A 72,089-nucleotide genomic window follows, 5' to 3' on the forward strand; every position below is an offset into this window, starting at 1 on the left:
TTTCTTTCGTAACAGCTTGATCGAGTGGCCTTATTCCTGATCTCAGAGGAAGAGCTTTCTTTCAGCCTTTCACCACTGGGGATGCTGGTCGCTGTGGGCTTGTCACGTGGCCTTGATTATGCTGAGGTATGTCCTCTCTATAGCCATTTGTTGAGTTTGTTAGAAATGGACGTTGAATTTGGTCAAATGCTTTTTATGCATCTATTGAGATAACTGCATGACTTTATCCTCCATTCTGTAAATGTGGTTGTCACAGTGACTGATGTGCACACAGCCACCCCTGCACCCCTGGGATAAAACCCACTGGATCGCGGTGTGTGATCCTTTTAGTGCATGGTACCTTCACTTAGCTCATACTTTGTTGAGGGTTCTCGCACCCATTTTCATCGGGAACACTGACCTATAATTTTCTTTTCTTGTGGTGTCCTCTTCTGGTTTTGATTATCAGTTTTTGATATTTGCTGCCCTTCTAAAGTGAGTTTAGAAGGGTTCTCTCTTCTGGTTTTGTTTTTCTTATTTTGAAAGGATTGGTACTGGTTCTTCTTTAATTCCCCTTTAAAACTATTTGATTATTGTTTTAATTTGGTTATTATTATTATTATTTTTAATGATTTCTACTTCCTTGGGGTGCCTGGGTGGCTCAGTTGATTAGGTGTCTGACTTCAGCTCAGGTCATGATCTCACTGCTCATGAGTTCAAGCCCCATGTCGGGCTCTGTGCTGACAGCTCGGAGCCTGGAGCCTGCTTCGGATTCTGTGTCTGCCTCTCTCTCTCCGCCCCTAACCCACTCACGATCTGTCTCTTTCTCTCAAAAACAAACATTAAAAAAAAAAAGATTTCTACTTCCTTATCGATATTCTCCATTTGATTAGACAGTGTCATTATGACTTCCTTAATTCTTTAAGCATTTTTTCAGTTCTTTGAATACATTTGTAGCTGACTTTTGCCTACTCATGCAGCATCTGGCTGCTGTCATAGACAGTTTGCTACCTGCCCTTTCTCATGTGTATGGGCCACACTGTCCTGTTTCTTTGCAAAATTGGTCAATTTTCTTGGCATAAGTGATACTTCAGATAACATAGTAGCTCCAGTGCTGATCTCCCCTCCCCCACCCCTCAAGGCCTGTTATTTCTGCTTATTTTCTTAGTGGTTTGGCTGGACTGTTTTCCTAAAATCTATTATTCCCCTCTGCAGTGCCTGACCTCTGAAGGCGCCCATCAGAAGGCACAGCCCCAGGCGTGTGGTCATCTCTCCTGATGTCTCAGTTAAGCCTGCCTGTCACTTCTGGTATCACACCCAGCTGTTAGTTTTCACTAATTGCTGGCAAATCCTGGGTTGTTTTCAGTGAGATCCTGGGGCATACATTTCCCCACAATGGGATCCAATTAAATTCAGGCCCCTTTGCAGGAAGTAGAGTTTGAGGCCAGGCTCGGAGTTTTGTTCTCATGCCAGTAGGGGCTCTTCTCAGCTGCCTCATTCCCTGGTTCCCTCTGGTAAACTTCTAGCTGATTCAGAATTTAGCTTTTCCCTCTGCCGAATCTACCAGTCTCCTCTTTTTCTTTTTTCTTTTTTTTTTTTAAAGTTCATTTATTTTGACAGACCGAGAGAGTGAACAGAAAGGGGCAGAGAGAGAGGGAGACAATCCCAAGCAGGCTCCACACTGTCAGCGCAGAGCCTAATGCAGGGCTCGAACTCATGGACTATGAGATCATGACCTGAGCCAAAGTCAGATGCTCAACCAACTGAGCCACGCAGGTGCCTCCTGGACAGCTGCTCTCTTCAAAGCAATGTTTACCAGTTACAGAGAGTTCACTCAGGAGGTCTGCACAGAGCCGTAAAACCACTATTCCAGAAGTCATCTCAATGGATTAGATTTTTTTTTTTTTTAAAGCCTCATATTCTATTTAAGACAAATTGTATCCTCAGGCTTGGAAGGGACCTCTAGTATCAGTAAGATCAACCCGTCAATTAATGAAGACATATCTAAACATTCTCGATATTCATAGTCCCTTTATCTCTGCCTGGTGACAAGTTATTCATGACTTCCTACACAGGCAACTGGTTTGCTGCTGGACAGCTTAAATAAATAAGTTCACTGTGACCTGAAATATGCCTGTAATTGATAATATTTGGAAAGCATATAAATTGTCTAATCCTTGTATTACACAATCCTTCATATATTTGAGGCCAAGCATCAAATTTTCCTTTACTCTTTTTAAGTTTATTTTATTTATTTTTGAGAGAGAGAGGGAGAGAACATGGGGGGTGGTGTGGAGAAGAGGGAGAGAGAGAGAATCCCAAGCAGGCCCAGTGCTGTCAGCATGAAGCCTGATGCGGGGCTTGAACCCACGAACCATGAGATCACGACCTGACCCGAAATTAACAGTCTGATGCTTAACCAACTGAGCCACCCAGGCACCCTACTCTTTTCTTAATTAAATACAAAAACCTAAACGAGATCGGAGTAATTCAGTGCATGAGACTATTATTTTCGATACAGACGGGTAGGAAGTAGATAGATACGTGCACAGGTTAATATAGACAGATGATTAGAAGAAGGCCTTCCAAAAGACTTGCAGAATTGAAAGATTCCATTTAACCAGCTAACATTTGGGCACTTTGTTCCATAGTGCAGTCCTACGCCTGGTGGTTCCCCAGTACCAGTGGAAACCAAAGCAGGGGGCGGGGGCAGGTGAGGGGTTTCCTAGGGGAGATTCCCAATCCTCATTCGGACGCATCACCCTTCCAGTCAGTGTAGGTGCCCTCACAGCCTTTTCTTTTCTCCCTCAATAAAGACAAAAAGAAAGACTGTGGTGCAAACTACTCACAACACTTTCTAGGTCTTAGGTGACCAGAGCCGCCCAAAAGGGGACATTAAATTCAGCCTGCATCTAAGCTAGAAAGTATTTAGCTGAAGACTTTGTGTTTTTCTTCACTATGGCACGTTAAAACATATTTGGAATTTACATTTGGAGCCAGAATTTTAAAGGGCATCAGGAGGTTTTCCATTTGTACTGTGCCGTAGTAAGTTGGTATCCTCCTCCAAGTTCCGTTTTTCCAAAGAATAAAACCTTATAATGGGATAGAATTTCAGCCTGGTGTTTCATCTCTGTAACTACTGTTGAGTTCCACTATGGGTTACAGGCAAATCCTTGCTTCTAACGTAAAAGAGCCAACATTTTTTGGTTTGAATACTCTCAAATGCAGTGGATTCACATGTGATGCTTGACTTCCTAGTCTTGCCCCATTTTCCCATCACAAATAGCTTCTTATTGGGAAAAAAGGAGGCTGAGTCTTATTTTGTGTTGAAATAACAGGGATACCTGGTAGAGAGAAGGCACAAAGGCTCTATGGACCAGAAAATGGAGATAAAGAAAAAAAGTTTCAGGAATAGGGTAGATTTTAGGGTAGCACAGAGAAGTCTGAAAATCCCAAATTCTCCAAGGCAATGATTATCAAAGTGCAATCCCAGACCAACATCAAAAGGACTACCTGGGGGCTTGTTAGAAATACAGAATCTCAGACCCTACCCCAGACTCATAGAATTAAAACATATATTTAAAAAAAAATTGGTAATTTGTATGCACATAAAAGCTTGAGAAACACTGGTAAAAACATCAAGAGTTTTATTTTTCTATGCCACATGGTCTTGCTTTATGTAGGACTCTTAAAAATCTCTCTTATTTATTTAATTTTTTTTAACGTTTATTATCAAGAGACAGAGAGACAGAGCATGAGCGGGGGAGGGGCACAGAGTGGGGAGACACAGAATCAGAAGCAGGCTCCAGGCTCTGAGCTGTCAGCACAGAGCCGGACGTGGGGCTCAAACTCACAAACCGCGAGATCATGACCTGAGCCAAAGTTGGTTGCTTAACCGACTGAGCCATCCGCACGCCCCTATCTAGGACTCTCTCTCTTTTAAAAAAATGTTTTATTTATTTTTGAGAGAGAGAGAGAGAGAGAACCATTAGGGGAGGGTCAGAAAGAGAGGGAGACACAGAATCTGAAGCAGGCTCCAGGCTCTGAGCTGTCAGCACAGAGCCTGACGCAGGGCTCAGACTCACAAATCAGGAGATCATGACCTCAGCCAAAGTCAACGCTTAACCAACTGAGCCACCCAGGTGCCCCTAGGGCTCTCTTAATAGACACCTTAAAGTGTAATTGGACTTAGGAAGTACTTGGAACAGGAGTTATGATCACATAGGATAAGGTGGTGATATATGCTGTTCCTTTTTTAGTTTACAGCTTATCCTAATGACTCAGTCAAGGAATGTTTAATAAACTCCTACGAGCAAGGTACCAAGACATGTGTTAGGTAAGATACGTGTATATTTTTACAAAACCTTAATTTTGCGATTGGGAGATAGGGTATTCTCAACATAGGAGGCAATCCCAACAGCATCCTGTTAGACTCTAATATTCTAAACATTTTTAGACTCCAAAAAGCTGTCATGAAAAAGGGACATGTTGCTTTAATAAATGTTTCATTCAACCAAATGTAAAACACACGTTATTATATGGAATTAGATTTGTTCTTTCCCTGTGCACATCTTGCTCTTCATTAGATGAAGCAAATTTAAATGCCACATTGAAAATTCAAGAGTAATTTCAGAAGCTTTCTGTTACACAAATACTTTAAATTTTAATCATCGTGTTGTATAAGGAAAACAATAATGGGTGTAGATAGCTGAAAACAGGCTGTACAGAAGTTGCAGTCACTACTTAGACGTCAATTCCATTATGTGCCAATGAAGCTGATTATCTTTTTTAAAAAGTCAGGCTATCCTACCTTTTTTTTTCTTTAATGTTTATTTATTTTTGAAAGAGAGAGAGAGAGACAGAGGTCGAGAGGGGAAGGGCCAGAGAGAGAGGGAGACACAGAATCTGAAACAGGCTCCAGGCTCCGAGCTGTCAGCACAGAGCCCGATGTGGGGCTTGAACTCACAAACTGCGAGATCATGCCCTGAGCTGAAGTCAGACACTTAGCCGACTGAGCCACCCAGGCGCCCCTATACTAACTTTTCTACCGATACTGGCCAAGAGTAATCTGCTCCCCTACGAACCAACCGACAGTTACTGATTACTGAATAGCTACTATATAATAAACACTGAGATATAACAGTATAGGACACAAAACTTGTTCCCCAGGAATTAGAGTCCAGACCCAAAGAAAAAGAGACGCACGTAAAACTAATGGCCATGATGGTAGAGAAGTCTCAACCGAGGGACACAGACATGTGTGCAGAAGTTGACTTTGGCCTTAAAGGATCAGGGGAGCTTCACAGCGGGTAAGATTTGAGCTGGATGTTGAAGCTCAAAATAAGTTGAACAAAATGATAGAATGAATTACCATCCTGAGTGAAAGACTCTCCCTCATCCAATGCTCTCATGGTGCTTTTCCCAAAAGAAACATTTGTGTGGGACTCTCGTATCAGAGATCCGATTCCAAGGTCCAGCTCCGTCAATCTCACTAGACTAGCCTTACTAACCACCCAGTCAAGCAAACATTCATTTGTGGATGATTACTTAGCTAAGCTGCAATGGAGTCTGTTTATCTGGCAAAATGCTAATGTATTAGCTTCATTTCATTATCCTTGTGAATTTCTTCCACCCTTCTTGGGCCAAGCAGAGTTCCAGTTGAAAACAGTAACATGAAACCAGGCATCGACATCCTCCTTTTACTGTCTGCTTGCAGTGTCCCCCTAGGGCCATGTTCTTCACAAACAGGGCTGTAAAAATGTAGTTGGCAGATGGATTAACGAAATGAACAATTCTCTCTAGCTCATCTTTTCTAGGTTACAAGCAGAGAAAAGTATCCAACAGTGCAAGAAAGAAGTAAGGGAGGCTGGGATTTGAGTCCCAGTTGCATCATTTTTATTACTAGCAATATATTTTTTTGTTTGCCAATCAACCTAATGTGCTTGGAGGCCAAAAGAGAAGGGGCCTCTAACACTATGCCAAAAACTAACTTTCAAAATATTAAAAAATGACCTCATACAAATATAAAATGAACATTCGGGTGCCTGGGTGGCTCAGGTTGGTTAAGCATCCAACTTTGGCTCAGGTCATGATCTCATAGTTCGTGGGTTTGAGCCCCATGTCGGGCTCACATGTATATATGTAAACGAACATGTGCCCAAAGATTTTATTCAGCTCATTAGTTAATGAGGGAAATGGCAAGAGTGGGTCCAAGTGAGAATGTGAGGAGTTAGGTACTTATAACAATTTAACAGAGGAGCGTTAGGATAAGAGTATTAGGTTATATTTAAAACTAGTTAATGTCCCACGGGGCCATAAGCCACAATCTCTGGAGTTATCTTTCCCACTAGACGGAAATTATTTGCAAAGTTTCGGACAAGAATCTACAAGCTGACCCCTGGTCCGACACAGCTGTCAAACGACCCGGTCAATAGACAAGTCAAAGGTGCAAGCTCGGTGGCACACCTGAAGAGCACCCAGTAACCTCTTGGGTCTGTTCCAAATTGAGTAATTCTTCTGATACTCAGAAGAGGCTCTCCAAAGGTAACGGCAGAGGCCCAACATCAGAAGACAGTAGTATGCAGATCTTTTTAATGTAGATGACATTGGACCAATTATAAAAGAACATGGACGTGGGTGGCGCCTGGGTGGCTCAGTCAGTTGAGCCTCTGTCTCGGTTTCAGCTCAGGTCATGATCTCATGGTCCGTGAGTTCGAGCCCCGCGTCGGGCTCTGGGCCCGGAGCTCAGAGCCCGGAGCCTGCTTCGGATTCTGTGTCTCCCTCTCTCTCTGCCCCTCCCCTGCTCGTGCTCTCTCAACAATAAATAAATATTTAAAAACATTTTTTTAAATGGGTACTATCAAATTGCTATGATATGCTTATTTCATTGCATATATTTCATAAATTTTTATTTTAAAATATTAATGTCAAAAATCAAAACTTTGGCCAATATTTTAAACTTATGAATTAAAGTTCTGAATGTCAATTCAAAAATCTCCACATTTCGTGCAGGGAGCACATGAGTGAGTTACAAAGAAGCCCAGTGATCCTAATTTGGTTGTTCTGTTTCATACATAAGTGATTAAATGATTTGCATACAGCCACAGACCCACTTGACTATAGGGCATCAGAAAGATTCTAAGACTCCTGATACCTAAGGGCTCCTTCCAATCACAGATTCCATTGTCTATAACTTTTATACATTTACTTCCATTTTAAATGCACTATTCGCATAATCCTTTGTATGAATATTCTTTTATTTTTAAGTAGGCTTCGTGCCCAGCATGGAGCCCAAGGTGGAGTTCGAACTCACAACCCTGAGACCAAGACCTGAGCTGAGAGCAAGAGTCAGATGCTTAACCAACTGAGCTACCTAGTTATGTGCCTTTTAAAAAAATGAATATTTATTTAAATGAATATTTAATTCAAATGAATATTCTTGTATAGTCAAGACTCCTCTGTAATAAAAAAATACCTGGCTCTCTGGCATCAGTTAGATTTTTCTACAATGAACTTGAATAGACAAACCTCTATTTGATAATGCAGTTAGAATTTTAAGTGAGACGAAGCATATCACCCTATAAATAATTCGTACACTAACATAGACTTATAGAGGTAGGAGAGACCTCAGAGGTCATCTGGTCAGAAAAACACAAAAGAATAAACTAAGTCACGGTGAGGAAGACTTCAGGAAATTCTGGGCCATATTTGAAATGTAAAGATATGAATTATGTGACCATCCATAAGTATTTCTTAATCTTTTAAAAGAGATCCTTTAAGAAACTTTAAAATAAATGAATGGAATCTAATAATTTAAAGCTCAAGTGCTGTTATTTCTACAAGATCTTGGATTATATGTTCATTTGTTCACTGGAAGAAAAATCACATTTTCATTTCTTATATTTTATTTATATTAGAGGGAGCACTTCAATATTAATTCAAATATCTATCCATTAAATGCAAAAATATTAATGCAATATTAAAAATGAAATTTAAATGGAAGCAAGGGACTATCACATTAACGTTCCCATGGCAACTCTCACTACACTTTTCAGCTTCTGAATTGTAATATGGTCATTTATTATAGGCTCATATAAAATATAATTTTGCAAATACTTAAAGATGTATAGGTTAATTCATGTCAATTCAAGACTTTAGATACAATGGAATACAATACATCAGTCGAAGGACACTATAAATATTAACCCATATTCTTAATTTAGACATACCTACATCAAACAGATGCAAACTTCCTAATGTTGAATGATTTGTTACACTCACACAGAGGGCAGAGCATTTTGCTGTCCCCATCACAGTTGAAATCTTATCTCTGTGTTACTTAACTACTCATATACGTGTGGTCAGTGCCTTCCTCTTTAGCTTAGCAAGAATTTGAAATTATAGATTACAAATTTTGCCATACTAAGGCAAAATGTTAATTCATCGGTGCACACACATTAGAAGTCCAGGACCTGAATTATGCGGGAGAGCAAGATACTGCCAAAGCCTCACCTTTGTCATCGGCTCTGCTGCTTTCCCCAGCCTTCGGCGTACATGTTAACATATTGAGAACTCAGAAAAGTAAACATCCTTTAACCGAGCAATATCTCTTTATTCATCTAACGGAAAGAACTGGACTACTACAAAGCTGTATGTATAAGGATTTAGAAAAATATATAAACAACAAAAATGTCCCTCGATAGGAGTGGGTTCAGCAGACTATGATGCACAGGGCTTTGAAGGTGATTAGATCAATACACTGATGTGGAAAGGTGTCCACAGCACATCGTGACCAAGTATAAAACACTATGTACAGTGAGAAAACAAAACAAAACAAAAGCCAAAACACTATCTCAAAAACAATGTGGATACATGTATAGAGAATGGTCCAGAATGATATACTCCCAGATTCTGGATGGTGGGATTATGACCGATTTATTTCTTGTTCAAATGAATATAATTAGAAAATAAAGTATAAGATGTAAATAAGTTAAGTATCATGTTGTTATGGAGGTGGAGATGCTAAGACCCTCTTCCACTGAAGGGATTAATATAAATTAGTATAAACCTTCTTGAGAAATCTGATACCCTGAAAAAGTGGCAGCAAATGTATTTCTATGTTCTATTTTTGAAAAGTAATTGGGAAACTGGAAACCACTGAAATATGCAGGAATGATTAATAAATATCTATAAAAGGGAAGGCTGTATAGCCATTAAATCTCATACTGTAGACTATTTCTATGGGAAAATATTTTTTTTAATTATTTGAGATTTATTCATTTTTGAGAGAGAGAGAGAGAGAGAAACTCCGAGCCGGGGAGGGGCAGAGAGTGAGGGAGACACAGAATCTGAAGCAGGCTCCAGGCTCCAAGCTGTCAGCACAGAGCCCAACGCAGGGCTGGAACCCACGAACCATGAGATCATGATCTGAGCCAAAGTCAGAAGCTTAACTGACTGAGCACCCCCATGCACCCCTCTATGGGAAAACATTCTTTTTTTTTTTTTTTAATTTTTTTTTTCAACATTTATTTATTTTTGGGACAGAGAGAGACAGAGCATGAACGGGGGAGGGGCAGAGAGAGAGGGAGACACAGAATCGGAAACAGGCTCCAGGCTCCGAGCCATCAGCCCAGAGCCTGACGCGGGGCTCGAACTCACGGACTGCGAGATCGTGACCTGGCTGAAGTCGGACGCCCAACCGACTGCGCCACCCAGGCGCCCCTGGGAAAACATTCTTGATAGCATGTCAGATCAGGACGGTCCTAGCTACAAGGAATAGGAAACCTCGACTCAGTTTAAAGTATAAAATTTCTGCATAACCCCAGCAGCTGAACATACCCATTTACCTCTTAATTCTCCTGAAATCTGACTCCACTGTCAGGAAAGGAGGCTGGGTTGATAAAAACCCATACAAAGGAAGGAGGAGAGAAGACAACAGCAACACAATTTTTGAGGCTAGAAAGCTGGTGGGAGGGGGTAGGTCTGTGCACCTAGTAAACAGGTGATGTGGAAGCCGAAGCAGGCAGCCCACAAACACGCCGATTTACCCACCGGAACCCAAAACACGCTCAAGAGCTGAACACATCTGAAAGTGTGAGCACAGTGGGAAGGGTTCACGTGAAAAACAAGAACCAGGGCTCCCTAAGAAATCAAAACCTACTTGCAGATTTCAGAGGCCAGCGGCCCTCCCACATTCCATCATCCAACTTTTACAAAATGTGGAGGTCAAAGCACCTGTGTCTGTGTGTTTGTGTTACGATTACCGTAATGTATGTTAGGATTACCATAACACACAATAATGAGTTGAGGTATATTAGAAATGAACCTTCATGAACGGATTAGAACATCCCCAAATCTCATTCGGCCGTCTCCTGCCTTCCTTTCTTTCTATTTGTGAAAGATTTCATCCAAGTTAGTTAGCATGTAGTGCAATGATGATTTCAGTAGATTCCAGGGATTCATCCCCTATGTATAACATCCCGTACTCATCCCAAGTGTCTTTCTTAATGCCCCTTACCCATTTAGCCCATCCCTCCAGGAACCCACAACCCCTCCAGGAACGCTGTTTGCTCTCTATGTTTAAGAGACTCCTATGTTTTGTCCCCCTCCTTGTTTTTATATTATTTTTGCTTCCCTTTCCTGCCTTTTCTAATTTTAGCACACAGTTTATGCTTATCTTTGAACCTTATTTTATTAAAATTTTTTTTCAATGTTTTTTTTTTTCTGAAAGGAAGAGACAGAGTGCGAGAGGGGGAGGGGAAGAAAGTGGGGGGACACAGAATCTGAAGCAGGCTCCAGGCTCCGAGCTGTCCAGACAGAGCCCAACGCGAGGCCCGAACCCACAAATTGTGAGACCGTGACCTGAGCCGGAGTCGGATGCTTAACTGACTGAGCAGCTGCCCAGGCACCCTTGAACCTCATTCTAGAAAGGAAGTCCACGTTAAAACTTATGAGTGTCCATAGCAGCATCATTCATAATAGCCCCAAATTGGAAACAATCCAAATGTCCATAAATGATAAAGATTTTTTAAGTAGTATATTCTCACAATGGAATATTATACAGTAATAGAAAGAGACTAAGTACTGACATGTTGCAACATGCATGAGTCTTGAAAACATGATGCTAAGTGAAAGAAGTCTCACGAAAGGCCACATATCGTGATTCCACTTATGTGAGACACCCAGAACAGGGAAATGTGTGGACACACAAATGTGTGGTGGTCACTAGGGGCTGAGGAGAGAGGGGTATGGGGTTTTTTTGGGGGGTGATGAAAATTTTCTAAAATTAAATAGCTGCACAACTCTGAACATACTAAAACCACAAAAATGTATACCTTAAATGGGTGAATTTTACAGTATGTGAATTATATTTCAAGCTATCAAAGAACGGGTATTATACTGAATGTATTTGCTGGCAATATTTTAAGAAAGTTCAACATTATGTTTAAAGATTTATCTCATGTTTGTGCACTCCACAGTAGTGCATTCAATTTGAACTATGCTGAGTGTTTTGTTGTTGTTGTTGTTTTTTAATTTTTAATGCTTATTTGCTTTGAGAGAGACAGAGTATGAGCAGGGGAGGGGCAGAGAGACAGAGAGGGAGACACAAACTCCAAAGCAGGCTCCAGGCTCTGAGCTGTCAGCACAGAGCTCAACGCGGGGCTCAAACTCACGAACTGGGAGATCATGACCTGAGCTGAAGTCGGATGCTTAACCGACTAAGCCACCGAGGCGCCCGGCTGAGTGCTTCTCAGTAGGAGTATCGTCTGTTTTATCCATGCTATGGTGAGTGGATGTTTCAGCGGGTTCTGGCTTCTGCTGTTACGCACAATGCTAAGATATTTAGACATCTCTCCCGATGCACAGAAACCACAACTTCTCCAGGACATATACCAGAGCAATGGGGTGTGTGTGCTTAACTTGGTAAAAATAATGGTAAGTTGGTTCCCAAGGGCTGTACCACCAGGATTTCACATCTCCACCAGCACTGAACTACACCACGCCATCGCTGCGTGGGACTGTCGGCCTTTAAGTTTCGGCCCTCCAACTATGTACGAAATGACATCTTACTGAGTTCTTAATTTGTGTTTCAAATTACCAAGGAGATTGAACCTCATTTTATGTTTTTTGGTCACTCCTGTTTCTTCCATGAAATGCCTCCAAAGTTTTGTCCATTTTCCTATTCGTTAATTTTTCCTCATTGCTTTGTGTATATATCATATGTTCACACAGTGTTATGTACATAAAATGAATGAGAAAAGTTAAATTATTGGGGCACCTGGGTGGCTCAGTTAAGTGTCTGACTCTTGATTTCAGCTCGAGTCATGGTTTCACAGTTCACGAGACCAGGCCCCACATCCAGCTCTGCTCTGAAAGCACAGAGCCTGCTTGGGATTCTCTCTCAAAAAAACAAAAACAAAAACTTAAAAAAAAAAAAGCTAATGAATAGAAAAAATATATACATGTATATATGTATATTCATATGCGTGTGTATATAATTTGTTTTGGATATTGAGTGTGCTCACATGAACTGCAAATATACTGTTTGTAGCTTTTCACTTTATCTTTTGTCAGAGAAAAATTGAAAGTCAATGTCAATTTCTCTCTTTTACAATTAGTTTTTATGTGTGAAGTACTTCTGTACAATATCACAAATATATTCCCATATATAGTCTCCTCTGGCTTTTAATTTTTTGCCTTTACATTTACGTCTTTAATCATTGGAATGAATTTTTTTCAAATTTCGTATAAGGATCCAGCTTTTTTTTCCCATGTGTATCATCTATTCTTGCTACAACTTGACCAGTCTGTTTTCTCCACAATGGTTTGCTACTCTTGACATTTATCAAACTCCACAGAGGGGTGGATTTGCTCCCGAGCTCTTCCTGGTTTACTTGTTTATCCTCGTACACAACTTTAATTACTTTGGCTACAGAAGCGCCTGAGTGGCTCAGTCAGTGGAGTCTCCGATTGTTGACTTCAGCTCAGGTCATGATCTCACAGTTCGGGAGTTCAAGCCCCACATGGGGCTCTGTGCTGTGTGGAGCCTGCTTCAGACTCCCCCTCTCTCTCTTCTCTCTCTCTCAAAATAAATACACTTTAAACGATGATTACTTTAGCTATTTAACATCTTTCCGTACAATAGGGTAAATCTTGCTACCTCTGTCTTCTTTGAGAACACAGTCTCAGAAGTGACCGCTCAGACCTCCCTTGGAGACGGGATATGCCAGAGTGAGCTGACAGCCTCAGCTAAAGCACCTTCTGGGTCTGCAGCAGCATTTGAGCTGAGATCATGCTCTTCCAAGGCAGGTAGCCACGGCGGGGCCATTTCTGCCTGACGTGGGACTCCGCACCGGAGCTCCGCGTCGGTCGGGCCAAGACGTTCTCGGAGCTGTGCTGCCGGTCTGAGGTTCATTCTGCCCATCCTCTTCCTCTGCTCACCTGTGTCAGACCTGCATCTCCGCCTGGAGGCCTCTCCTCTTCCACATTTTACACTTCCAACCACATCTCGGCCTCTTGTCTCCCGGAAGACCTGATCTGAGGGTCTTGGCTATTTTTGACGCCTCGCTGTGTTAAATTTAAGAATCAGGTTGCCAAATTCCAGAATGAAAACAAAACCAAATACTTGGTTGGGGATTTTGACAGAAATAACGCTGGATGGATTTATCCATCGCAGAACTGACATCTGTAAATTACTCAGTCTCTCAATCTATGAACACACTCTCCCCACTTATTTAGGTTTTCTTTAAAGGTTCTTCTGGGGCACCTGGGTGGCTCAGTCGGTTGAGATTCCAACTCTTGGTTTCAGCTCCAGTCATGACCCCAGGGTTGTAGGATGGAGCCCCGTGTCAGGCAAGGAGTCTACTTAAGATCCTCTGTGCCCCCCCCCCCGCACCCCTCCCCATAATGAGCACATGTGTGCACTCTCTTAAATAAAAAATAAATAAATAATGTTGTTCAGTAGCAAAGAAAGAACCAATTTAAAAACAAAAAACACTTTTTTAAAAATCTATTTTTTACTTTAGAGAGAGACAGAGAGAGTGTGTGAACGGAAGAGAGGGGCAGAAAGACGGGAAGAGAACCTTAATCAGGCTCCATGGTCAGCAAGGAGCCTGATGTGAGACTCGATCCCACAACCCAGAGATCATGACCTAAGCTAAAATCAAGAGTCGGATGCTCGACGGAGCCACCCAGGCACCCACCAAAAATCTTTCAATACAGCATTATAATTTTACCCAGTGTCTTGCAGATTTTTGTGAGATTTCTAGGAATCTCATATTTCTAGTTATGGTTGAAATTGTATATTTTTTAAACTCTATTTTTCTAATTCTGCTGGTATTTAGAAAAATTTAAATGTTGATCCTTTAGCAAATTTGCTAATAGGTTTACAGACGATTTTAAGTTTCCATGTTGTACAACTGTACCATCTTGTGAGTTTTGTTTCTTATGTCTTTTACTCATTTTCCTTGCCTTACTGTGCTGACACTTTCAGTGCAATGTTGAATACATGTGACAGATTTTAAACATTTTTTAATGTTTATTTTTGACGGAGAGACAGCATGCAAGTGTGAGCAGGGGCAGGGCCGAGAGATGATAGAGAGAAAATCCCAAGCAGGCTCTATGCTGTCAGCACAGAGCCTGACTTGGGGCTCGAACTCCGGAACCCCGTGAGATCATGACCTGAGCCGTAATCAAGCTGACTGAGTCCCTTGTTTTGTTGATTTTAAAGGGAATGCTTTTATTTCACTATTAGTAATGTTTACTATGGGATTTTTTGTAGACACCTTTATCAGCTCAAGGAAAATTATCTTCTACGGTATCAATATGATGAAAAGATACGTTCAAAGTTTTTGTGTCTACTGATATACTATTTTTTATATCTGTGTGAAATTGACATTTATTATCATGAAGATACTGAATCCTATCAAATACTTCTTCTACATTGTTTGATATGATCTTATTTTTCCCCTTTAATCCAGTTTATATGGTGAATTATATTGATTTTCAAATGCTAAACCAATCTTGTGTTCTTGGGATAAATCCAACTTGGTCATGTAGTATCCTATTTATATCTCATTGGATTGTTGATTGTGTTCAGTATTTTTGCATATATGTCCATCAGTAAGAAGGGCTTGTAATTTCCCTCTCATACGTCTCCGTCCAGTTTTGCATCAAAGTGTTGGTAGCCTGATTAAATGAACTGGAATCTGACCCTCTTTTTTCTATTATTCTCTGTAAGAGTTCAAATAAAATTGACACCATTCTTCCTTCAAACGCTTGATAAAACTCATTGGAGAAACTATCAAAGCCTGGAGTTTCCTTACATCTTAAATTTCTGATCCAATTGTTTAATAGTGATAGACTCTTGAGGCTTTAAAAATGTCTCCTTATGCAGACTTTAATAAGCTGTATTTTTCTACTAATTTGCCCATTTTACCACTTTTCAAAAAGCTTGAGCATGAAATAATTCCTAATAACTTATCTTTTGAAGGTCACTAGAATCTGCAGCAGTGTCCCGTTTTCATAAAAGGTAATTAGTTGAGGGACACAATGTGAATTTAACTTAAGTTGAAAAAAAAAATCCCTTAGGGGCTCCTGGTGGCTCAGTCCGTTGAGTGTGAAACTCTTAGTTTCAGCTCAGGTCATGATCTCACGGTGCAAATGAACCTTGCATGGAGCTCCACACTGGGCCTGGAGACTGCTTGGGATTCTCTCCCTGTGCCCCTCCCCTGCTCAAGCTCTCACCCTTGAAAAAAAAGAAAAAGAAAAAGAAAAAGAAAAAAAAAATCCTCAAAACATAAAATAATACCAGGTATTTAGACTGATACAATTTCAATTACCTACTTTACATGCACTAAACAGGATACCCCAACATTTGACTTTACGTAGTTCCCTTCCCCCCACAAATGACACTGTGGTTACACTATCAGTATTTAGATTTGCTCAAGTGCTTGCTATTTTCTCTGCTGTTACTCTTTACATCTCAGACCTGTGATAATATTTCCCTTCCTTAAAGTTTATCTTTTAGAAATTCCTTTAGGGGGCAGGTGGGTGACTAAGTGGGTTAAGCGCCCGACTTTGGTTCAAGTCATGATCTCGTGGTTCGTGAGTTCGAGCCCCGTGTCGGACTCTGTGCTGACAGCTCAGAGCCTGGAGCCTGCTTCAGATTCTGTGTCTCCCTCTCTCTCTCTCTGTCCCTCCCCTGCTCACATTCTGTCTCTCTCAGTCTCTCAAAAATAAATAAATGTTAAAAAAAATTTTTTTTTAATTCCTTTAGTGAATTCCTTTAGTGTAGTGGTAAATTCTCAGTTTTTGTTCATCTGAAAGTGTCTATTTCACTTCATTCTTGGATAATCCATACAGCAGAGTAGTCTGCCTAAAATGTTTTGGAATGGTATTAATAATACAACATTTAATACCTGAAAGCTGAAAACCTTACACAAGGGAAGCGTGAAGGTAAACACTACCTTAATTTTGTGTAGCATTTATCAGATGAAAGTCTGCAATACCTTTCATATGCAGTTTTCTTTTACTGGAGTCTCACAAAGATCCTGAGAAGTTCACCCTTGTTTTTACCGGCAAATGGAATAAATACTCTAGGATTTGTTATCCTTCACTCCCATTATTCTTCTGGTTCTGACCAGCACCCCAGTATCTGCTGTGTAACTTCTTCCCCTGTCAGCCTCATTCTTTTTATAAGTATTAAATTTTCTGTACTGTTCAAGAAATCCCATTGGTATAACTTTTAGTTTAAAAGAATTCTCTATTAACCAGGGTTCTTAATTCCTTCCAACATGTCAGATAACAAATCTTTTTAAGATAACTAAGTCTTTGGTCTGACACATTAATATATAATTGATAATTTAAGTTAATATAAAAGTTCATTATTTTTTAATCATGTTCCCGAAGAATAAGTTATAAATCTGTGAATAACAGTCCATTAAGCTAATACTTCATTTATATAGAGGAGAAATGGAAACTATCATATTCTAAGGATAGAATTCTGCTAAGAACTGCTAAGTTTTTTTGTATATGCATGTAACGCATACACCCAGAGCTTGACAGGGAAGGTAACAGAATTTTCCTATCTTTTCATAACAGCTAAAAAGAGAAGTACTGTAGAGCAAGAGACCTTCAATCTTACTGATCACACACTTATCTGAGGGAAAAGTATGCATATTCCTCCAACATACAAATATTTATGAATTACTTACATGTAACATGTATTGCATGTAATAAAAAACACAAAAATATGAAGTGAAAAAGGATGAAACTAGGGATCAAATATGTCGTATTTTAAAACGTTTGGAAGTTCATTAGTGGTCAAATAAAATTTATTGCAGGCGTATGGGTGTGGGGGTGTGAATGGCAGGAATGGGGCCCAGTGTAATTAACCAGATTACCAATTAGACTGACATCGTTTTAAATTTCACCGTGTGGCTGGAGAGCAAATACTGGGCCTAGATGTGCTGTTGGTCTGACAACTTTTTATTGTCTGCTGATGGCTTGGTTTCCCCTCGACCCACAATAGAAGTAGCTCCCGGACCAGAATTTGTTGTTGATTAGGGAGACCATCCCAGGAGGCCCCATGAGAGTGCAGTGCCAGGGAAGCACGCACGGATGGCTGCTGTAGGCAACTGGGAACCAATCCTGCCGGGGCCACTCTCAGAACGCCTTCGTGTGCTCTCAGCTGAAGGCCAAGGAAGTTGGGCATTCACTGGTTCAGGACTGCCCGGCCCAGCCCGCACGCAGCCCAGCAGGCTCTGGTAGCCAGAAGACACCTCCAGAGTCCCTTGGGTTCCGGAAAGTGCAGGGACGCCAGCAGAAGCCCGGGCACATGGGCAGGGCTCAGGCAGCATATACTAATGTCTGCCACCCCTGTGTTAGGAAGAATGCGTGCTCTAATCTGCTTCTTTGCAAGGTTCTTTTTAAACCCTTAAAAAGAATCTTTGTTAGGTAAGTTAATTCACACTTAGTTTCTAACTAAGGAGGTAACACCTAAATGAATACAGACACAAAAACACCACGTCAATTCTTTCCACTCTTCCCACAGGATACCTCAGAGACGTATACGACAGACAACCTGACATACAGACCGATGAGTCTGAGTATCAACTATTGATATAATTTAATCTTTTCTTAGCTTAAACTGCAGAAGTAGAGGTTCTAAGATTTTCTTCCTCTCCACAATACACTGTGTACCCCTGAGACGCAGGCCCCCCATTCTGGCCATTCCTTGATCAAAGTATAGACAGCCCTGTCCAGCTCTCCGCTGGAAATAGCTAGACTATCCTAAATGGGTAAGAACATACTCGTAACACACAGCTCTAAAATCGTCTTAGCATTTGTCAATCTCTTAACAAGGAGGAGGTGAAAATTTCAAAACCACCTTTACACAGAATTCCTTGAATGGGTAGATTATTTCCCTGTAGTTAAAAAACTAGACAGGGGCGCCTACATGGCTCAGTCAGTCATCTGCGCATCCGACTCTTGACTTCGGCTCAGGTCATGGTCTCCCCGTTCCTGGGGTGGAGCCCCGAGTCAGACTCTGCGCTGACAGGGTGGAGCCTGCTTGGGACACACTCTCGCTCTCTCTCAAAATAAATAAATAAAACTCAGGGAAAAAAATTTTTTAAAATTATATAAAAACCCAAGCAGAATGCCACTCCATCTTGGACTCAGTCTAAGTCAGATGAAAACGCTCTGACTTTCCAGTTGTTGGTGTGACGGCCAGGTGTGCAGGCTCCTGTGGCTCCTCGTCCCCATCCCCTTTGCAGAAATAGCAGCTCTACAGAAACATTTTCCAAAGTCACAGCTTCCTAAAGGAGTTACGTAGGAGAAATCAGAAATGCAGTTAAACCTTCCTAAACAAATTAAGTACTTAACTAAGTTCCAGAAAATGTGACACAAAGGTATGGACGTTCATTTTATTTAGGCTGCAATGTGTAGATTACTTATTTAGTTTTAAAACAAGTTTAACATACACTTTAATTAATACCAGCACTTGATTTTTCTTCAACAACCCAAGAACGGAATAGTGTAAGGTTTTACTGTACTAGTTTAAGAAATCCATTCTGGCGGCACCTGGGTGGCTCAGTCGGTTGAGCATCCGACTTTCGGTTTTGTCTCAGGTCATGATCTCACGGTCGTGGGACCGAGTCCTGCGTAGGGCTCCATGCTGATGGTGCAGAGCCTGCTTGGGATTCTCCCTCTCCTCTCTCTCTCTCAAAATAAGTAAATAAAGCATTAAAAAAAGAAAAGAAAGAAATCTATTCTGGAACAAAAAAATCCATTCTGTATAGAAACATTTATATTAATTCTCCCAGAGTTTTATACCTTATAATCCAATCATTTTGGCCCATTAAGACTTTTTCAATTTTGTATAATATCCTGGAAAACACCATTTTGTGATACGTATCAACAAAACTCAATGCCACTTTCTCCAATAATAAAAACATGCTTTTTAAAACTGTTACTTTTCAAATTATGTGAAACTAAAGAAAACCGGTTGCTGGTTTTCAAATCCTCTGGTCTGGAGAAAAACAGTCTGTGCTTTACCACCCGCTGCCACGCCTTACAGAGATAGGGCCTGTAGTCCGCTTCGGCCGAGGAAGGCCCTTCGGTCCAGGCGGAGGCTTTCTGCATTAGGCTTTGTGTGGTTGCAAAAACAACTAAGCGATACTCGTGTGCAAGTTTCTCTAAGAATTGAGAACACTTCTTCAGAGCGGACTCCTGGGAGTTAGTGCTCTCCCCTCCGTTGGCGCGGTCTATCCAGTAAAAGGCGGACAGGCTATCCAAGATCAGAAGGCAGAGGGAAGGGTGGCCACAGACGGTGCTTTCTAGGGAGTGCAGGGTGAGGAGCAGGTGCGTGCTGCTGCCACAGCTGACCACAAAGAGCCTCCCGAGGCACCGCTTCACCGCGTCTTCAGACCCGCCGGACCCGCCGGACAGTCTGCGCTCCAGAATCGTAACAAGCCGGAGCATGTCAAAGCGATAATCTGTATCAACAAACAAGACTTCTACTTCCAGCCCGCCTTCCGATTTTGGAAGCACACACCGCGCTGTCAAGTGATAAAGCATTTCTGTTTTTCCGCTTCCCTCTGGACCATGAAACTCAAGAATGTCACCTGTGTAAAATTTAAAAACGCCAGTCAAAAAAAAGGCAGCAGCACAAAAGGCTACAAGATGAAAATCTGCACCAATGTTTAAAAAGACGTTTACCGGAATGTGGAAGAAAATCTAAATCCACGTGCCCAAATGGATCCATATGAGCAAACACACATCAGTAAGGAAATTAATCATTACATTTCGCCTCTGAGAAAGCAGCTGGCTATTAATTAGCATCAAGGAAACGTGAAAACCAGAAAGACAAGGCTGACAGGCGCCGAAGGAGACCTCCTGGGCACGGGTCCCCATTCACGCGCCCTGGAATTGGTGACACCACGGAGTGAAGGATAAAGTGCCACAGACCGAGGGTCTTTCAAAAATCTATTGTTCACTACGGCACACGCCATTTCCAGTAGCTGATTACCCAATATCTGTGGGCTCCTCCCCTTTAAGCATAAAACCTCGGTTTACGGGGCGGAGAAAGGCAGCATGCCCAATTTAGAAACGACTTTTCTCAGCATCGCCGGCAAAGGGGTCAGCAGGTATCGCGGTTGTGGCCGCTGAGACCCGAGTAGATTTCTGTTGGGTTCCTAAGTTCCGCTTGGCTCGTGCAGGTGCCTGCCACCTCTGCCCTGCTGCTCCCTCCGCTGGAGGCGAGGCAGTGAGGGTGACGGGGGTACCCCGAGCTAGGCAGGCAGGAGGACAGGAGGTGCCCGAGGCCCTGAGGACAATACGGAGCCCACGCCAGCTACGCCGGGCCTGCCTCCATACCACTTGTGATGCGAGGACACGGAGTCGCCATCAGGTCACGTGCAGCTGGAACAGTCCAGCCGTCACGGGAGAACAGTTCCCGCGTGCGGTTCTGCATGTGGAGCTAGAAGGGTCCACGGCCCTCAGGCCTAAGTAGCCTCCCTCAACTGAAAACGCCCCTCCACATTCCCCAATGCCATCAGTTATTCTTTGCTACATGAATTTCTTGAAACAGTATCCGCCGGCATGACCTCTGCACTGTAAATTATTTTCCTAGCATTCTGAATTGAGTAAACTACTCTGGACTTTAAAGACTCCAAATCTTTTTCTACGTAGGTTCCAATAACTCTCTTTCAGTGAGGAAATTAAACACTCAGGGAAACGGTCCTGCCCTCCAGAGCTTTTCGAAATCCACTCTGAACAATGGCCTTCCAATTCTGGCTAGTTTGTTTCCGTGTAATTTACGGTTGAACCACATAACTGGAAACACTGTGTTAAAAATGTAGATTCCTGGGGGCATCTGGGTGGCTCAGTCAGTTAAGCGTCCAACTTGGGCTTCCCTCATGATCTTGCGGTTTGTGAGTTTCAGCCCCGCATCGGGCTCTGTGCTGATGGCTCAGAGCCTGGAGCCTGCTTTGGATTCTGTGTCTCCCTCTCTCTCTGCCCCTCCCCTGCTCATGCTCTGTCTCTTTCTGTCAAAAATAAATAAACATTAAAAAAAAAAAGCTTAAAGTGTAGTCAGAGGTGCCTGGGTGGCTCAATCTTTAAGCAGAACCTGGAGCCTGCTTTGGATTCTGGTTGTCCCTCGCTCTCTGCCCCTCACCCACTCATGCTCTATCTCTGTCTCTTACAGATGAATAAACATTAAAAAAATAAATAAATAAAATAAAAAGAAGATTCTTAAGCCCCAAGCAAACTACACAGTCTAAGAATCTGGTTACTTTATTTCCTATTATTACTACCAACTATTGTAAATTGGAACATTCACAAAAAGTGTGTAAAAAAATCTAGCATGTTACCAGTATACCATATTTAAGGTAGCATAAAACTTCAGCCAGTTTGTACTATAAACTTACATGCAACTTGCAATTCAAAATTTAAATTAAAAAGATTCCCCCTCACCCATCCACCTTGCCAAGATTCCAGACTCAAGGAACACAACTATTTTCACAATAACAATCGTTCACCAATGCTCTTGCTGAATGTTAACACAGTGACTAAAATCCTATTCAATACTGTCTCCTACTATATGACTTAGGAGCTAAGCTGAAATCCTGCCCTTACTCCCAAATAAAGCTTTTTACTGCCCTACATTACAGACAGAGAACAGACTACAGCCACTAGATGAAACATTAACACAGAATAGATATCAACGGTAGTGAAGGAACGTCGAGAACACAGTTAAGCAAGATTAACCCGAAACGGCTTGTAGGATACAACGAACCACAGAGAAACACGGTGGGGAAACCAAGCACCAGACTGCGCTGAACCTTCCCTTGTCCTTTCCCCAGAAGAGAAGGCAGAAGAGGCCGCCCGACAGCCACCAACCTTTCTGCCGCACTTCACAGATAAAAAGGGATAATTCGTGATATTTCGTTTGATCCTAACAGCAATTCTGTGAGGTAAGAAAGCAAACTTTATAACCCTCCATCACCACGATTATCATGCTATCTTAAGTTTTGACTATTTACGTCACCGTATTTCCTGTACGCTACTTTAAGGTTGGGACTTGTCTATTCTATCTCCGGCACAAAACACAGTACCTTTTGAATGCACTTCATCAGATTACTTTCTTTTGGAGAACTTCTTGAGAGACACCTAAAAAATGAAAATCGAAGTCCCGATCTGGTGAGGGTTAAAGGCCCAAATGTCAACCGTGGAAGATGGCATTTGGAAAGGAAGCGAGTCTGGTAGGGAGACGCTGCTCACCAGAACCCGGCAGGTGTAAAGGCCCAGGCCCAAGGCTCGACACAAGAGACGAACACAGGAGACAAGCAAGAACAGGAACAGAGCGTCCAGTGCTAGTCCAGCCTCCTGCCGACTGTCCCTGGCCCAGGCACGGCTGCCACTCAGCCTCCTTCACTTATTCAGAAGGCAAGAGCAAGGCTAAGGTAGCGATTTACAGGTTCTTCTCAGAGACAGGCCTGGAAGCACCCACACAAGCAAAGCAGGGTTTTTAATTCACGCAATCACATAAATATCCTAACAGAATTCAGCTTTCAAAATGCTACGTTCACTAGGTGTCACAAAATAAAAAGGTCTTACAACCACTAGGATTTAAGATTTAAGACAGTAATAAGAGGCTGACATAACAATCTGAGTAAGCCACAGAGACACAGAGAACAAAAAGCTCTCTCTCCTTGTAGATGAGAGTGAACCAAAAGAAAAGAGGCCAAAACCCAATTACTGGGATACATCCACGGTTAGAGGAGTTGGCATGAAGACATATAAAACAGAAAGTTAATAGAAAAATTAGGAGGAAAATGACACAGAGCACAAAAGGTTTCAAGAAAACCAAACAGTACTAAATCCTAGTAAATGCAGCACAAAAGTTCTAAAAGTAAAAAAATGGCAGAGGGGAGTTCAGGAACAGGTCACTGAACTGGTCCTGGACAATTACCTGACAGCAGTAAAGGTGTAGTTTGCAAAAGCACGTTTAATATAAACATTACATTATAAACCAAACTTCAAAACCAGACAGTTGCAAGACAGATAGAAGGGTGCTCCAGGAGTGCAGCAAGGACAAGGAATCAGGCTGCAGGAAGGCAGGGACATGCGAGGAATTAGGGGAAAAATACGACAGTTTACATTCATTTAAAAAGTAAAAATATTTGGGGCACCTGGGTGGCTCAGTCGGTGAAGCGTCCGACTTCAGCACAGGTCGTGATCTCACAATCTGTGGGTTCGAGCCCCAGGTCAGGCTCTGTGCTGACAGCTCAGAGCCTGGAGCCCGCTTTGGATTCTGTGTCTCCCTCTCTCTCTCTGCCCCTTCCCTGCTCACGCTGTGTCTCTCAAAAATGAATAAACATTAAAAAAAAATTTTTTTTCTTTAAAAAGTAAAAATATTCAGTAGCAGTTTCATGAGACCGGAGAGTCAAATGAAAACAACGGAAGTTAAGAGAGAAAGGCAACATATTCCGAAGCAAAAGGGAAGAGACCCCGGGGCACTCAGTCAGTTAAGCATCCCTGACTTTGGCTCAGGTCTGATCTCACTGTTTGTGAGCTCGAGCCCTCCGTCAGGCTCAGAGCCTGGAGTCTGCTTCAGACTCTGTGTCTCCCTCTCTCTACCCCTCCCCTACTCACACTGTGTGTGTCTCTCTCTCTCTCTCTCAAAAATAAATAAACATTTTTTAAAAATTTTTTTAAAAGGTGGGGGAAAGAGACCCCACAGGGGATAGGAATACAGGACACTGGCAGAGGGTAACTGTGAACTGTCTCTGCGTAGTTCTGGAATTCTCAGAATAGAAAACCTTGCCAAATATTTTCTTGGACAGCAGCTGGTGCTCAGAAACCTCTTTCAGCAGAACTCAAAGGAGTAAGTCTTTGAGGACACTGACTTACACGGTTTAACAAGGTTTGCTAAATGCACACATTACTAGGAAATACAAGACGTGGAATACGGACTCCTTAGATCCTTGGTTCGGCATGACTGAAAAGAGACAAAGCTTAAGGCGAAATCCTTGCTTAGGAGATTATTAACAGGTATATAAAAACACTCTTCTCCTTTTACAGATTAATAGCAAAGCAAATAAAAAGGTCATTTATAACAACTAAGGAAATAAAACTTGCAAAGTTGCAAATTACACATAAATATTATCATTAAGGCTGTAGCTTCCCTACAAATATATTTAATGATCAACTGATGTCAATTTCCCTGGTTTTATAAACATTTACTGTCTAATCACATCAAAAATAATATTCAAGCATTATCTTTCTTTTAACAATGCCAAACTTTTTTTTAATATTCATTTTTATTTTTGAGAGGGAAAGACGGAGAGATGGAGAGGGAGGGAGGGAGGGAGGGAGGGAAAGAGAGCACACAAGTGGCGGAGAGGCAAAGAGAGAGGAGGACAGAGGATCCAAAGTGGGCTCTGTACTGACAGCAGAGAGCCCAACGTGGGGTTTGAACTCATAAACCATGAGATCATGACCTGAGCCGAAGTAAGATTCTTAACCAACTGCGCCACGCAGGCACCCCTCATCATCCCCAGGTGCTCCCCAAAATTATGTTCTACACAGGGGACATAGCCCTTTTAGCTATATTTGAAGTCACTATCTCAAATATTCCTGAGAGCTGTTACGAAAGAAATCATAACCTTGTCCACTCCAAGTATTGGGAATGACAACTTACAGTAAAAAACCCAAAAACCAAAAGCCCCCAAAACACATACACACACCAAAAAACATCTCTACCGTTTGGCACTTGACAAATTAAATGAAATCAGAAAATCTGGATGGTTTGGCCTTGATAGTTGCTCTCACAAATAGAACGCTGTAAAGGATCTCGGCAACAGATTGTGGGAGTGAGTTGATGAATCTAAAGATCCTTCAAAATAAGGATAAAAAAGAAAAGCCAAAGAAATACATCGTCTTGGTACCAATCTACTAATTGTATAACAAATATGTTGAATTTGCAGATTATAATCATTACAGTACTGAAGAGGTAATGAGTTGGTATATAGTACTAAGTTACTACAAAAAAACATTTAAAAATGTTTCCAACAGCATTGGAGATTTCTATAATCCCTAAATCTCTTACTGCTTCGACTTGAGCTTCCCTGTACAGTTTCTGATAAACTGCTGTTATTGATAAATAACCCTTATGATACCAGGCCTGAGTGTGCCAATGCTCCAGTGAGTGTTCATCTAACTAGTTTACAGCTATCACATCCATGGCGGTTTTCAGTAAGCTCTTCTCTCAGTGACTGAACATGATAGTGTTTCTAAAGTTTCTACAAACCTAGGGGCGCCTGCGTGGCTCAACTGGTTGAGCATCTGACTCTTAGTTGCAGCTCAGGTCACGATTCCAGGGTCATGGGATCGAGCCCCACATCGGGCTCTGCACCGGGTGTGGAGCCTGCTTAAGATTCTACCCTCTGCCCTTCTCCCCTGCTCACGCTCTCTAAAATAAAACAAAAATTTTTTTAATTGAAAAATAGAAAAAAAAAAGTTTCTACAAATGTAATATTCAAATGCGTAAGTGGTGCTGAGAACCCATGTTTTAATGTCAATTTCGTAAGGTCCAACTTAATAACATCTTTCCTGATAGAAGAGAAAGTCCCATTTTCTAACATGTTTGATCAAAATTTGTCTTTTATTATTGATAGTTTAGAAAATTGTTTGCTAACAGATCTGTTCTACAAGGAACAGTAAAGGGAGCCTTCTAGTCTGAAGGAAAGGACAGTAGACAACTTGAATCCAAATGGATTAATTCAAAACACAGGTCAGTGCACCTACATAGGTAAGTATGAAAGACTGTATAAATGTTTCAGAATTGTAACTTATTTTCTCTTATCTAAGAAACAATTACATTAAGTAATAAATTTACTTATTTATTTGTTATAATGCATTTTAATTTCTTTGCTGTAATGGTTTTTTAATTTATTGCAATAAGTAATAATTTTATTTTAATTAAATAACTTTAGATGTGTTTATGGACATACAATGCATAAATATGTAATTTGTAACAGCACAAAGGAAGGGGAGGAAATGGAGCTATACATCAAAGTATTTATAAAATACTGAAATTAAGGTGGTATTAATTTAAATTAGATTATTTTAAATTAAGATATTAAGGATTAATGGTAATCCTCAGAGCAGCCATTAGGAAAATAACTCAAAAAAATAAAAGTAATGACTGGGAATAACAATGGTATGCTAGAAAATACTTTTTTTATTTTTAATTTTTTTAATGTTTATTTATTTTTGAGAGAGAGAGAGAGAGAGAGAGAGAGACAGAGGGCGAGCAGGGGAGGGGCAGAAAAAGAAGGAGACACAGAATCCGAAGCAGGGTCCAGGCTCCGAGCTGTCAGCACAGAACGGGACGCGGGGCTTGAACTCACAAACCGTGAGAGCATGACCTGAGCTGAAGTTGGACGCTTAACTGACTGAGCCACCCAGGTGCCCCTAGAAAATATTTAACACAAAAGAAGACAGTAAAGGTGGAAGAGAAGCAAAAAAGACACACTTTACCAAGTCACAAATAGACAATGAAAGGATAGAAAAAGATATACCATATAAACAGTTAACTAGTAGCTAATGTGGCTATACTATTATCAGACAAAACACACTAATAATTGTTATTAGAGACAAGCAGCATTTTTGTTTTCCATTGTGTTAAAAGACAGCATAAAACTTACCCTCTTAACCATTTTTTTAACGTTTATTTTTTACAGAGAGAGAGAGAGAGAGAGAGAGAGAGAGAGAGAGATCGAGATCGAGTGGGGTAAGGACAGAGAGAGAGGGAGACACAGAATCTGAAGTAGGTTCCAGGCTCTGAGCTGTCCACACAGAGCCTGATGCTGGGCTCGAACCCACAAACCATGAGATCATGACCTGAACCAAAGTCAGATGCTTAACCGACTGAGTCATCCAGGCGACCGGAGCATCTCAACAGTTTTTAAGTGTTTCACATTGCTGTGAAACATCTCCAGAGGGGCGCCTGGGTGGCTCAGTCGGTTAAGCGTCCGGCTTCGGCTCAGGTCATGATCTCACGGTTCATGGGTTCGAGCCCCGCGTCAGGCTCTGTGCTGACAGCTCAGAGCCTGGAGCCTGTTTCAGATTCTGTGTCTCCTTCTCTCTGTGACCCTCCCCCGTTCATGCTCTGTCTCTCTCTGTCTCAAAAATAAATAAACATTAAAAAAAAAAAAAAAAAAACTTTAAAAAAAAAGAAACATCTCCAGAACTTTTCCATGGTGCAAAACTGAAACTACGTACCCATTAAACAACTCCCCTTTTCCTCCTTCCTCCCCAGCCCCCGGTAACTACCATTCTACTTTTTGTTTCTATGGATTTGCCTGCTTTAGATACCTCATAGACGTGAAGTCACGCAGCGTTTTTCTTTTTGCGATTGGTTTATTTGACTTAGCACGTCCTCCTGGTTTCTCCATGCAGTAGCATGTGCCAGGATGTCCCTCCTTTTTCAGGCTGAATAATATTCTATGATTTGCACAGACTACATCGTGCTTCTCCGTTCACTGTCGGTGAGCACCTGGGTCTCTTCTACCTCTTAGCCACTGGGAACGGCATTGCTATGAACACAGGTGTGCAAATATCTTCGCCGCTCGGCTTTCAATTCTCTTGGAGGTATACCCACAAGTGGAACTGGTGGATCGTACGGCAGTTCTATTTTTGATCTTTTGAGCAAACTCCATACCGTTTGCCACAGTGGTTGCACCATTTTACAATTTCATCAATGGTGCACAAGGGTTCTAATTTCTCCACATCCTCAACAACACTTATTTATTTATTTACTTACTTACTTATTTACTTATTTATTTTTTACAGTAGCCACCCTAACGGGTGTGAGGTGACAAAGAACATTTTATAATGATAAATGAATCAATCCATCAATAGGGTATAATAACAAACATACAAGTGCCCAAGAGTACATGAAGCCCCCAAATATATGAAGCAACACTGAGAAATAAAGGCAGAAATAAACAGGTCAACAGTAATAGTTGGACACGTCAATACACACTTTCAATAATGGACAGAAAATTAGGCAGAAGATCAGCAAGGAAACAGAAGACTTAAACAGCACTAAAAACCAACCAGCACTCCACAACATCGTGAAAACAATCCAACTACAGCAGAGTATACACAAGTGCACATCTAACATTCTTCAAGATAAACCGAATTTCTTCTGCAGTAAAACAAATCTCAAATCAATTAAAAAACTGAATCACAGAAGCGTGTTCTCCGATCAGAAAAGAATGAAAACAGAAATAAGTAACAAAAAAGCTGTAAATCTTCTTGACCTTGGATTAACCAATGACCTCCTAGCTATGGTACCAAAAGCATGAGCAAGAAAAGATAAAATAAATAAACTGGACTTCACCAAAATTAATAACTTTGTGCTTCAATGGACACCATCAAGATCAACTTTTTATATAAGTCAATAATAAAAACACAACCCATTGTTTTAATGGGCAAAAGATATGACATTTCTCCAAATTACACATACAAACTGCCAATTAGCACATGCAAAGAGGCTTAATGTCACTAGCTGTCAGGGAATGTAAATCAAAACCACAATGAGATATCATTTCATACTCACTAGCAAGGTTATAACTAAAAACACAGAGAATAATAACCTTTGTTTGCAGGATGTGGGAAAACTGGAACTATTCTAAACTTCACCACCGGTGGCAAGGAAAACGTGCAGCTGCTTTGGGAGACAGCCTGGCAGTTCCACAAAAAGTTGCCACGTGAACCTAACAATCCTTCCGGTAGGTATTATCCATGAGAACTGAAAACATATATCCACAGAAAAACCTGTACACAAATAATCACAGAAGCATTATGCATAACAGCAAAAAGCAGAAACAACCCAAATGTCCATCGGCTGATGAACAGATACACAAAATGTGGCATACCCCATACAACAGGATATTACTCAACAGTAAACAGTACTGACACATGCCACACTATGACACAACCTGGAAAGATGATGCCAAGTGACAGAGCCATTCACAAAAGGACACATACTGTATAATTCCATTATATGAAATATACAGAAAGGGCTAACCTAGAGTCCAAAAGTAGTCCAAAAATGTTGCCTAGGGCTGAGGGACATGGGAGGAGGTGGGCAGTGACTGCTCAATAGGCATGGGTTTCTTTCTGGGGTGATGAAAATAATCTAAAATCAAGTGTGGTCACAGGTACATAATTGAATACTAGAATACAACAAATCATTAAGTTCTACACTTAAACAGGTGAATTATAGCTCTACAAAGCTCGTACATTAAAAGAGAAAAACGACCCAAGCACAGAACCTTTTTTCTAAGTGTCCCTAGTGTAGACGTGCTGTGGGAAGAGTGGGTACGTCTTTTCCCTCCTGTAGAAATATCACCAGACATTGGGGTACCTAAGGACTTTCCTGTGATTCTCAAAGTTCTAAAGAATTAAAAAATACAATAATAACAAAACTCCCACAAATAATGTGTGCCAGGATAAGAGAGCTCAATACTGATTCTCAAGATTTACCAAAGATGAGTCAAACTCCATCTCTGACACAGGTAACAAAGACTTGAAAGTGTTCTGTCGTGACCTAATTCTCACTTTTTAATTTTATGGTTTAATCCATATAGCCACTTGCTAGGGGTATGTACACACAAATGAATATATGTGGGGAAAATACACGTTTTAGAAGACAATTTATGCCACTATTTTGGCTTGAGATTGTTTTTACCATGGATAGACGAATCTTCATCAGCAAATAGATACGGTTCTATTTCTTTCAAGGAACTTCTACCTTCAAGTCGGGCAAGGAGCTTGCAAAAGAAAAAAAAGAGAAAGAAAACTCATTATCTAAAAATATAAAATCCTAGAAATCTACATTATATAATTTTCCAAAAGTCTATTAAAAAACTCACTTAATTTTGAGGATTTAAAGGAAATTATGAAATAGCAAATACAGGGGCGCCTGGGTGGCTCAGTCGGTTAAGTGGCCGACTTTGGCTCAGGTCATGATCTCGCGGTCCGTGAGTTCGAGCCCTGCGTCGGGCTCTGTGCTGACAGCTCAGAGCCTGGAGCCTGTTTCGGATTCTGTGTCTCCCTCTCTCTGACCCTTCCTCCCGTTCATGCTCTGTCTCTCTCTGTCTCAAAAATAAATAAACGTTAAAAAATAAAATAAAAAAAAATAGCAAATACAATTTAGGAGAAAAATTGTGTTCATTTACTCAGAAAATAATTCATTTTTTAACTTTATTTATTTATTTTGGGAAAGAGAGAGAGAGCGAGCGTGCGTGCACAAGTAGGGGGCGGGGGTGGTGCGTGCATGCACAAGTAAGGGAGAGACAGGGGAGACAGAAAATCCCAAGGAGGCTCAGGACTCCATCCCAGGAACCGTGAGATCATGACTTGGGCCGAAATCAAGAGCTGGACACTTAACCGACTGGGCCACCCAGGTGCTCCGAAAACACTTCATTTTTTATGTACCAAATATCGGATGGTATAAAACGAGGCCCTGTCTTCGAAGGAGCCGCCAGTATAGTTTGGGATATAGGACCAACTGCTAACTGCCAAGTATTTACCTTTCTTATGTGTCATAATTTCCTTTCTCAGTAAACTTACCACACGTGTTAGACAGATACCAGCTTTTAATGTGTCTGCCCAAGATACTGCCAATTCCTCGTCTAGTGGAGGAGGGGGCAAAGGCGAAAGTGACAAAAAACACACTTGAGGAGCTCCCGCCTGAATTCATTAGGTGAAGAGAGCTCGGGCAGGTACCGAGCGCAAGTGCATCAGCCAGGGCGATAAGGAACACTCTGCTTGTAGGTGAACTGTCACAGATGTGGGACCGCTACAGCTTGTAGCTGGTAACGTGAAACAGACAGGAGATTAATAAAGTCCTAAAGGAGCAAACGTCAGATCACAGAAGGCCGCAGATGCCATGTGTAGGAGCCTGTTCTCTGGTTTTGAGACAAGAGCAAGGGATTTTAAGCTGCGAAGTGAGAAGCATTCTAGAACAGTTGGGACTTCAGAACCAGACCTGTTAGCCCCTTTCTCTGGGCCGGGGCCTTCTCATCAGGAAAGGGGTAACAGCTATCTCCCAGCCAAGGTTGTTGAGGAGTCAGGGTGTTAAAAAAAAAAAAAAAAAGTGCTTGGCATAGAGGAAGCACCGTGTGGGTCCTGGCTATCATCATCTGCACTTCAAACAGATTATCCTGGTGGCTGCAAGGGATGGATTTGAGAGTAAAACCAGCTCTGGAGAAGGCTGGAGTCTGTGACACTAATCTGGAGGAGGTGTGCCCACACCAAGTAGATAGGAAGACGGCAAGCAGAACTGTGACTGGGTTAAATGCCAAAGAGGGAAATGTAATCAAAGTGGATTCTCAAGTTTCTAAGGAATCAGCACAGATTTGACAAATCTTCCATACAACAAAAGACGAAAAAGAGCATATCACAAATGGGAACAAAAGCATTCACTCTTCACCAAGCAAAGGGTTCTCTGTGTTAATTTAGCAACCACTTCCTGAGTTTCTCTTACATACCCTGCACCATAGCAGGTAAGATGCAGACTGCAGGGATGGAGAAGACAGCCTGGCCACAGAGACTTTGCTGTCCAACCACTCACAGGAAAAACCCTCAAAACAAGCAACACTAGTTTGACATAAGAATGCCTTCGATGAGGTGGCAAAAAGTGTTAGTTCCATTAAATCATGACCCCTGGGTACTTTAAAAATTATTGTGATGACAGGGGCGGCACACGAGCAGTAAAGAACTTAACCTTGACCAAAGAGAGGTCTGGCCTTTGCCCTTGGCTCCTGGGAGGTCATCCCTAAGCCTCTAGGAATATCCTTCCAGATAGAAGCGTCTTTACCTCGGGCCTTATGCCCCATCAGATAGTCTCAAAGTGTGACTTAGGGTGGGGCTTTCGGTCAACTTGACCTCTGGTATCAGAGGGGCTGGGGAGTGAGGTCAGCTGCTCGCCTGCATCTAGGGAGAGAGCCCCAGACCGTCACACATGTTGCTGGGAGGACTAGGCACTGGCCGCAACCGGAGGGCGTGCATCAGGAATTCCCCTAGACTTTGATCCGTGACATCTCCCTGGGCTGCTTTCAAATCTGCACCCTTTCCCTGCAGTAATCCATAACCATGAAGGTAACAGCTCTCAGTGAGTTCTGAGTCCTTCCGGCGAGCTGCTACACCTAAAGGTGGTCTTGGGGAACCCCAAACCTGCAAGTCGTGTCAGGGCGGGCGCAGTCTCAGGGGCCCGAGACTTTGCGGTCTGTGTCTGCAGCAAAGGCCCAGCTTCACACACAGATAAAGGACTTCTGCTCCAAACTGAAATACAATCGTTTTTTTCTCTAGAAAAATCACTTACTTGTGTGGATTATTTGAGTTGGATGCTTTTTTCATAGACTACCCTTGTATTTGAAAGGAAGAAAAGACAAACTATGATTATACAGACTTCGGTACTTGGCAGACATTAGAAAGGAAGCCAGTCGCCTTAAGAAAGCTGACAGTATTTGTTGCCAATGATAAAATTTAAATTTTGGAAAACTTAGCCACCACCATGACCGTTGACAGCTGGCTTCCCAACACTTATGGTCCTTTTTGGTGAAGTCACCAGCGTTTCAATGTGGTTTTTCAAACCATCATTCAACACATCAGTCCTTGAAAGGTCTGTGTAATCCACTGAAGCGGTTATTTCCAAATGACCAGGGCATGATGCCAAATCGTTTCTGGGTAAAAGATTGACTCCGAGTATAAGGCCAATCAATGGTTTAATATGTGAAGAATTCCCTAATACGCATTTTATATTCTATGTTGCAGTGAACTTTTAGGAAACTACTACTGGTCAAGTCTGGTACTTTTTGCATCAAAGAAAATCCATAATTATCTGGAAAGACCTTCAAATACTCCTCCTTTTCCCAACTATGAACCTGTGAGAGGCCAGTCATCATGTACTTTAACCGAACACACAGTAATAGACTGGATGCAGAAGAGATGAAAATCCGTTTAACTTCCATTAAGCCAGACATTAAAGAGATTTACAGACACATAAAATACCGTCACTCCTCACCACATTTCAGGCTCCTTGCTGACAGCAGAGACAGACTCAGGACTTGAACTCATGAACCGTGAGATCATGACCTAGGTGGAAGTCAGACACGTTAACTGACGGAGCGACCCAGGCACCCCAATCCTCGGTGATCTTTAAATGTGCAATGCACTCCTAAAACCAAAAAGTACGAGAACCACTGAGTTAGAAAACTGAGAGTCCTGCCTGAAGAGTAAGACCGAAATGGGGCAACTGGGTGGCTCAGTGGGTTAAGCATCTGACTTCGGCTCAGATCACGATCTCGCAGCTCTTGAGTTGGAGCCCTGCATAAGGCTCTGTGCTGACAGCTCAGAGCCTGGAACCTGCTTGGGATTCTGTGTCTCCCTCTGTCTCTCTGTCCCTGCCCTGCTCACACTTTCTCTCAAGAATAAACATAAAAAAAAAAAAAAAAAATAGAATAAGAGAAACTTTCATGGACAATATGGAACACATAAAACAACTGTATGTATGCAAATGACTAACCTGCTCATCAGAACGATGAACTTAGCAAGTTATGCAGAGAATATTTACTTATTATCATTGCTTGAAATATTTCAGAGTTGTCCCCTCTTACAAGAGTTCCTTGTAAGAAAGTCTCCAAGAAAGCTTTACATTGGCATGACTCATGGACAAAGACGGTATCACCCCTCTCACCAAATCGGCTACATTAGCCACTTTGCATCTGACTTCCACTCTTATTAAAAAATCAAACTCATTTTTTCGGGGCGCCTGGGTGGCTCAGTCGGTTAAGTGGCCGACTCCAGCTCAGGTCATGATCTCACCGGTTTGTGAGTTCAAGCCCCGCCTCGGGCTCTTTGCTGCTCAATCGGGAGCGCGGAGCCTGCTTCTGATTCTGTGTCTCCCTTTCTCTCTGCCCCTTCCCCATGGGCGCGCACTCTCTCTCTCAAAAATAAATAGACGTTAAAAAATTTTTAAAAATCAAATTCATTTTCAAAGATGAAAACTTTCCACTATCGAAAATATTCAAAATAATGCTTTACAATGCCAAAGCAGAGTATAGGGAGATTACCTCTCAGAACTTGGAAATAGATTTACCCTTATAAATACAATACAAATACAAATAATATTAACAATTTATAGAAGCTATTTTATGGGACGAGACATCATCCAAACCTAGGCAGGAAACACCCTACAAACTGACATAAATCCATTATAAAATCAACATTAACTATGTCCAGAGTTAAGGAGTTAGAAAGAAGCAAGGTACTCAGAAGGGCAAAAAAGAGTGTAAGTGTCCAGGGAACACAAGTAAGTTCTGCTAGAAATGACAGTTCAATCCTTTCAGGGAAGATTAACACACTGGGCAATCAGAGCGTGGTGATGGGAGCCATGAAGATAATTCAACTATTTCTCTTGATTCCCTCAGCAATCTTACTGAGGCCTAATTTCCTATTTGGGAAAGAATGCACGGTGGACACAACAATTTGAATCTATCTGGCAGTTTGACTAATATTGTTAATTGACAGATTTGACATTTGGTTTGTAAATCAATATACGCCAGGTTTTATTATCATAACAATAGTTAACCAATAATAGCTACTATCTGTGCTTACTGTGGTATCAGTAGTACATAATTTATATACATTATCTCTTTTGTTACATTAACTCTGTTTGTTATCATTCTATTTTTCAGATGAGAAAACTGGTATTTGCCAGAGCCAAGATTTAAGAGTCTTTTTGGCTCCCAAAGCCTGGAATTGTGTGCTACAGCGCCTCAGAGTCAGTATCGCGGAGTCTAATAAAATCTGAGTACAGAGATGAAATACTTTTCGGACCTACTAGGCAGATCAAACCAGTCGGAGACCCCGTCTAGGCAATCACCTGGCCTCTTTAAGCCATCTCTGTCCCTACTCCCTCCGACGCTAACAAGGAGCCCTAAATGCTTTCAACGGCAGCATTATTACCACAACAAGTGTCGAGCCTTCTAGGGGCACAGTACTCAATTGTACCCATTGGTAAACATCTCAGCCAAGTCAAGTGTGTCCCAGGAACTGAGTAAGGTGCTGGGGACACATAGCCGTAGCAGACACAGTTCCTGTCTTCAAAGAACTTAATAGGAGACAGTCAAAAGGTTACAAAAGTGCCATAAAGTACTGTAGGTGCTACAAGAGAAATGCAGGGGGCCGCGAAGGTGTTTGAACCAGACTGACCAGCCATCTTGGAGAAATCACCCTGAGGACCAGTCAGCGACCTGGAACCTCCCGGAGCACAGCACCCTCCCAACATTCTTTCCTTTTGTTTAACCACACCCTTAAGTACACCCTTGGGGCATAACTTCCTCCATCTGCCCTGGAGATCTAGAACACATACATTAAACATTCTCCTCTTGGGTGGTCCCTCAGCAGGACTCCCAACCTCTAGGGCTAGAAAAGCAAGTCTTAAGGGAGGTGACTTTGCCGGAGATTCACTCCTCTTGTGCCTGAGAAGGGCGTCGTCAGTAAGTCCCCTAAACAAGCCATTTCACAACAAGCTGGACTTGTCAGCCTTTTTCTTCAGTCTTCTGGCCAGTTTTCTTGTGTGGGAGGCAACTTTAATGTTGAATGAGAGATTTATTTATAGTTCTCTTAAATGCAAAATGTACATTGATACAGAAAGGTTTTGGTTTTTTTTTTGTCTTTCTGCATGGAATGTCCTTGCCCTATTCTCCCAATTAAATTTCTAAAGCCTAGACTACTGAACAGGCAAAAATAATACACATTCTTCAAGGCTGCTTCCTTCTATGAAGCATTACCAGCCTGTCTCCCTCATCTGGATATAAAAGCTCAAGAGGAAAAGAATCTATTTTGGCTGACCACGTAGTCCAAATGCTTTATGTTTGGCAGAAACTCAGTAGTTGCCTATTAAATTAAAGGTGAAAAAGGTATAGGTAGGCAGGCTTGGGAAGGACGGAGTGTAAATAACCTCAAACTATTTTCTTTTAATTGTTTCATGTTTATTTTTAAAGACACAGAGAGAACACGAGAGCACATGCTGGAAGGCCGGAGAGAGAGAGGGAGAGAGAATCCTAAGCCCAGTGAAGCCCTACGTGGGGCTTCTGAGATCATGACCTGAGCCAAAGAAATCTAGAGTCAGATGCTTAACTGACTGAGACACCCAAGGCGCCCCGTAAGCCTCATAAACTATTTCCATTTTTGTATTAGGACTGTCTATAAACTTCTACCAAAGTCCATGAGTATTCTATGCCTACCATCAAAGCTCTTCATACTAACCAAAGTCCGTTTCAGACACACTCATCAGAACCTAGAATCTTCAATACCTGATAAGCAGAATACCTACCATATAGATGTTTTTATTTTATTTCTTTAAAGTTTTTATTTATTTTAGAGAGAAAGAGAGCGAGAGAGCGAGCAGGGAGGGGCAGAGAGGGAGGGACAGTGAGAGAATCCCAAGCAGGCTCTGCACTGTCAGCGCAGGGCCCAATGCGGGGCTCAAACTCACGAGCCGTGAGATCATGATCTGAGCTGAAACTAAGAGCTGGATGCTTAACCAATTGAGTCACCCAGGTGCCCCCCATACAGATGTATTTAAAGAGCAGAAAGAATTGGGGTGCCTGGGTGCCTCAGTTGGCTGAGGGGGTTTGGCTCCTTCAGGTCATGACCTCACGGTTCCCGACTTCGAGCCCAGCATCAGGCTCTGTGCTAACAGCTCAGAGCCTGGAACCTGCTTCGAATTCTGTCTCCCTCTCTGACTGTTCCTTGCTTGCACTCTTATCTCTCTCTTTAAAATAAACAAACATTAAAAAAATAATAAAGAGCTGAAAGAACAACTTAAGATCAAAGTAACCAGAAATGAATGAGATTAAGGTAAATCCATACATGTGAGAAGCATTTGGATAAAGGCTCATTTCCCCTGACCTTTTGTAATTAAATGTCTGCAGTAGGGTTTGAAACCAGTTAAGTATAAAAGGCTACCTAAAGGGCGCCTGGGTGGCCCAGTCAGTTAAGCGTCCTTGGCAGGTCATGACCTCACAGTTCCTGGATTCGAGCCCTGCGCTGACAGCTCGGAGCCTGGAGCCTGGAGCCTGCTTCAGATTCTGTCTCCCTCTCTCTCTGCCCCTCCCCAACTCATGTTCTGTCTCTCTCTCTCTCTAAAAATGAATAAACATCAGAAAAATTAAAAAAAAAAAAAAAGGCTACCTAAAGAAGTAATCATTCTAAACCAAATATTCCCACCCCTGCTCCATAACAGGCCTAGACTTCTACCTAAAAACTGAATACAATTCTTAGTTTTACTACTTACACGTAGAGGAAATTCAGGCAAAAATGTTTATAACATAGCGAAAGTAAGAGAGGAGTTGGAATAAGGAAGCAACGGAAAGCAGCAGCGTGAACATGCACGTAATGGATGCAAAACTGGGCCATTACGCCATCCCACAAATTAGAGGGCCAATTTCTTTTCCCGGGTGAAACGAGACTCCGTCGCCACTTTGAAAATTCAACGGTCCTTCAGGGCAGAGTACGAGGCCTGGCTCTTTAATCAAGCTTTTGTCTAAATTATACGGCAAAGACAACTGCTGAATAATTTACTATATTGTTAAGTCCCATCATTTCTAAGTATATTCCATGAAGAGCTGGTGCTGTTCTAATTGATATTTTTTAAAAGCAATTATCCTATAAGAAAAGGAAAAATAAAGTCAAGCAAAATTTCCTATATATACGCCTGAGAATTTAAGCTTTTTTTTTTTTCTTTTTAAATATATATTTTTTTAATGTTTCTTTTGGGGCGGAGCAGAGAGTGCGGGGACAGAGGATCCGAAAGGGGCTCTATGCTGACAGCTCAAACTCATGAACCACAAGATCATGACCTGAGCCAGAGTCAAACGCTTAACCGACTGAGCCACCCAAGCGCCCTCTTTTTTCTTCCTAAGTTTTTAATTCCAGTTAGTTAACACACAGCATTATACTAGTTTCAGGTGTACAATATAGTAATTCAACACTTCTACACATCACCCTGTGCTCACCAGGACAAGTGCACTCCCCGATCCCCCCATCACCTGTGTCACCCACCTCCCCCCCCCCACCTCCTCTCTGGTAACCGGAAATTTGTTGTCTGCAGTTAAGAGTCTGTTTCTTGGTTTGTCTCTCGTTTTCCTTTGCTCATTTGTTTTGTTTCTTAAATTGCACATGTGAGTGAAATCACACAGTATTTCTTTCTCTTATTTAGCTTCGCGTTGTACTCTCAAGCTCCATCCATGTTGTTGCAAATGGCAAGATTTCATTCTTTATGGCTGAATAACATGCCATTGTGTGCACACACACATTCTTTATCCGCTCGTCAGTCAGCGCACACCTGGGCTGCTTCGGTCTTGGGTATCGTAAACAATGCTGCTGTAAACATAGGGGTGCGTGTATCTCTTTGAATTAGCGTTCTTGTATTCTTTGGGAAAATACCCAGTAGTGCTACTGCTAGATCATAAGGTAGTTATAGTTTTAAGTTTTTGAGGAACCTCCACACTGTTTCCCACAGTTCGCATTCCCCATCCACAGTGCACGAGGGTCCCCCTTTCTCCACACCCTCGCCAGGCCCCTTTATTTCCTGTGTTGTTGACTTTAGCCATTCTGACAGTTGTGTAAGCAGCATTAACCTCTAGCTGATTTGTAAGAACTAAATTTTAAATTTATGACATTCCACAAATTAGTAATTCCATTAAGTGCATTCTTCAGACCTCATCAGGAAGTTATGCCAAACTGCTTCAAATTGTCATTTAGATAAAAAAAGCAAATATATGCAAGGTCCCAGAAAGAAAACAGAATCAAAATTATGGGAGCTTAATGTTGGCAGAATACTATCCTCACCTTGCATGTGAGGAACTCTGCCGGAGAAACGCTTCTGGCATATTCTCCCACCTCCTCGTTCTCTTCCCCAAGGAAGGAGAGATTTCCTAATGGGTTATTTTAAGAGCAGGTACTAGAAAGGCACGGATCATCTCCTTCATCCCTCCCGACAGTTTGTCGATTGGGAGTACCCATTCTGCTGTGTTCCTATACTTCAGTCTAAAAGGAGAGAGCACTCAGAAATGAGCATTTGCCAAAACAGTTGGCCTGATAACCTTCAGTGGTACACTGGGAGACAGAAGCCTGATCGGTGGGCTAAAGAGTGAATGGGAGATAAGGAAGTACAGACACAGAGCACAAACTCTTTGCTGTGCTGAGGGGGCTGGGGTGGGATGGGGCTGGCTGGGGCTGGCTGGGGCTGGCTGGGGCTGGCTGGGGCTGGCTGGGGCTGGCTGGGGGATGAACATCTAGGGAGGTTTTCTGCTTTGTTGTTAACGTTTTATGTTAGGATGCTGATGGAAATGATTGGTGGAGAAGAAGATTAAAAATCCAGAAGACAGAAAAACCACCACAAGAGTGGGAACCTCTTGGGGCGCCTGGGTGGCTCAGTCGGTTAAGCGTCTGACTTCGGCTCAGGTCACGATCTCACAGTCTGTGAGTTCGAGCCCCGCGTCGGGCTCTGGGCTGATGACTCAGAGCCTGGAGCCTGCTTCCGATTCTGTGTCTCCCTCTCTCTCTGCCCCTCCCCCATTCATGCTCTCTCTCTGTCTCAAAAATAAATAAAAACGTTAAAAAAAAAAAAAAATTTTAAAAAGAGTGGGAACCTCTGCAGCAGTGAGGTCCCTGAGGAGGAATGGGATGGAAGGAATCTGTAACCTAAGTGCAGAAGTTGCACTTTCTTAGAAGCAGAAATATTTTTTATTTTAAGGAGGGAATTCAGAGAAATAGTACACAGATTATCAAGACAGACTTCATGAATAAGCAGCGATTGCTACATTAATAACTGATAAATAGACTTCAGAATGAAGAAAATTATTAGAGATAGAGGTAAATTGCAGGATGAATCGAAGGCTTGATCGCCCAGGAAGACATATGATCCTAAATGTGTACATGTCTACCAGAATCTCAAAATACACGAAACAAAACTAATGCAGATGAAAAGAGAAACTGACAAACCCACAATTACAGTTGGGGCTTCAACAGTCCCCTCTCAGCAACTGACAAACTTAGAAAATCAGCACGGATAGATCTGAACAATACAAGATCTAACTCACATAAATAGAACGTTCCACCCAACAATAGCAGAACATACATTTTTTTTCCAAGGGCTCATGGAACAGTCACCAAGACAGAACTTTTTTTAAAAGAACTGAAATCATACAGAGTGTGTTCGCTGATGATGGAAGGAAACTAGAATCAGTAACGAAAAGACAACAGGAAAGAATAAGGGAGCTCCTGTGAAATTTTTTTTCTCAATGACACATGAAGAAGCAAAGCAGAAAGAGGGGAGAGGGAAGAGGAGAAAGATAGGAAATTTATCCACCGAAGCAACAATTGCTGAGTGCCTACTCTGGGCTAAATATTGTTTCAAACACTGGGACTAAAGGAGTAAACTCAACAGACAACAAAGTCTGTTCTCATGACCCTTAAATCAATATAAAATGTCAGGTGTGTAAGTCAGGGGCGCCTGGGTGGCTCAGTCGGTTGACCCTTGATTGAGTCGGTTGAGACTCTTGATTCCGGCTCAGGTCATGACCTCAAGGTTGCTCGCTCACAAATGCGCACTCTTTCTCTCCAAAACAAACAAACAAACAAACAAACAAACAAACAAACAAACAAAAAAAACCCCAACCATTAAAAAAAAAAGAATAAACAGGGTAAAAGAATAAAGACTAACAGTAGGCAAGGTAAAAAATGAATTATTCTCTTTTACATTGTAGTCAAATGCTTTGTCCTTAAATCAAGGGTTCAGTGGGGCGCCTGGTTGGCTCATTCAGAAGAGCATGCAACTGTTGATCTCAGGTGCTTGAATATGAGCCCCACATTAGGTGCAGAGATTACTTAAATAAAACTGAACAAAAAATAAATCAAGGGTTCATTATAAGTTTTCCATTCACACCATCTGGCCCACTATTAATTCCATCTCTAGAATCTGTTAAAATATTTTTTGCAACTTTATTTTCTTGGAAGACCCTGTATGAAACGTCTTTTCCCTACTACTCACAAAATGTGGGGATGGCTGGCTATTTTTTAAAGTTGTAATTGTAGTGAATTAAAATTTTAAAGTATGGGACACCCGGTGGCTCAGTCAGTCAGTCGGTGGCTCAGTCCGACTCGATTTTGGCTCAGGTCATGATTTCACAGTTTGAGATCGAGCCCCACGTTGGGCTCCGTGCTGACAACGTGGAGCCTGCCTGGGATTCTCATTCTCTCTCTCTCTCTCTCTCTCTCTCTCTCTCTCTCTCTCTCTCCTTCCTGGCTCGTGTGCGCGCTCTCTCAAAGTAAATCAATAAACATCTTAAACAAAAAAATAAATGAATGAATAAATAAATAAAATTTTAAAGTAGTGCTTCAGTTTCTTGGGATGGCTTATGACTTCAGAGATCTTCCTCAACACAACGCCTGTGAGTAGAATCCATAAAGTACCACAGACTGAAGTGCAAAGGGAGAAAACAGTGCTCAAATAAATTAAGCACTGGCCAGAGTGCCTAAAAACGCTTAAAGGAAAAGAGGCTCACTTGGCTGGTGTTGTGAACAAAAAGGAAAAAGAATCAAGTAGCACCTGCTGCCTAGCTCCCGACTCTCCCCTCTACCCCTTCCTACTCCACAAAGTAACAGGTGCCAGGCAACCTGGCTCACGACCTCCATACAGACATGGCAGGGCTCCCATTTTTTGGATACTAGGCTTGTTCTCATGGCAAAAGTCATCTGAGTTCAACCCTGGTTTCAAGTGATCATTTAAAAATAAGTAAGGTTTGGGGGCACCTGGGTGGCTCGGTCAGTTAAGCGTCTGACTCTTGATTGTGGTTCAGGTCATGATCTCAGTTCCTGAGATGGAACCCCATTTCGGGCTCTGTGCTGGCAGCACGGCGTCTGCTCGGGAGTCTCTCTCTTCCTGCCCCTCCTCTGCTCAGGCTTGCCGTCTCTCTCTCTCTCTCTCTCTCTCTCTCAAATAGATAACATTTTTAAAAAATAGGCTGTAACAGTAGTGGTTCTTATGCAAGCAGCGGCTCCACTCTTACGCAGCGGGGATCAGCAAAGTAGGGCCCAGCAGGCCAACCCGAAAGTTTACAAGTAAGTTTTATTGGAACACAGCCAAGCAAATTTGTGTACGTCTCCATGGAAACCTTCACGTTAGAACTGCAGGGCAGAGTAGTTGCGACAGCGAACCCCCACTGGCCTGCAAAGCCTAAATACTATGGGGCCCTTCACCTGAGGGTACTGCTTCTCCCCCTAACCTGTGATCCACCTGTCTCCGTCTCAGGGCTTCCTTTCCAACCCTGTTCTCCCGCAGCAGCGATACAACTACACGCCGCTACCCGCAGTCCCCCCAAATGAGCCGTGCGCTTGCTTAACTTAACGCACTACCCACGTCACAGCTACTCTCTGCTTTGAATGCCACCCCCTCTTGCCAAACCAACTTCACATGGTTCATAAAACCCCAGTCATCTCCTCCTCCTGGACTGGTCTTCCGCGATGCCTGCCCTTCTATTAGCACGCTTTACTGCACATACTGAGATTGGTGTTTTTTGGTTTTTTTTTTTTAAGTCGGCCTCTCTCGCTAGTTCAACGGCACAAGTGGTTTCTTTTGTTTCTTACTCGGATGCCCTGACCAGCGGTTGACACACAGTAAGCACCTGATACTTCTCGGTGCAATTCCTGAGGCCATTCTTGCAGGGCATCAAATGGCTGGCGCGGGTGCGGAGGTACTCAGGCTGGAACTGCAAAACGGGGCAGCGAGGGATGGAAGCCAGAGGCAGAGACGCAGAGACTAGGGGGCGAGGTGAAGCAACCTCCAGAAAAAGCCGCCTGTCCTAGAGAAACGTCCGTAACTGCTCCAGGCGGCCAGCCCTCCTAGCCTCCCCCGCCCGGCTCGCCACCTCCAAGCGCGGCGAACGTGCGACAGGTGCGGACCGTCAAGCTGCCGGGCGGAGACCACGCATTCACACCTATCCGTGCACGCGGGGCGGCGGTGTCCTCCTCCGGGTCCGCTCGCGGGACTCCCAGGCCCTGGGGCCCGGCTCCAAGGGCAAGGGTGGGCGGGGGCGGCCCCAGGGCCGGAGTCTAGGGCGGCTCTCCCTCCCCGCCACCCCCACCCCGGGCCAGGACGCCCGCGCCGCCTCCCTCGCCCGCCCGCGGCCCTGGTTCACGGCTCTCTCGTTTCCCATCCCGGTGCCTCTCACCTGCGTCCCAGACTCAGCCCTGTGGAAGTCGCTACACATCGCCCCGAAAGCTCTGCGCACCCGACACTCAACTTTCGCGCCACCAGCGCCATTTACCGCGAGTCCCTGCGGCCCCGCAGCCAGTCAGACGCGCTGACCCGCTGACCCGGGCGCGGGCATGCGCACTGCACCCGCCCTCCCCCGGGAAGGCGGTGGGCATGCGCAGTAAGGCTTACGGGCGTCCCCCGCTCAGGTGGTATCTGACCGCGTCTCCTAGGAGACCGGGAGGCGGCTGGCGGTTTTCTCATCAACTTCAGTTCCTCTTTAGTAGGTAAAACTGGCAGCATGTTCTTTCTCTTTCTTTTATTTCTTTCTTTCTCTCTCTTTCTTTCTTTCTTTCTTTCTTTCTTTCTTTCTTTCTTTCTCTCTCTCTCCTTTCTCTCCTTTCTTTCTTTCCTTTTTTCTTTCTCTTTACCTATTTTACTTTCTCTCTCTCTCTTTCCCATAAACAAAGCAGTTACTGAGCAGGCAGGGCTTTTTGTCCATTTGTGGGTTAAAAGCCTCTGGCTGGCTGTACATGTGATTCATGGTTAATTCTGAAAAAAAAGTACACTAACTTTGAGAGAATCTTTGTAATTAAATAATTATAATAATAGTAATTACAGTTAACAGTTAACAATGCTTAGTATGTGTCCTAAGTGTTTTATATTTAATAATTAGTTAAATCCACAGAGTCCAGTGAGGTCGTTACTATTATTCCCGTGTATTACAGATGAGGAAACTGAGGCACAATTTTGGCCCACATTACTTTGGTGAACAGATTGTACTGAGTCAACAAATTAATGAGAACTAGGAAAGGAAGAGCATGAATGCAAACTGTTCTTCAAAGAAACTTGGTTGTGGGGCACCTGGGTGGCTCAGGTGGTTAAACGTTTGACTTCCGTTCAGGTCATGATCTCCTAGTCCATGAGTTCGAGCCCTAGTCGGGTTCTGTGCTGACAGCTCAGAGCCTAGAGCCTGGAGCCCGCTTTGGATTCTGGGTCTCCCTCTCTCTCCGCCCCTCCCCTGCTTGCACTCTGTCTCTCAAAAATAAAATAAAAACATTAAAAATTTTTTTTTTTAAATAAATAAGACTGGGGCACCTGGGTGGCTCAGTCGACTGGGCGTCCGACTTCGGCTCAGTCCATGATCTCACGGTCTGTGAGTTCGAGCCCTGCATCAGGCTCTGTGCTGACAACTCGGAGCCTGGAGCCTGCTTCGGATTCTCTCTCTCTCTCTCTCTCTCTCTCTCTCTGCCCCTCCCCTGTTTATGCTCTGTTTCTGTCTCTATCTCAAAAATAAATAAAATTTTTAAAAAATAATAAATAAAAAACTTGGTTGTGAAGGAAGGAGATACATAGTAACAAGAAGAAATCGAGGAAGAGTCGTTAAGAAGGCAAAGCCTGGGGCACATTTAAATGCTGACAGGAAATGGGGTGTCTGCGTGGCTCAGTTGGTTAAGTGCCAGACTCTAGACTCCAGCTCAGGTCATTATCCCAGGGTGGTGGGATTGACCCCCACATCAGGCTCTGTGCTAAGCAAGGAGCCTGCTTGGGATTCTCTCCTTCTCTCTCTCTCTCTCTGCCCCTCTTCCACTCTCTCTCTAAAATAAAAATTAAAAATAAAAAAAAAATGTATGTGATAGGAAAGAGCTGTAGAAACATACTGCTTAAAGACGCCATCGGAGAAAGAATGCTCTTTCGCTGTGAGCAGAGACTAGGCTCAAAAATGGGTGCAGATGCAAGTATATTCTGGGGTAGGAAGCTCAAAGAGGTTGAGGAAGGTCAAGGCTGAGGGGTTTTGTTTTTCTCGGAAGTAGAAAGCAAGGTAGTACAAATCCAGCCTCCAGTTGAATTCCTCTTGTGAAGAGCAAAGTGTGCACCTAAGTTGACTGCCTGAGTTAATGTTACCATCTACAGGCTCTCCCAAAAGCCTTCCTCCAAAACCCATTCTCAGTTCATGCCGAACGCAGAGCACTGGTGACTGACCAAAGTTCTATACCACCGTGGACTATGGTGGTAATTACCTTAACCGGGAGAATTTTCCAGTGACACTTACTGTCTATAGTCACATTTAGTGCACAACCTATATTAGTATGATTCTTTTGCTGCACAGAGCTTTTCTCCCTGAGTTACAATTTTCTTGAATTCCAAGATAAATTTTCTAAAATCATCATGGATTTGGGGGCGCCTGGGTGGCTCAGTCGGTTGAGCGGCCGACTTCGGCTCAGGTCATGATCTCGCGGTCCGTGAGTTCGAGCCCAGCGTCGGGCCCTGTGCTAACAGCTCAGAGCCTGGAGCCTGTTTCACATTCTGTGTCTCCCTTTCTCTGACCCTCCCCCATTCATGCTCTGTCTCTCTCTGTCTCAAAAATAAATAAACGTTAAAAAAATTTTTTTAAAAAATAAAATCATCATGGATTTTGATATCAGATACACCTAGAATTTTAAATCTGGTTTTGTCACTCATTACCATGATACACACTACTTATCACTCTGGACCATAGTTATCGCTGTGTTGTGATGATGAAAACCTGTACTGAAAACGGCTAGTACAGCGTCTAACACAAAATAGCGATTCCCTTCCTACCTCCCTATCTTTCTTAGATCATCACTTAACACAGTGCCAAAGATACGATACTCAATATGCATGTCTTGTTTACCGTGATGGTGGTGATTAGGGCCAGATTAAGAGATGAGCCTGTCCGGCAGACGTCCAGAGTGGCACATCATGAAGGCTGCTGAAACTTCTCTATGTACTAAAATATCACAAGAATACGAGATGGAAGAAAAACCATTTTTAACTGCAATCTTTTCAACTGGGATCCTGTATGTGGTTGGGAAGAAAAAATACTTGGAAAGACAGTGAAACAGGCTCCATAAAAGATACGCTTGGGTAACAGAAGAGTTACCATGTGTAGGTTTAGTTAATGTGACAACTGCCTTCTCCCCACCCACTCCCACACAAAGAAACAAGATAGTGAATTTCTAAAAATATGTAGACATATATTGAAAATGCATCCTTTTAGAAGATGTGCCAACTTCTTTGCTCCCCAGGGCAAGTCCACAAATCTTAATACAATTCCGATCATATTGATGATAGTGATGCCTTGAGCTATAATCCCTTTTGAACTGGGGTCCTGGATTTCCTGTCTTAGAAATGCAAAGTCTAATTTTTCTAAGTCTGCAAGATATCCAAGGCATCCGTGTAATGAACAGCTACAGAAGATAGATACAATGTCTCCCTCAGGAGCAAAGTGCTGCTTACTGCCCATTATAAAATATTTGGGTTCCCCGAGCTGAAATTTCCTCTCCTATAATGCAACCTACTCCATGTGTACATGTTACCCTACCCTCTTCACAATTCCTGTGCTTTACTGGGGCTTCTGTAACCAGTGTAAGGAGATGCTGGTATTCTGGCTGCTGGCTTGGACTCTTTTGTCTTTTATCAGCATCCACGAAATTGTGGTAAGCTAACTCATGAGCTTCCTGGAAGAGTAAAATCTCAGGCTCTTTGCAGTTCTCGGGACCCACACTAAACAATCTGTAACAGGATATATTAAAGGTTTTGAGTGATAAAGCAAAAGCTCAGAAAAGCAGGAATATAATTGTAATCGAGAAAGGCAGGAAGACGGTAATTCAAAATAGAGGCATGATTCAGCCAAAATAGATGAACATGGCTTTCATTCTGACCTACAGGTTTTTATGCCTTGTTAAACTTTCTTGATAAAGTTTTGGACCTAACCTCTAGGACGTGAGGAACTAGAAATTTAGTCCTGATAATAGTAATGCCCACTTTGGGGTTCTAAGAGGCAAGAATCTAGACCTAGTAACATTGGGCATTAACATCAAGATGAAAAACTGTTTCCTGGAATGAAAAAGTGTGATGCAAAGATATTTTTTCGCCCATCTATTCTTTGAAAAGCCTAGGGGATATATTCTTATGAGATATTTCTTGGGATAATAATAATAAAGTTGCTCGTGGTATAAATTAGAATGTTTTTGGTTGGAAGTCACAGAACACCCAACTCTTAATTGATTTAAATAATGAATGAGATCTCTTGGGTCACACAGACCATGAAATTTCCTCAGTTTTTGTTTTTGTTTTTATTTTGGAGATCGAGCACATGCACACACACAAGCTGGGGAGGGGCAGAGGGACAGAAGGAGAGAATCCCAAGCAGGCTCCACACTCTACACTCCTGATGCAGGGCTCAATCCCACGACCGTGACATCCTGACGTGAGCCAAAAGCAGGAGTCAGACGCCCAACCAACTAAGCCACCCAGGTGCCCCAAATTACCTCAGTTCTAATGTTCTAGAGATATCACTTCTCTTTTAAAAGAATGTTCAAGATGCTTTCATAACTTACTGTTAGAAATGCAAATATGTACAGCCTTTTTAGAGGGGAATTTTCCAGTATGTAACAAAACTTTTTTTTAACTTTTTGACACAGCAATCCTTCTTCTAGGAATTTTTCCTGAAGTCATAACTCCAGTTCCCCTCCTAGGTTTATACCCCTTATATCCATTTGAATAGATTTTAAATATGGAGATTCAAGATCCATAATCAACTCTGCCCTATGTCTGTGATTCTGGGGTATGCCTCTAACTTCGACGAGATGGTACCCTCCACTTCTTTCCCTGGAAGGTGAGGGATTTGGATCAGATGATAGCTCCCACTTACCAAAAGTCAGCTCTGTTGCAGACACTATGTTTATTATTCTGTATGATTCCCAATCCTTTCTTGCAAGGTATGTATGTATGTATGTATGTATGTGTTTAATTTTTGAGGTAGGGTTCACACCCAGCACGGAGCCCAAGGCAGAGCTTGAACTCACGACCCTGAGATCAAGGCCTGAGCTGAGATCAAGAGTTGGATGCTTAACTGAGCCACCCCGGCACCCCGCAAGGTATTTATTATACCCCCATTTCATAGGCAAGGACGTTGAGGCTCGGAGAAGTTTAACCATCATACAGTCCTCCGGTCAGTAAACCCAGGTTTACCTGACTATAAAGCCTACAGTCTTCCTAACGCATTAAGTTGCTTCAGAAGATGCAAAGGCTTTGAGGCCTTTCACAACTCCATGTTCTGTGATTCTCTACAATTAAGGGAATCAACATGTCCACCAAAGTGCTAATAGTTCATAACCTCAGCATTCATTCCTTTCTCCCTGGGAATTAGCCAGCAGTCAACCGAGTATCATGTTCACTTACCCTAAAGTCATCGTCACCTCGACCTCTTCTTGCCTTGGGTACCTCAAGGTAGTTCATTGTCCTTGCTTCTTCCTCTTTATCTCACCCCTGCCTAGGCAGTTACTCCGTGCTCTATCTGTGTACTTGAGTTTGTAGGCTCCTTACCAGATAAGTGGTTTTGTTGGAGCGTGGATGTACTTGTAATTCACATAGATAACTGTGCTCATTCTTTGTCCTGGCTGGGATCTGAGATTCTCAAATCCATCTCTGTTCTTTCCCCGCTCTGTTTTGCAAAGCAAAAGCACCGGGGGGAGATAGGAGGATGGAAGAGGGGAGAAGGGAGAAGCTGGTGGTGCGCCTTCTCTGTCTTTTTTAGGATCTCCTACAGCAAGCGTGTCTTCTCCAGAGCTCCAGTCTCCGCTGAACAACCCTGCTGTAGTTCCGGCTTCTGCAGAGTGACCTCAGCCCCTGGACTTAGGTCACATCACTTTCTCCCCTTGTCCCTCTCACCTCCCTGGGTGGAGACGACTTCTTGCCATTAGAAAGCCTGAGCCTCACCTATCCCGTTTGGTTTCTTAACTGTTTCATCGCCTGTGTAACGAATTCCTCATATTAAATTCTCTCGGGGGGTCTGGGGGGCCCAGCTGGTAAAGCATCCAACTCTTGGCTTTGGCTCAGGTCATGATCCCAGGGTCATGGGATTGAGCCCGGAGCTGGGCTCCGCTCTAACAGCGTGGAGCCTGCTTAAGACTCTCTCTCCCTCTGCCTCTCTCCCCTATTCGTGCTTTCTCTCTAAAATAAATTTTTAAAAAATCTCTCTGTTTTAAACTACTTAACGTGTTATCTCTTTTCCTAGTTAATTCTCAGTGGATACACTCAGTTTTTCCCTTTTTTAAAGGTCTGTCTCTATTCCTATTTGTCTGTGTTACTGTCTAACTGCTGCAAGGTGGTCTACACTGTGTACCCAACACCTTGTGCTTGTCTGTGTCCTCCATAAGTGTCTCCAATTCTTGCCCCCACACACAGCACTTTGACGAATATTCTCTGTGTATGTCCCCTCATAGATCTTTTATGAGAGTTTTTCTGCAATATATCCTTGGAATGGGGTGACTGGGTCACGAACACATTAACTCGCCTAAATTCTGTTAGGTTGGTGGACAAAATTTCTTCCTCCATTTCCTCAACTCTTGACATCATTCAACTTTCCAATTTTTGCCTTACCTTATTAAATTTCACAATAGTATCATTCAACAGAAGGATTGACGAACAATTGTTGAATGTTATACTATATGCCAGCCACTTTACATAGTTTCTCCTTTAGTCCTTACTCCAGTTCTATGGGTAAGTGCCAGGTGAAGGAACAAAGGATCAGAGAGGTTAAGCAACTGGCCCAAGGCCACGTAGCTAAGAAATTGCAGGACTGGATCACAATCCAGGCCGATCTGCTCTAAAGCTTGTGTCTCTGACCCTTATGGCATATTGCTTTTACATCAATGGGGACGTCCCTGCTTTATACTTGAACAACTGAGACTGGAGAGATGAGATCAATTACATAATAGTGTTTGCATAGCTGGGAAGAATTGGGGATCATTTTGACCTTGGGTCTCACCTAAAGCCGGTGCTCTTGACTTTGCACAGCACCACCCAACAGACACCACGTCTGGGACAACAGAGAGCCCAGGGCGGTGACCTTGTGACTGCCAGTGACATTTTTGAATTCTCTAAGCCACACCGACAGATAATCGGGTTCACCAGAAGACCTACGGAAATAAAATTGCCCTAAATTTAATTTAATTGCTTTAGGAGGTGAAAAGATTGAGGTCGGCATCCACGTTAGAATAAGCACTTTGAGGAGTCTGGCCATCTAAAGCCCAAGGTACTAGAACTCACCAGTTGACAACATTCATTTCCCAATTAAAAAAGACTTCCCGCAAATCAAACCATAATGAGATGCCACTTCACACCCACCAGGATGGCTAGAAAAATATAAACAAATAAATAACAAGCGTTGGTAAAGGCATAGAGAAATTGGATTATTCGTGTATAGCTGGAGGGAATGTAAAATGTCTCAGCCCCCGTGGAAAACATTCTGGCCATCCTCAAAATCTTAAATGGAGAGTTACCCTATGACCCAGCACACCCACTCCTGGGTCTATACCCCCGAGAGGTAAAAACCATCGTACACACAAACGCTTGTACATAAACGTTCATAGCAACATTTTTCACGACAGCCGTGAAATAGAAACCACCCAAATACCCATCGACTGATGGACGAATAACTAAAATGTGGTATACCCACATAACGAAACGTTATTTGGCAAGAAAAAGAAATGAGGTGCTGACTTGTGCTATGACCTGTACGAACCTCAAAAACATTATGTTAAGTGGAAGGAGCCAGTCACGAAGGACACATGCTGTATGATTCCACGTGCATGAAACGTCCAGAATAGGAGAACGTAGAGACAGAAAGCAGATTCGTGGTCGCCTAGGGCTGGAGGGTGTGTGTGGGGGGGGCGGGTGTTGGCTGGGGAGGGCTAATGGGTACAGGGTTTCTTTTAGGAGCAATGAAAATGCTCTAAAACCAATGGTGTGATGGACACACAACTCGTGAATAAGCTAAAAGCTGTTTGTCCACTTTAATAGGTGACCTGTATGCATGTTGAGTTTTTCAGGAAAGCTGTAGAAAAAGGCTATGAGGTTAAGACTTTTGGAGAAATGGATGCTGGGAATGGACAAGGATGACATTATCTTCTTTATTTTATTACTTTTACACACAGTTATAATTGTGTAATTATACACAATTACACTCAGCTTGTGCCAGAAGAAATTTTTACTTCTCAGAGACTGCTTTTTTTTTTTTTAGCCATCTGTATGTTTCTTTTGGGTCTTATGAGATAGGGTTTCCAATTCCTTTTTTCTTTTTCCTTTTTATTTATATTTATAGACATATATGAGGAGAGTTGTTAGAATAAAAACCTGTTATATAGTTGAGGATGGAAATAGTAGATAGAATTCTCCCACCATTAAAGGTAAAAAAAAAAAAAAAAAATTCAAAGGAAGTTCCAAGAAAACTATGCAGACTGAATTTAAATAATCATTTTTGAGCAGCAACTCTCAGAATTTTGGGACTCAGGAGCACTTTCCACTCTTAAAAATTACTAAGGACCCCAAAGAACTTTTGTTTATGTAGGTTATATCGAATATTATTTACTACATTGCAAATTAAATTGAGGAATTAAAAACATATGTCTTTATTCAATCTATTACATGTCAACATATTTTAAAAAGGATTTTCTAAAATAAAAAACTGGTGGGGTGCCTGGGTGGTGCAGTCAGTGGAGTGTCTGATTCTCGATCTCAGCTCAGGTCATAATCTCACATTATGTTTGAGCCCTACATCAGGCTCTATGCTGATGGTGTGAACCTACTTGGGATTCTGTCTCTTCTCTCTGCCTCTTCCCTGCTTGTGCTCTCTCTCTCTCTCTCTCTCTCTCTCAAAATAAACGAATAAACTTAAAATATAAAAAAGATGGAACTGGAGGGTATTATGCTAAGTGAAATTAGTCAGAGAAAGACAATTATCATATGACTTCACTCATATGAGGACATTAAGAGACAAAACAGATGAACATAAGGGAAGGGAAACAAAAATAATATAAAAACAGGGAGGGGGACAAAGCATAAGAGACTCAAATATGGAGAACAGAGGGTTTCTGGAGGGGTTGTGGGTGGGGGATGGGCTAAAGGGGTAAGGGGCATTAAGGAATCTACATCGTTGCACTATTTGCTAACTAATTTGGATGTAAATTAAAAATAAAATTTAAGAAAACTAAAATAAATAAAGAAAAAAGGACTAAAAGAAATAAAAGAAATAAAAAATTGGTGAGGGGCTCCTGGCTGGCTCAATTGGTAGAGCATGAGACTCTTAGCCTCAGAGTTCTGAGTTCAAACCCCAAGTTGGGTGTGGAGATTACTGAAAAAAATAAAATCTTTAATAAAATAAAATTAAATTAAAACTTGGTGAAAGGAATAGCATTGTTTTACATTTTTTTCGCAAATTTCTTTTATGGTTGCTTTAATCAAACGACTGCTAGGATCTCCTATCCACTTCTGAATTTAATCTGTTGTAATGTGAGCACGGTGCGAATACCAACATAAAGAGAAAGGAAAATAACATCTTAGTATTTTTTATGAACATGGTTTTGATTTCATGAACCCCCTGAAAGGTCTCGGCAATCCCCAGGAGTCTTAGATCGTGGTGTGCTAACCACTGGTTTAGCGTTTGCTAAAATTCCTGGTAAGAGTTCCGTTGACTACCTTTCACATTTCATTTTAATTCAATCATTATTGAATAATTACATTTCAAAATATGTGCACGTGGGACACCTGGGTGGCTCAGTCGGTTAAGCGTCCGACTCTTAGCTGCGGCCTGGGTCATGAGCTCACGCTTCCGGAGATGAGCCCCCCTGTCAGAGGCGCCTGCTTCGGATTCTCTCTCTCTCTGAAAATAAATAAATAGAGACTTTAAACAACAACAGCAAAATATGTGCACAGATGTCTAGGTATATGTACAAAAACTCCATAATAAAGCGTGTGCCTCAACAACTAAACATTTACTTTTGCTCCATGAAAACATGGAAACCATCTTAACACCGGAAGAGGAATGGCGAGCAGTAAAAGGAAATCCCTCGCAGTGAAGTAACGGGGCTACGGTTGATGATGTCAAACGCAGAGTGTGTTGCTCTTCTCCTCAACTTTAGGTGCACTTTTTGGTAATCACAATTACTGGAAAGCCCAAAAGGAAGCTAAGAAGGTGTCACCAGTGGTTTTGAAGCCTTGTGTGAGGAACTGACAGGACAGCAGAAAAGAAGCAAGTTTCAGGCCGGCCCAGCTCAGATGTCGATAATACAGGAGCAAGAACATTGGTAACAGGGGTCCCAGTAATCGTGGGGGTGATACAACAGGGTCTGAACAAATCCGTTTTGCTACAATAGTTCCCATGGCCACGAACAGAGCCTGGGCACTAAACAAAGTGAACTCTGAAATGGGGGACATGGAGGTTGACCTTATCATAAAAGCCACTGAGAATCAGGGAAATAAAACTTGGGGTACGAATAAGGAAATACAGGCATATGCTCTGCTTCAAGGACCCACATACAGTAAAACCTTGGTTTGTAAGCATAAATCGTCCCCGAAACATGTTCGTAATCCGAAGCACTTGTATATCAAAGCCCGAATTTCCCCATAAGAAATAATGGAAATTCAGACGATTTGTTCCACAACCCCAAACATTCATATAAGAATGATCACAATCCTGTAATATAAAATGAAAAGCAAATACAAAATATAAAGAACAATAAACAAATTAACCTGCACTTACCTTTGAAAGCCTTCGTGGCTGGTGTGAGGGAGACGAGAGAGGGGAGGGCTATTGTGTAGGACAACTTTCAGTATCACTAATGGAATTACTGCTATCTTTTGGCTCAATGGAATCTTTTTCTGCACGGGGACCATTGTATATGCTCACACGGATGTTGACTACAGTAAAGTATTCATAAACTCTTGTCAGAGACTGTATTTAATGTAACTGGCAATAAGGCAGCAGAGGAAAGGGTCTATTATCTGCAGGCGGCCTGACCTAGAATGAAGCAAAGGACCGTCCATAGGTGCTTGGAAGTGACAAAAAATACTCCAGTGTCAGTTGTGGGCACCTTCCAACATTCTGAAAAATCACTCATTTCTGCCAAACACCACGGCCCGAGACTGAGCATCCGAGCATGGGAGACGATCACCCACAATCCTGCAGGGAGCGAGAACGAGAGCAAGAGCGAGAGCAAGAGAGAGAGAGGGAGGGAGGGAGGGAGGGAGAGAAGAACCATTGGTTCAGTTGTGATCATGTGGCTTTTGGAATCACATACTGCTCATATTGCAGGACATCGCTCGTTTTATCAAGCTAAAATTTATTAGCAATGCTTGCTCGTCTTGCGGAACACTCGCAGAACAAGTCGCTTGCAATCCAAGGTTGTACTGCCTAAAAACAGAGAAGTGAACTGGAACTCTCTCCAAAACGTGCACGCCTACTGTGGAAATACCCACAGCAGCGGGGGAAGACGGCGGGAAGCATTCGGCAAAGCAGAAACGGGGGAAGGGCGATGGAGGTTTGTTGGAGGGACGGCAGACCACAGACCGCCAGGCCACACTGAGAAAATGAGTCATGTTTTCCCAAAACGAGATGCAAACCCGCACAGGAAACATAGAGAGGTTTGGACTGTCTGTTCGCTGATGGAAGCCTCATTCTGTTGAAAGCCGAGCTTCAGATATGTCCTTTACCTCCTTTGGTGGAGATTAAAGTGCTCAAATTTAGATATTTAATGAGAGGAGCTGCTGCATAAAATTTAACTCTGACCATGTGAAAAGGCAGTAGCAGAAAATGACCGCGTTATCTTAGAGGAAACATGGGTGCAGTCAGATATGTCTTAGACCTAAGAATAGTAGAATTTCAGAGCAGGAAAAAAAAAAAAAAAGATATAACCCTGTGGGTAGACAATTTAAAAGTGAACAGGGCTGAAGGAGAGTGTCTATAAAAATGAGTAAGTCTCTTAAAGCATGGAATTATCATAAATATGATACATATTTTTAAAAATTTATTTAATGTTTATTTTTGAGAGAGAGAGAGAAAGAAAGCGGGGGAGGGCCAGAAAGAGAGGGAAACAGACGATCTGCACAGAGCCCAACATGCGGCTTGAACTCAACAAACTGCGAGATCATGACCTGAGCTGAAGTTGGATGCTTAACCGGCTGAGCCACCCGGGCGCCCCATAAATATGATATCTTTTGATGAAGCCAAGCGTTTAATAGTTTGTGAATAAGATGGGAAAACGAGTGGACCGATAAAACACTCACTACTGTGAAATCCTGATTTCTTAAAGGTCTAAAAGGGCACAGCCCATACCCTTGGACCCACCGATTCCCCTCTGAGGATCCATCCCTCGGAAATACCAGCCCAGGTACAGAAAGAAATATGTGGCAAGATTAAGTACTGCAGCTTTGTTTGGAGAATCATACAAATGACTGGGATTGGCGTAATAGTTACGGTACTCCTCGTCATGGGATATCTCACAGCACTCCTCGCAGGAGGGAGCTGCCTACAGGGTTATGGAGGAGAGGGGAGCCCAGCGTTGTTTGGGTGAAAAGCAAGAGGTGTGGTCAGAGGCAAGCATGGAGTGCCACGGGGAGGGCCCCGGGTGTGGAGCCCGAGGCAGAACCCGGCACCACTGAAGGCAGAGAGAGGAGGGTAAGAAAGCAAATGACAAATCGAAAACAAGAGGCGAGTGATAATACTGGCTAGTTAAGTGTAACAAATACACCATAGCAATGGAAGATGCTAATCGTTGCTAAACCTGGGGCCAGGTACGTTTAGCTTGTCAATTTTCCTGTAAATGTGACAGCATTTTCAAAAAAAATAAAGCCTATTTAAAACTGTACGCGCACAAGGATGAGACGTTTCCGGACAAAAAGATGGCAATTTAGTGTGTGGTTTTTTTTAAATCACCTTTTGTAGTAAAACCAAAATGAAGGGTAAAGGGTGACAAATATCACAATATGTTTACTAGTTACATCAGAAAAATCCCAGTAACTCGAAGACTGCAACATTTCGTGTAAATTACAAGTTCCTCAGAATTTACGAATTAATTTTTAACTACTGGCAACAAAGGAATATTCTTTGCCTTGTAGACAAAGTATAACTGAATCAGGAAACTCATTTTTACCCACTGTGGACTCAAAAGTGTTTTGTTCCTGCCGGTCTCCCAAAACCTCCTGTCAAGCTTGGGTACATAACTTTTCTTCATATTTGATCTTAGCATTTGTAAGGGATAAATAATTGATCAGCACAGGAATTCTGGGAATATATTCAGCTTACGCTCAGCACTAAACTCTTTCTAAATGTCCTTAGGCGGCAACCCAAAATGTGCATCACCGAGATGTCAGTCGGAACGGGAAGCGCAGTGACACCATGGATTAGAGTCAAGAAATGTGAAATGCAAACAGGGGACTAGGAGACGTCAGTTTCACTGCTAGTTAAGTAGTCGGTGGACCTGGCTACTTAAAAAAAAAAAAAAGCCCTTTAATGTCTCTCGAGTAAGACTATAACCTCTTTGAGGGTAGAATCTCCCCCCCTTCTAATTTTAATAAAATATGGTTGCAAATGGAAACTTCAAAGTGCGCCGAAGAAAAAGTATAATTTAAACGTTTTTTATTGTATTACGATAACACACCATGAGGTCTACTCTCTGAAATGGCTAAGTGTACAATGTTGTACAGCCTAGCTCTAGAATTTACCCATCTTGCATAACTGACCCCTGATGCCATTGATTAACAACTCACCTTTCCCCCCTCCCTCTAGCCTCTGGCAACCCCCGTTCTCTCTGCTTTTATGAGTTTGGCTATTTTAGGTACCTCCTATAAATGGAATCGTGCAGTATTTGCTTTTCTGTGACTGGCTTTTTTCACTCAGCATAATATGTCCTCAAGTTTCACCCATGTCGTCACGTATGCAGAATTTCCTTCTTTTTTAAGGCGGAATAATAAAAATCCAGTTGTGTGGGGGCGCCTGGCTGGCTCAGTCAGTAGAGCATGCGACTCTTTTATTTTTTTAAGTTTATTTTTTTAGTAATCTCTGTACCCAACATGGGGCTCGAACTCACAGCCTCAACACCAAGAGTCACATGCATGCAGCTCTTGATCTCACAGTTGTGAATTTGAGCCCCACTTGGGTGTAGAAATTACTTAAAAATAAAGTCCTAAAAAAAAATATTCCACTGTGTGTACGTACCACATTTCTTTATCCATTCATCCATCTCTGGGCATTTAGGTTGTTTCCACATGTTGACTATTGTGAATAACGCTTCAGTGAACATTGGAGGCCTAATACCTGTTTGAATTCCTGATTTCATTTCTTTCATATAAACACCCAGAAGTGGGGGCACCTGGTGGCTCAGTCGGTTAAGCATCTGACTTGGGCTCAGGTCAGGATCTTGCAGTTCATGAGTTCGTGCCCTGCATTGAGCTCTGTCGACAGGTCAGAGCCTGGAGCCTGCTTTGGGTTCTGTGTCTCCTTCTCTCTCTGCCCCTCCTCTGCTCATGCTCTGTCTGTCTGTCTCTTTCAAAAATAAATAAACATTAAAAACCATTAGATACCCAGAAGTGGGATTGCCGGATCAGATGGTGGTTCCATTTCTAATTTTTCTGAGGAATCTCCACGCTGTTTTCCATAGTGGCTGCACTGTTTTGCATTCCCACCACCAGTGTATAAGAGTTCCCTTTCCCCACATCCCTGCCAACATTTATTATCTTTTGGGTTTGGTTGTTGCTGTGCTTTTTTTTTTTTTTTTAAGTTTATTTATTTATTTTGAGAGAGAGCTTGAGCATGGGGGTGGGAAGGAGCAGAGAGAGCAGAGAGAGAGAATCCAAAGCTGACTCTGTGCTGTGAGTGCAGAGCCTGATGCCGGGGCTCAATCTCATGAACCGTGAGATCATGACCTGAGTGGAAATCAAGAGTGGGACACTTAACCAACTGAGCCACCAAGGCACCCCTATTTTTTTTTTTTTTTTTTTTGATAATAGATGCTCTGACAGATGTGAGGTAATGTCTCATTGTGATTTTGATTTGCATTTCCCTGATGATTAGTGATGCTGATCTTTTTGTGAACCTATTGGCCTTTTGTGTGTCTTCTTTGAAGAAATGTCTATTCAAGTCTTTAGCCCATTGTTTTAAAAGCTTCATGACATTGGTCTTGGCAGTGATTTCTTGGATATGACACCAAAAACATAGGAAACAAAACCAAAAATAGACAAGTAGGCTTACCTCAAACTAAAAATTTTCTGCACAACAAAGAAAGCAATGAAATGAAAAGTCAACCTAAAGAATGGAAGAAAATATTTGCAAACCATCAAGCAACTGGTAAATTTCCAAAATGTATTTTAAAAACTCATAAAATCAAGAGCAAAAAAGTTAATAACCCAATTTAAAAGGGATACTTTTTTTACACTTGATGTCGTATATGTGTGTAAAAGAGTAACCTTTGTCTGAAACATTTGCATTCCAAAAAATTATTATTTTTAATGTCGTGCCAAAGTTCCCAGGCTCCACTCAGGGTGTAACTGAGGAACACTATGAATGCCATAATAGGATGAGCTTCCATTTTCACATGCTCATAAAATCCCTGCCCCCCCTTTACCCCTCCCCCCCCCCCCACCGCTTTTCCCCAAGGCATTTCTGGGATCCACTAGTGTGTGTCATATCATCAGAAATGGGTCCAGTTAGGCTCTTCCCGCCCAGATTTCTTGTGGAGGATCTTGCCCTGGCCTACTTGTGCCCTCATTGCGTGACAACGTGACTGGATCCACCTGTCCTCTGCGGGGGGCCACACTGAACCCTCGCAGGGCAACAGTGCAGACTGGTGGATGGGCCTCTCACCAGTATTGTGCTTTAGTCTCTCACCTGGCCCTCAGAGCCCCATAGCTGTCAGCCAGACTTCCACCAGCCAGAGCCTTTGGGGAGTACATCTCTGCCACGTTGAGACCTTACCCCTCAGTCAACAGCAGCTGGGAACGGATGCCTGGCCGTCCTCCTTCTGTATCTCATTTCACCCATTCTCTCCAGGTATCCGTGCACGTTGTACCGTATCCCCCTACCAGCCCCAAGACCTCTGTTCATACCAATTCATGCCTATAGGGCATCTGGAGGAATTCTCCAGACGACCAGCCCCCATACTTTACATTCTAGTTTGAGCTTATCGGAGGTCTGTTATGTACTCCTAAAACGAAGTCTTACTTTCCAGATGTGCTGGGGAAAGGGAAGCTTGACTAGCTCATATCATTGACCTGCATTCATCCATTACTAAGAATATGCTAAGCCTACCATAGGCAGGATTTAATTGAAGGCATAGGAAAGAACATGAAAAAGACTATATTATTATTTTTATCCAATCATGTTTCTATTACCTGGCTTCATCTCTTGCCCCAAATGAATCATGTCATACATGAGTGTCTGTCTCAATCAGGAATTTTAGAAGTGGCATCTGTAAGACTGTCACTTAGTCCCTGTGTATGGTTGGACCACAAACCATACATTCAGGAACTAAGGGGCAGCCACAGTTGGCCTTGTTATTGGAAAAAAGAAATCCAGGCTTTAGAAGGATAGCTGAATGAATGAGGAATGTAGAGAGAAAAGAGGAGAGATAGTGAGTATTTTGTGAGTTTCTAATAATTTTCTTCGTTCCATTTGGGTCCTTTACTGTGGTCTTATTGTCCTTAAGTTCCTTGATATATGCCTGTGTCTTTATAAAAATCCCGACTTTTTTTTGCTTAATTGACATAAATTTGGGTTCTGGCCCTTTTAATCAAATAGCCAACATTTATTAGACAGTTACTCAATATGCCAACCACTGTATGGTACTAAATGTTTTCCATATATTCCCTTTATCTTTACAGCAAGATTGTGAGACAGAGAGGGGTTATACAGTCTGATTTCAGAGATCACACTCCCTCTATTCTGCCTCCCAAAGAGTATTAAACCATAAACACTGTATTGTAATTACTGATTTCTCTTGGCTGTCTCTCCCATTGACTACAAGCATCTTGAGGTCAAAAAATAGAGGACTTACTTATCTTTGTACTCATAGCACGACGTTAAACGAATGGGTAAGTTGATTGATTATGGCTTTACTATATTACAGTGCAGATGTTTGCACCTTGTCTCCCAATGCATCAGTAATTCTCGAGCCCTTCGGGGGATTAAGGGAGGGAGTATATCATTTGGGAGGTTCTTTTAAAATGACACACACCTTCAAGTTCTGATGTGTACCCTTGAATCCCACCTTCTTCAGGTTACTCCATAAGGAAACCACTCTTACTGATGGGAGTATGTCATACAGCTTGAGTCAGGTAGGCCTTTGAGTAAAGGGTTGAGTACCATTATTGATTTTCTTGAGGCGACCACTGTACCTTTACATTGCTGTACGCCCACAGTCTAACAGTGCCTGGCACACAATCCATGCACAATACGAACCTGCTGAGTGAATTAATAAATGTTGATTTTTATCAGGTGGTTTCTAATTTTTTTTTTTTTTTTTTTTTTTTTTACCACTTCAAAGGTCTTTCATGTCTTCTGGATTCCATTGTTTCTGTTGAGAATTCTGCTGCCAGGCTTAGTGCTGTCCTTTCGAAAGTTTTTTTCCTCTGACTGTGCTTAATATTTTTCCCTTTGGTTTTGGTTTCCAGATGTTCTACTGTGATGGACCTAAGCGGGAAGGTTTCTTTGTATTCATCTTGCTTGGGGCTCACGAGGATGGTTCTATCTGTAGCTTGATATCTTTCATCAGTTTTGGGAAATTCTCTACCATTATCTCTTCAAACATTGCTTCATCTTCATTCCCATTCTCTATTTTCTCTCCCTCATCCTCCAATTAACATATATTCTAGTCCTTCTGCCTCTACCTCTTACTTTCTCTTCTATGGTTTCTATCTTTTTGTCCTTCAGTGCTTCATGCTAGACATTTTTTCCTGACCTAACTTCTGATTTCTTAATTCTCTCATTAGCTGTGTCTAATATGAGGTTACACCTATATATTGAGTTATTAACTTTGGTTACTGATTTTTAAATGTCTATTTATTTATTTTGAGAGAGAGAGAGAGAGGAGAGTGAGAGAAAGCAGGGGGAGGGCAGAGAGAGAGAGAGAATCCCAAGCAGACTCCGTGTTCTCCGTGAAGAACCCGATGCAGGACTTGATCTCACAAACCGTGAGATTATGACCTGACCCGAAACCAAGAGTCAGATGCTCAACCAACTGAACCACCCAGGTGCCCCGGTTACTATTTTTTTAATCCTATAAGTTTCATTTGGTTCTGACTTACAGTTTCCAATTATCTTCTGAGCCGTCCCTTAATCAGAACGTATTCAGCATAGTTATGTTAACACCTTAGAGTAAGAAGAACTCCATTGTTTTGATCCCTCATGGGTATCTTTCTATTGCCTTTGGTTTCTTTGGGTTTCAACTGACCTGACTCCTCCTAAACCTATTTACTTTTTATTGTGTGCAAGACACTGTATATTAATTATCACAGAAATTATTTGAATCTAATCTAACATTACCTTTTGATAGGGAAGATTTGTATTTGCTTTTGGCAGGTGGGTAGGGACACTAGCAATTGCAGATCAGATGAATCCAATAAAGGCCTTAGATAATTGGAGCTGAGCTTCAGTCCATCCTTACTCCTAGGGTCTAACCCTTGCATTTCCCAACGCAGTGTGTGTGTGTGTGTGTGTGTGTGTGGTGTTTTCTCTACAGGTCTCCCTCACAGTCTCAAAAAATATATGCTCAGCTTTTCAATCTTTCGGTTACTTTTCAAGGAATTGACAGATGCCCTGGGAGAATAGTAGACCTGATGTTGGATGTCACTCGTTGCATTTAATTCTTCTCTAGATCCCAGCCCTGTACTTTTTTACTGTGCTGTTACTTCCTCTAGTGACTTCAAACAATTTTTTTCTCCGTTTGAGCAGCTTTTCTAATAGCTCTCAGTGAAAGACTTGTTCCCCATTAGCCAGTCTGCCATTTTCAGAAGATACCTAATTCGATCTTTGTTCACATTTTATCCTTACCAGATAAGCTAATAGTAAAAACAAAACAAAAGCTTTTATTTTTTAAAACGTCATTTACTCCTTCTTTACTCATTGCTGTTAAAGCACTTTCTAAATAACTGGGAAACAAGGGAGGTGCGAAACAGGATAAAGGAAAAGATCTGGTTGATTCCCAAACTGTAGAGTCAGTCTAAACAATGCAGATAAAAGAAACATTCCCCAAATTAGGTTGAGCAGACTTTCTCCTTTGTAAAAGGCAATCTCGTTCTCAGCATTTACGTGTCATGCGTTACCTGAAGCACACTTCTCTTTACGCAAAGCCTAAAGTGATCAGGTATTGCGTCAAATAAGACCAAACTTGTTTTTTCTTCCCCGATGACCTGGGGTTGTACACAACCATATGTCCCATCAGCGGTACAGGGAACACTGGTTTAGAGGTGCAGGCAAGGTGGTGACCTCTCAACTCAGGGATCAATACTAAATATGTCAGTGGAAGCCTGGGCCAGCATGAACGTCAGCAGAGGAGGCAAAATGGCGGTGGCCGTCAGTAGGCCACAGTGCCCCAGGGAGGTCAGCAGGACTGGATAGGCAGTGGCAGCTGGAAAGATCTGGGGAGACATCATAGCTGGGGCAATCTGCTTTCCTTTCCTTGTTGTTGAGAGCCAGACTCATTCTCAACGGGACTAGCCCAGAGGAATGCTGGGGAAGAGAATTTCACTCCGGTTTCTGCGGCAGAGGGAAGTGGAATGCTATACCTCTCCCGACAGAGGTAATTACGGCCTCTAGGAGCAAAGCCCAGGTGGTATTTCCCCAGAGTTGATTCTATTTCTCTCCTGGGTTGACAACTACCTCAGGACAGGGATAATGGTTGTTGATGCTATCTGCCACTGTGGTGATTTCAAACTAAAAGAGAGATTAAATATGCAAGCAGAAAAGCATGAGGAAAAGAAAAATCAAGACTGGGTTGCAAGCTTCCCTCTGCTTCTGATAACCACTGCCGGTTCTGCACTGCTGGGCACCTGAGAGGCCAGCACCCCTTCTATCCTGGAACCTGGAAGGGAAATGCAGTGGGATGAGGACCACCGCCCCCCCCCCCCCCCCCCCGGCCCCACTTTCCCTGGCTCTCCTGCCTCATCTGCCTCTACCATACGAACCTGTTCCTACATCTCTAAGTCAGAAGGGAACTTGGGATTCTGTCGTGAACTGGTCTTCACCCAAAGCAGGAATTCTTTTTTAAAGCATTCTTGTCAACTGGTTGACAAGATTCTGCTCAGGCTCTATCGAGATCAGAAAAATGACTAAGGCGTTTCCCGTATTTTCATTGTGGTGTATATGAAAACACAGGCAGAACAAAAAAAGTATGCTGAGAGGGTTAATTCTCCATCCATTCAGTTCCCCTCCCTGTGACGACGGTTACGAAGTTTCTAGGTATTGTACCTGGAGGGTTTTGTATACATGTATATTTTCTAAGTTCATGCATTTATTTTGAGAGAAAGGGAGACAGAGTGGGGGAGGGGGCAGAGAGAGAGGCAGGGAGAGGATCCCAAGCAGGCTCAGCACTGTCAGTGCAGAGCCCAACACGGTGCTTGAACCCACAAACCTTGAGACGGTGATGAAACCAAGAGTCAGACGCTTCACCGCCGGAGCGACCGAAGGCGCCCCACGTACACGTATTCATACGATTGTAGTACCCTTCCTTCAACCAGGACCAGACATGCTTTTTATTTAATACAAACGACAACATAATTTCAAATCCATTTTGAGCACTCTAATTGACAGGAAGTTGTACCTAAAATTGAACTGGAATTTCTGTCATTTCAGAAGTGGTTAAATCTTGGTTTTGGCTTCTAGAACTTCACAGAATGCGCGAAACTCTTCCCTGCAGGGACGGTTCTGTGAAGGTTTAAAACAGCGGTCTTTCTACTTATTTTCCTCCACCCTCTCTGTCCCCCACCACCCGCCCCTCTGCCCAAGGTGCATTCCCAGCCAAAATGTTTTGAGTTTCTTTATTCCTCCTGTGGTGTTGTAGAACCAAAAGAATTATACATATTTCTTGCCAAAGAAAAATATTCAGAGTCGTAAGCTTGCTTTGAGTTAAATAAAACGAGTTCATCACTGCTGGTGGAAGGTTGGTTGGTTTGCTCTTGCCCTCCTAGCATTATTATGCCATTATATGGCATATATTATTGCCATTATAGCATTAGCTTATACATGGTTAGCTCCTGAAGACTTTATGTATCTCGATTATCTGAATTTCACTTGCGTAAATAAGATCTTCGTGTGATTTTTTTGTAGCTGCCAAAGTAAACTTTAAAAATCAAGATAGCTTTAAATATATATATATATATGTATACGTATGTATATATATATACATATATATATATAGACTGTGTCTCCCAAAGTGGAAAAAAATTTAAATACATTTTATTGTGTTGCATGTGTACAGATACTATCAAATTTACTTATTGAAATGAAAATAATGGGTTCAACTGAAAGGCAGTTGAAATCGCAGCTAAATAAAATCTTTTTAAAAAATTTTATTATAATTGTTTTAATGTTTATTCATTTTGAGAGAGAGAGAGAGAGAGAGAGAGAGAGAGAGTTAGGCAGAGGCAGAGGGAGAGGAGAGAGAGAATCCCAAGCAGGCAGCATTCTGTCAGCGGGGAGCCTGACGCAGGGCTCCGTCCCAGGAACCATGAGATCACGACCCGAGCCGCAACCAAGAGTCAGTCACTTAACCGCCTGAGCCACTCAGGTGCCCCTAAAATCTTTATTAATTGGAAACTGGTTAACTATCTTCATGACTCTGAAAACGGAGTTACTATATTTACGAACGAACTCGTGCTTTAACATAAAGTTCAAAATACAAGATTGCAGGAAATATTTTAGGACTTCAAATGTTTACAGGGTATGTGCAAGAGGGAAGAACCCCAGGTCAGAGCCAGGAGACCACGCAGCTCATTCAGATTGGCCCCGGGTTAGTTTTTGATCTGCGTGGCCTACCATTTCTTCACAACGCCCTCACCTTCACCAGTGACTGGTAAGTAGTTCGGCCCCCGTACAAGTGCCTTCGAGAGATGATCTGTGTAATCTGTATATTAACCCTGTGTTACAGATGAACAACAGGCTCCCCAGGGTTAACTAGCTGGTCCAAGGTCACACAGCCCAGAGCGAGGGAGGGGGAATTCACAGGCAAACAGCGCTTCGTCTTCTGTATTTCTGGGCAACTTTCTCACAAAGTGCTTCCTTGCTTCTATTTTGTTCATTCTCTTCTACAGACCTTCCCACAAGACACTTCTCAGTTCTTTTAGAAACATCGTGACTGGCTTGCCACCTGGCACGTTAACCTCCACATCTCGTAACCCACTCATCTTTCTAGACGCATCCTCTAGACACGTACCCACTGCTCTTGAGCCCGAACTGCACTTTTCTCTCCCTGTTCTGAGAAAGGCCTCTCCCAAGTGCCACCCTTTTGTGAAGCCAGATTGTCCCTGTCTGAAGGCATCTCTCCCTGCCCCAGCTGGAAAGCCTTTGTCATGGACTGTCCTGTGCATATCATTTCCTCGAATACAGCATCACACATAGTTATTTCTGCACAGGAGTTCTCGTCTTCAAGAGCCTATAAGAAGAGAGAAACTAACATAGAGCTCTAAGCCCATCCTGGGGACTCAATGAGCATTTCTAGAAGATTTGGACTGTGGGCTTCTTCTGGAAGTAGGATTGGAGGGATCTGTAGCCTTGGAGAGGGTGGAATCGTCCAAGGCCTGTGTCAAGTGTCTGTGAACCGCTGGGCCATTGCTCGCTTCTGTGGTATCGCTTGGACTTTGTTTTGCCAACCGAGGAAAGCTGGTGAGCCTCAGGCCGTAGGAATCAAATGGAAAATTCCCTCTGGTCAAAGCCAGTGCCTGGGGCTTTACTGCATAGCAAGCTTACCTGCAGAAAAACATCCGAGCTCCTCTCTAGTTGTAGGACGGTTATTCACGGTCATGTCTTTCAGATTCTCTCTCTTTCAGATTCTCGAAACCAGAATTTGACCCGGTGGGTTGACATTGAACGGTTTCTGTAATCCGGGTAAAAACGGCACCCTGCTGTGAAAACTGCCTTTCCTTTTTTCTTTTGCGGTCCCCCTCCCCCCCCCCCCCCAAACTAATACATTTCAATTGCTGTGAAGGAGACAATTAAGGGCGTCCCTTCACTTCTGGAAGATAAAAGTTCAAAGTCCTCCGCAAGTGAACTGAGATAGGGGGAAAAAAAAAAAAGTCCTCGTATTGTGGCCTCACGAACAGCCAACTAGACAACGCTGCCTCCTAGTGGCGAGTATAGACACTGCTTAGCGTGTGGACACGCTGTCGGTCATGGTCAGTTTGGAGAGGGGGCTTTCCGAGTAGGAGTGTGTGTTTACTGTTCAGCATACACATACACTGTGGATGTAAACGCTTAGTCACAAAACGGATCCCGAACAGGGGACTTTTGGCTTTTCACGATCAGGATTCAAACCAAGTCCACAAACTCCCGCGCCGTCCTGAGCCCGGCAGGTAAGACTCATGATCACAGCAGCCGTGGCCAAGGCACGTCCCTTATAAAGGAATTCTCTGTCCTCGATTTTTAACACGTCGTGGGAGCCCCCGGACACTCCTCAGGACCCCTTCAGGCTCCAAGTCACCAGTTTGCATTTACAGGATTCTGACTGGGGCGTCCCTGGGACGTTGCCAGAGCTGTGAACTGAGCTACAAAGTCTGCAAATACGGGCCGCTTGTTTTCCCAGGGTGAGGGTACCAGGGTGCGAGGGTGCTAACCCGGCTGGCTCCACGGGTGGGTGACCTGGGCAAACAGGGCTCCGTGACGACGGTGGGCCCGCTCTCGGAGCGTCACTGCTGACACCCGCTTGACGTTCTTCATACATTTCCATTTTGCACGGGGACCTGCAAATTCTGTAGCTGGTCCTGCCTTTGAGAGAACTGACTGCCTTTGCCTCTTTTTCTCTTCCCCCCATTTCCTGCCCATGCTGTGCTCCTGGGGCCAGGCGGAGCCCCACAGCTTGCCCGAAAAACGGGGAAGGGTCTCTGGACCCATCTTTTGTCTCCCAGCCCCAGCCTCTGAGACCAGGAGCCTGCGTCTTCTGAGGAGGGTCTGTAGTGGTCACGACGGCCCAGGACCCGGATGGCAAGGCTCACGCATCACCGCGGTTCGTTTGATCACCACGAGCTGGATCCCGTCCAGCGACTATGTTTATTCTCGCTCCTCGGCTGTCTCTTGAGACAGTTACCCCGCTGGCAAAGCGAGGCATCAGGTACAAAAGCACCTGTTTGCTGGTCACTCTTCGGACGGGGGAACTACTCTGCCCCATCTTCTTTGGATCCCAACTTTCCTCGTGCTCCTTGTCATTTCTTCTCTCCCTGCCCACGTCTGGCAGGTTTCTGCTCGCCTGCCTATCATCCTACTGACCCACCGTCCAGTCGTCTTCCTACCGACCCGACTGCCGGATCCTACACTGAACACCAGGTACGTGCCAGACGCTCTTAGGAGACTCTTTACACACACGCCCTTTACTCTCCCAGATAAGCAGTTTTTTCCTTCATCTTCCACTCGAGAAAACTGAAGCTTTCAGAGATGCTAGGGGATGTGACTGAGCTGGAAACTGGTCTCATGTCTTTTTTTTTTTTTTTTAATTTTTTTTTTTAACGTTTATTTATTTTTGAGACAGAGAGAGACAGAGCATGAACAGGGGAGGGGCAGAGAGAGAGGGAGACACAGAATCTGAAACAGGCTCCAGGCTCTGAGCTGTCAGCACAGAGCCCGACGCGGGGCTCGAACCCACGGACCGTGAGATCGTGACCTGAGCGGAAGTCGGCCACTTAACCGACCAAGCCACCCAGGCGCCCCCCTTTTTTTTTTTTTTAATGTTTATTCATTTTTGAGAGAGAGAGAGTGTGTGTGCATGTGTGAGTGGTGGAGGGGCAGAGAGAGAGAGAGAGGGACAGAGGATCCGAAGCCGGCTCTGTGCTGACAGCAGTGAGCCCGATGTGGGGTTCGAACCCATGAGCTGTGAGATCACGACCTGAGCCAAAACTGGACTCTCAACCAACTGAGCCATCCAGGCAACCCTGGTCTCGTGTCTTTCTGGATCCAAAACCTACGCTGCCTTCTATACACCAGTGGTTTTCAAAGTGTGGGCCCTAGGCCGGCACCTTAGAACCGATTAGAAGTGCAACTTTTAGGCCCGGGTCCAGACCCACGGAATCAGAGATTCTGAGGCGGAGCCCAGTCCTCTCTGTGGATCAGCCCTTCCCGGGACAAGCTCCTGCTTGGGTGAGACCTGCTGTTCCATACCGCCGTCACCCCATCCCGGGCCGCCTTCCCCGCTCTCTATATCCTGAAATTGGCAACCCAGACTTGGGACCCTCCCACGGTCCCTTGTTGAATCATGGGCTCTTTACTCCTCCCCCGTCGGGATGTGCCCAGTGGTCCAGGTCAAGGTCCCTGCCTTTTCGTCTTCTCTCTACCTGGGAACTGTGCCACTTCAGGGGGGCACATCCCAAACCCCAGTCATCTTTTCCCACCTCAGACATGCCCTTCTCCTCACTCCTTCATTTGGGCGAATTATTTCCCTTCTCTCCTGCACACTCAAACTGGGAGCCAAAGTTTTAAGTCCCTTTGCTGTGCAGAAGCTCTCTTTCATCCATCCCTGCTCTCCTGGCTCCAACACCAGCCATCTCAGATTCTCACCACTTCCAGCCCTCCCCCTTCCCTTCTCGGCTCCGGCTCCTTCGAGCTGCCCTCCAAGGGGCTGGAAGAGTCACCTTTCCAAAGGGCGGTTCCTTGAGCCCACCAATCAGGTATACAAAATGTCCTTTCGTCTTCCCCTCCCCCACAGCCCTTTATGCTCCTTTTACGGTCCCTTCTTTGAATTGTAATAATTCGTGTGCTTGTCTGACGTGATGGCCCAGTTAAGAGAAGGAGACTGGTTTCCAGAAGCCATTCAATACAATCAGCTTTAGTTTAGTTTTTTTTTTTTATAGTCACATCAACCGGCCGAGCAGACACCTGCCATTGGAAGAGAATTTGATGGGCATTACCATCATGTTTGCAGACCAATAATGAACATTCCCAATGACCCAGAACACACTCTCAGTAACCCAGAAACCACTTTTCAGTGACTGCTATAAGAAGAGCTCTACAAGTTGAAAGCAGAAAGCCTTTTAATGACCATAGGATCACCTTTGGAAAAGTTGCCTTCGGGCCAACCTAAGAAGTAGACAGATTCTCAGTATTAAGGCCTTAATGACACAATTACCACCGCCCTCCTTGTTTAGTCTGATTCATTAAGCCTTTGGTTTCCATTAACTAAATCCAGTCCTTTTGTTTCTGGTTGAGGTCATAAATAGTGAATGGCACCTTTCTCCAGCCACCCATTTGATTACTTACAATGACCTCATACTAGTTTTACATACTAGCATGACTCAGACTGATGTCATATAATCCCGCTAAATGACTGTTGATTCCCCACGGCAATCAGCACCTTCCCAAAAGCTTCCATGGAGAAGATTCTTAAAAGCCTGCTGTTCCAACTTTCTTTTTTGGATGTTGTACAATAGGCTTTAGCCTTGAGTTGATTGTCTCTGTTGACATATTAAGTCTTCAATTTATAGTGTCTTACGTGCAAACAACTTGTTGAGAATGAGCCACCCCTCCACTTCCAGTTTTAGTAAAACGTATGGCCTCATACGAATACACGGAATAAAAACAAATTGCAAGAACCAATTTGCTCTCTGGTTAGGGAGTCTATGAGTCAGCGTTCCAGTTCGTGAATTATTAATAATAACACCTGTTGTTTCTATCGCTGTGCTCAATTCACCAGAGCACTTTCACGTCTGTTATCTCACCTGCCCTTCCAATAATCCTTTCAGGTGGAGAAGAGAGGCATTGCTAGCTAGCTGCCCCTGTTGACAGCGAGGATGTGTGAGTTGATCAGGGTCCATCAGCTAATGAGTGGCAGAAAAATTCCAGTCTTCGGGTCTGCTTAAGAAAGAAGTGGATGCTAAGAAGTCTTGCTAATGATCAGTATGTTTTAACACGTTAAAACCTTTTGTAAGTGGACTGGTGGAAACAGAAGAGGTAAGAGGAGGATGGGTGAGGGAAGGAGAGAAAGGAAAGGGAGAGAACAATTTCTATTAACAGGGATCAAATATCAGCTGTGCAAACCTGTGCAGAGCGAAATATATTAGCTTTACGAAAGCAATGGGCATCCGTGTTTCAAATTTATACCCTCCTCTTATGATAGTCAGCTTCTAGATTTTTTTGAATTTTATTAAAACATTTTTTTCAGATATATTGATTTTGAGAGCGAGAGTGTGTGAGTGGGAGAGAGGGGCAGAGAGAGAGAGAGAGAGACAGAAAATCTTTTTTTTTTTTTTTGAGAGAGAGAGAGAGGGAACAAGTGAGCAATGGGTGGAGAGAGAGGGAGAGAGGGACAATCCCTTGAGAGGTAGAGAGGGAGAGAGAAGAGAAGCAGGGCTCACCCAAAGCAAGGCTCGAGTTCACCCCCTTGGGGCTCAAATTCATGAACCTTGAGATCATGACCTGAGCTGAAGTCCAGTGTTTAACCAACTAAGCCACCTAGGTGCCAGAGAGAGAGAGAGAGAGAGAGAGAGAGAGAGAATCTTAAGCAGACTCCATGCTCAGTGGAGGTCAGCGTGGATTCTGATGCAGGGCTAGATCCCGTGATCCTGGGATCATGTCCTCAGTTGAAATCAAGAGTCGGAAGCTTAACTGACTGAGCCACCCAGGTGCCCCTAAGATTTTTTAATTTTTAAGTAATCTCTGCACCCAACATGGGGCTTGAACTCACAACCCTGAAATCAAGAGTTGCATGCTCTTTCTTCACAGAGCTAGAACAAACAATCCTAAAATGTGTATGGAACCAGAAAAGACCCCAAATAGCCAAAGCAATCCTGAAAAAGAAAACCAAAGCTGGAGGCATCACAATTCCAGATTTCAAGCTGTATTACAAAGCTGTAATCATCAACAATATGGTATGGCACAAAAACAGACAGATCAATGGAACAGAATAGAGAATCCAGAAGTGGACACACAAATGTATGGCCAACTAATCTTTGACAAAGCAGAAAAGGATGTCCAGTGGAATAAAGACAGTCTCTTCAGCAAATGGTGTTGGGAAAACTGGACAGCAACATGCAGAAGAATGAACCTGGACCACTTTCTTACACCATGCACAAAAATAAACTCAAAATGGCTGAAAGACCTAAACATAAGACAGGAAGCCATCAAAATCCTAGAGGAGAACGCAGGCAAAAACCTCTTTGACCTCTGCCACAGCAACTTCTTCCTCAACACGTCTCCGGAGGCAAGGGACACAAAAGCAAAAATGAACTACTGGGGCCTCATTAAGATAAAAATCTTCTGCACGGTGAAGGAAAC

The 72,089-nt window shown here is 42.9% G+C and overlaps 1 protein-coding gene across 1 annotated transcript; it reads right to left on the reverse strand.

Moving 5' to 3' along the window:
- Positions 1-19,208: 19,208 nt before the first annotated feature.
- On the reverse strand, positions 19,209-43,884 carry XRCC2 (X-ray repair cross complementing 2). The gene is made up of 3 exons (XM_042976020.1): positions 43,803-43,884; positions 30,248-30,329; positions 19,209-20,105 (listed from the first exon to the last, which is right to left on the reverse strand). The coding sequence occupies exons 1-3, from the start codon at positions 43,839-43,841 to the stop codon at positions 19,396-19,398; spliced, it is 831 nt and encodes a 276-aa protein (XP_042831954.1). The 5' UTR covers positions 43,842-43,884; the 3' UTR covers positions 19,209-19,395.
- Between the last annotated feature and the right edge of the window lie 28,205 nt (positions 43,885-72,089).

The sequence above is a fragment of the Panthera tigris genome, chromosome A2 (genome assembly GCF_018350195.1).
Source record: "Panthera tigris isolate Pti1 chromosome A2, P.tigris_Pti1_mat1.1, whole genome shotgun sequence".
In the NCBI taxonomy this organism is placed as follows: domain Eukaryota; kingdom Metazoa; phylum Chordata; class Mammalia; order Carnivora; family Felidae; genus Panthera; species Panthera tigris.

Bases quoted from the DNA above. Each gene is read 5' to 3' on its own strand.
- XRCC2 (XM_042976020.1), bottom strand. From the start codon at position 43,841: ATGTGTAGCGACTTCCACAGGGCTGAGTCTGGGACGCAG. The intron at 30,330-43,802 runs GTGAGAGGCACC...TTCTTTTGCAAG, and splicing joins GGGCTGAGTCTGGGACGCAG to CTCCTTGCCCGACTTGAAGG. The intron at 20,106-30,247 runs GTAAAAACAATC...AATTTTACACAG, and splicing joins TGAAGATTCGTCTATCCATG to GTGACATTCTTGAGTTTCAT.